Below are 60948 nucleotides of genomic sequence, written 5' to 3'. Positions count from 1 at the left end.
TGGGGCCAGCCTTTTTCACATCTCTACCAGTTACAATGGAACTTCTGCAAATTCTTGGTTATAAGACTTCTATTCCCTATTGTTATTTCATAATGATACTCTTAAATAAAATTCTTTCACTCAAATTCTTATCTTGGGTTTGCTTCTGAGAGAATCCGGATTTCTGGGGATGTATCATATAAATTATCTCTACCCATATACAAAAATGACATATATTCAATTGCTTAATTTACCATTGTTTTAATCGCAAGAAATTGGAAATAATATATCAAAAGGAGACTGGTAAAATATGTTATGATTCACCCACAGAATAAAATGCTACTGAGCTGTATAAAAGGGCAAGAAAGCAATTTATGTCTTATATGAAACAATGTCTGAGCTATTATTAATGAAAAAGCAAGATGCAGAACAGTATAAACAGCGTGTGCTATCGTCTGTGTAAAAAGGTTGTGTGTGTGTGTGTTTGACTAGGCCCGGCGTCTCTGTAGGAGACCTGCACACACACAGACTGCCTTGGGAAGTGGCTCCCACGGCTGGGGGGACCAGGATGAACTGGAGACTTTTCCACACACCCCCCTCGCACATCTTTTGACTTTTGTACTATGAACAGGTTTATCCACTCAAAAGTAAAAATAACATGAAATAATAAATAAATGAACGGCTAAAAGGGAAGTGCAGCAGGGCACATTGGACACATCTAGCTCTAGGGTGGAATGGGTTTGGACAAGCTCCTGCTGGCTGCCGGGACCGGTTCCAGCATGGCTTCTCCAGGCCGCCGTGGCCCCCGGCTGGCCAGGCTGCCGCCCGGTCCCGGTCTGCGCGCTCGCCCACGCCCATGAGGGGAGTTCTCACTTCCTTCCGCTCGGAGGGGAGGCGCTGCGCTCGCTTTCAGTTCACTCACGAGAGCTGCCGTCACCTGTCCGGCAGGAAGGGTGAATGGCAACCCCACCCACCCACAAGCACGCCCACGCAGTTCCTTGTGCCCGACAGGGTCTGCCGAAGCCACTTGCCCCCCACGCAAGAGACATCTGAGTCACACACACACAGCCCACACACCCTCATGCGCGCACACACACACACACACACACACACGCACACGCACACAAATGTAAATGGAAACCTAAGCAGGTCTTTCCGAGTGAGACGTCACCACCCAGGTCTCCTAACAGGCGACGTGTCCGTCTCGCAGCCTGCGTGGCGGTCTCAGCGAAGTCCTAGGGCTTCAGGAGAGGCCGCTCGGTGACGGGAGGAGACGCTGTCACTGGGGCGGGGCGGCCTCGGGAGCCGCTTCACTCATCATGTCCTTGTACTGCCGCTTGAAGAAGCCGAGCTGTGACAGGGCAGGGGCGGAGGAGTCACAGCCATCGGTCACAGTCACCGAGGCCAGGGGAGCAGGTAAGGGTGTGCAGGCCAGGAGGGGAGGTGGAGGGGACTGAGAGCACAAGGAATAATGTGGCCGAGTGGAGGAGGGACCTGGGCAGGGAGACGGCATCTCTGTCCGGGCCCAGAAAGAGGGAAACAGGAGCTAGGAGCCGAGGGAGGGGCACCGCCCCTGGCATAGCGGTCCCTGTGCCAGGCCGCACTCTCAGTGCTCTGCCGACAGTAGCTTGGTGACCTGCTCCGAACAGGCATTTACATTCCCATTTTACAGCCGAGGAAAGCGAGGTCTGGGACTTGCCAGAGGTCACAGAGGAGCAGCTCTGCTGAGAGTCACGCCCTGTGACGACACTGCCGTGTAGAAAGCAGCAGGGGGACGAGAGAGGGGGGAGGGCGCCCCCTGGGAATACCTTGTACAGGCCGGCGGTGATGAGGGCCAGGAGCACCAGCCCGCCCACGGAGCTGCCCACGATGAGCGGTACGGGGTCATGCACTTCATAGGGCTCCACTTTGGTCTCCGTCTGCGGCAGGGAGTGTGAGGGGAGACAGGTGCGTGGGGGTGGGGGGGCAGACTCAGCTTCGCCAGCTGGACCTCATGCACAGGCTGAACCTCATAACTAACCCACCCCTAGGCCCCCAGCCCCAGCCTCACTCCCCCCTCCTCCTCCCCACCTCTCAATCTCTCTCTCTCTCTCTCTCTCTCTCTCTCTCTCTCCCTTTACCCAGACAGCTCCACAATCCCAGCCTCCCTTACCCCTTCCAACAGTCCCTCTGCGCCCGAGACAGACAGATACCTGGGTCCTCACAAATGCCTCCTGTCCCGGCATCGGGACAAATGTCCCCTTATCAAACAGGATCTCCGCTGTGCTCAGGACCTGAAGGTGGCCGTGCGAAGTCTGCAGGGGGAGACAGGGTGGAGCTGGACCCCGGGCCCTGTGGTGTCGTGCCCGGACCACCTGCTCCTCGGGACCCCGCCTACCTTGATATACCAGTCAAACGAGAGGTTGCCTCGGAGGGTGACCTGGAACTTCTCCCGGCTGTTGAAGGCCGGGATGTCACACTGGACCCGCTGACAGACAGCAACGGAGCAGTTCTGGGGAAGGGAGGAGAGGGGAGAGGCAGCTGAGAGAGCCGGATGCAGAAAGCGCTCCACGCGCTCCACCACGCGGCTGAGAGATGGTACCGGGCACCCACGAGGGGACAGTGCTGAGTCTGCGTGTGGCCCCAAAGCTGAGGCTACACTTATGCTCACCAGCACGGGGGTCTTCCTAAGCTGAGCCAGGAAGTCAGAGCGAGGGGGGTCACTCTTCTTCATGCGGCACGTTCTGGTTAGGTTCTGGGGACACAGAGACACTGGTTAGGTTCTGGGGACATAGAGACACTATGAAGCGAGAGAGGAGGCTCTGGGTTCCACCCTGAAAGAGGGCACGGTGTCCTAGGTCTGGCAGAGGGTCAAAATGGCCCCAAAGCCTGGCAGAGATTTTTAGGAAAGACCAGGACTGCAGAGGGAAGAGCTGGGCCATTGTCCAGCCTCAGCTCGGCTTACCTCGGAGAAGTCGAATTGGAGGTGGTCCCACACGGTCACCTGGTTCAGCTGGACGGGGACCCAGAAGACCAAACTGACGGGCAGGTCCCTCTGCCCCAGGTTTTCGAACTGCCAGGTGTTGGGAAGGGGCAGGTATCAGCGCCGTGCCTTTTCTGAGCCCACCGCCAGCCTCCCCCCTCCTGACAGCCCAGCACAATCTGAAAAGGCCTCCCGAGTGCCCTCCCTGCCACGGGATGCCTGCTGGGAGGCAGTCACGTGTACCTCCCGAGCACCCTCCCTGCCACGGGATGCCTGCTGGGAGGCAGTCACGTGTAGCACATGTAGTAGTTAAACACACGTCCAGGAGCCAGACAGGCTGGTCCTGAGTAGGGGCCCATCCCCTCACTGGTGGTGAGACCACGGGCGTGTTTGGTTAACCTCTTGCGCCCTTTCCTTCATCGGTAAACGAGGGGACGACAGCGACTCTGTCACTGAGTTCTTATGAAAATTAAAATGCGCGAATTGCGTATGGGCGGGCGCACGCACAATTCTGCATCCTCGGATTAAGCCAAGCGAGGGTCAGAGGGCCATTCAGAGAGGAAGGTTCCCTGGCTGCCGACGGCACTGAGGAGTCAGGCCTACGCCGGTTGCCTCAGGTGTCCAGGCTTCCCTTTCTGGTCATTATTCCCCAAACAATACAGCGTCACAGCTACGTACACAGCATCTGCGTGGCCTTTGGGGCTCTATGTCATCTAGATTTAAAGTCTACGGGAGGTTATACATCAATACGACACCGTTCGATCGAAGGGACTGGAGCCTCCGCAGATTTTGGTGACAGGTTGGCGGGGGGGGGGAGGGGAGTCCCAGGACTAACTCCCCTCCCCGCAGGTACCCAGGGAGGTCTGTGTACACACGCACGTGTGCACGCTTGTGCGTGGGCAGAGTGAGAGCCAGCCTGAGGCAGAGCCCGACACACAGCAGGCGCCAACGTCAGCGCCCATCGCTGTTCCTGCGTTCCTGGCTCATGGGTTTCCCTTCCGGCCGCCGCGGCGCCCCACCTGATACTGATGCTTTATGCCGTGGCTGGTCTTCTCCGAAGCTGTGAAGTTGAGATATCTTGTGGAGACCTCCTGGCTGGTGGCAGAAAGGAGAAGGGGCAGGAGGCGACAGAACCATCAGGAGTGTTCTGGAAGGTGGGGGCGGGAGGGGCGCAGGCTAAGTGTGTAAGGGGGGAAATAGGCACATGGGTAATTGCAGCCCTGGGGAGGTGTGAGCAGGATGGTGTGCAGGGGGCGATGTGTAGGCCGGTTTGGACCACACACACATGCATGTGCACACGTACAAACACACACACACACACACACACAAATACCCATGCAACCTGGGCACTGAGTGGCGCAGTGGATAGAGCATCGGACAGGGACGCAGAGGGCCCCGTTTGAAACCCTGAGGTCATTGGCTTGAGCGTGGAATCATAGACATGACTCCATGGTCTCTGGCTTGAGTAAGGGGTCACTCACTCTGCTATAGCCCCCTGGTGAAGGCACATATGAGAAAGCAATCAATGAACAACTAAGGAGCCGCAATGAAGAATTGGTGTTTCTCATCTCTTTCCCTTCCTGTCTGTCTGTCCCTATCTGTCTCTCTCTCTCTCTCTCTCTCTCTGTCACATAAAAAATAATAATAATGCCATGCACACATGCACGTATACCCTCAGACACACACAGGCAGTGTGCACAGACTCTCTCTCTCTCTCTCTCACACACACACACACTGGCGCACAGTGGGCCCCGCCCCGCCCCATAGCAGAGGCACAAGGAGAGCTCTGGAAGCCGGCACCTGGTGACCACCACGTGGACCGCGTATTTGACAGGCAGCTCCAGCTGGAATTCGGTTTTGTTGGTCCTGAGCATGCTGTTCTCACTGGAGGGAAACAGAGAGCTCTTTCCTTCTCCCCTCCCCCTCTACCCACCTCAAACCCGCCACCGAACTCTGTTCTTTCTGCATTGTTAACGGCATGGTCCACCCCCTGCCCACGCCTCTACCTGGGCCAGGCTCTTCCTACTCACCTGGGTGTCCGTGACACTTTCTCGCTGCTCCCGGCCTTCCAAACTGCCCCCACCCGAAACCCCAGCCCCCTGGACAGCGGTCTTTCTACCACACAAATGGGACCATCGTCACTCCCGAATTAAACTGCACATTTTCTAATCACATCCGTCAGGTTATGACACTGCCAGTATCTCACCAACTCCTTAAATCCCCCCACCGTCCGTGCTCGAGCCACCCTCACACACAGCCTGAGCTCCCCGGCCACCAGGCCGGCTCGCTCGGTACACAGTGCCTGTATTCTGTCTTCACGCCCGCCCCAGTTTACGCCTTTATTCGGTTAACTCACAGCCTAAACCTTTCTTCTCCAGGAATCTTCTCTGAACCCCAAGCTCTCAAGAGCATAGGACATGGTTCATTTCACACTGTACTGTAATCTCCAGTTTTCCTGTCTATCTTTGCCACTGATGATTACCTCCATGAGGGCAGTGACCACAGCTGTCCTGTCCATCCCTGTCTCCCACCAGCACTGGCCCCAATGTCTGGCACAGGGTGGGTGCTCGTCCAGTGCTTGTTGACTGAATGAGCTGAAGTGAGAGCCAGTGGGGAGAGGACAGGGGTTCACCCTGGGCGGAGGGCTGTGACCTAAAGCAGGGGACCAGACACAACGCACCTGGTCACATTGGCTTTGACAAGTAGTCTGTCTCCCAGGGAAGCTTTAGGGTCCACATCCAATGTGATATTAAAGATGACCTGGGGTTGGAGAAAGGAGAAACCAAAATAAGAGCGAAGAAACAACCCAAATGTTCATCAACTGAAGAATGAATAAAAAAAAAAAATGTGGCCCTGGCTGGTTGGCTCAGCGGTAGAGCGTCGGCCTAGCGTGCGGAGGACCCGGGTTCGATTCCCGGCCAGGGCACACAGGAGAAGCGCCCATTTGCTTCTCCACCCCTCCGCCGCACTTTCCTCTCTGTCTCTCTCTTCCCCTCCCGCAGCCAAAGCTCCATTGGAGCAAAGATGGCCCGGGCGCTGGGGATGGCTCTGTGGCCTCTGCCTCAGGTGCTAGAGTGGCTCTGGTCGCAACATGGTGACGCCCAGGATGGGCAGAGCATCGCCCCCTGGTGGGCAGAGCCTCGCCCCTGGTGGGCGTGCCGGGTGGATCCCGGTCGGGCGCATGCGGGAGTCTGTCTGACTGTCTCTCCCTGTTTCCAGCTTCAGAAAAATGAAAAATGAAAAAAAAAAAAAAATGTGGCCCTGGCCGGTTGGCTCAGCAGTAGAGCGTCGGCCTGGCGTGTGGGAGTCCCGGGTTCGATTCCCAGCCAGGGCACACAGGAGAAGCGCCCATCTGCTTCTCCACCCATCCCTCTCTCCTTCCTCTCTGTCTCTCTCTTCCCCTCCCACAGCCAAGGCTCCACTGGAGCAAAGATGGCCCGAGGGCTGAGGATGGCTCCATGGCCTCTGCCTCAGGTGCTAGAATGGCTCTGGATGCAACAGAGCAATGCCCCAGAGGGGCAGAGCATCGCCCCCTGGTGGGCATGCCGGGTGGATCCCGGTCAGGCGCATGCGGGAGTCTGTCTGACTGCCTCCCTGTTTCCAGCTTTGGAAAAATGGGGAAAAAAAGATGTGGTGCATCCAATATAACAAAATATTACTCAGCAGAAAAGAGGAAGAAAGTTCTGTAACATGGATAATCCTTGAGAGCATGAGAGAAGCTGGTCACAAAGGACCACACGTTATAGAATTCCATTTATACGAAATGTCCGGAACAGGTGACTCTAGGGACAGAAAGAGGGCTAGTGGTCGGTCACCTGGGGCTGAGAGAGACAGGAGGACTGGGGCTGCGGGCTAAGGGGAACAGGGTCATTTCTTGGGGTAAGAAAAGATTCTGGAATTGATCGTGGTGATGGACGGACAACGCTGTGAACAACGTAAGAGCCACTGAATTTGTACACGTTAAATGAGTGAACCGTGTGGGATAGGAGTTATATCTCAGTAAAGCTGTTTCTCAGAGAAGGAACCACTACTTAGAGAGAGAGAGAGAGAGAGAGAGAGAGAGAAAGAGAGAGAGAATTCAGAAGACAGATAAGAGGCAAGGAGGCGTCAGCAGCCTGACCTCTGAGCTGTCCGGGAAGATGGGGTGGTTTATGTCGCAGCTGCTACTGTGCCAGGACCCTTTGGGGGACGGATCAGAGTCACAGTTCACGCGCCAGGTCCGCCAGGAGAGCTGGTTCTGGAAGGCAAGGGTGGCGGAGCGGCGCAGTCAGCCACCGGCCGTGGGGACCGGGGACACAAAGGCAAACGGAGCCCGAGAAGAATTTGGCTACCTGGACCCCTGACACCTTCTGGTAGGACAAGCCAGGCGGGTAGAAGACAGCGACCTGCGTCCCGTAGGAGTCCTCGCCCCGGTTTCTCACAGTCACAGTCACATTGAGGTTTGGGGAACCCCCCACCACCAGGGTGTCCAGGCTGTGGGGGCAACAAAGCAGGTGATGAGCTGCTGCCAAGGGCTTCCCTGCGGGAAATGTGCTCTGGTGGGAAGGAGTGTGGCCGCTGGAGAGAGGACAGGACAGGCTCCCTCACGGGCCGGGCCTGGCGAGCAAGGCACCAGGTCTTGTGCGAGCTTGGAAGCAGCAAGGAGGAAAGGAAGCTCACTTCATAAAGCTGAAGGTGAGGCTGAGGTCATCCTGGCAGATGCTGTCATTGCCGCAATTCTTCTCGAACGGGAGCTGCAAAAAAAAAGAAAGAAAAGAAAAATAGACTATGATAAAATGGAATGAAAGGAAATCATGAAATAATGGGAAACTGAGCAATCAAATAAAATACCGAAGTAGAATGATTGGAAATGAAATACAACGAATGCGAACCATCTTGGCCCTTCCGGGCCCCCGCAGGACCCCGACCCCAGGACTCACCGAGGCCATGAAGAGCGTCTTGGCATCCACAGCCAGCACTGGCCGGAGGTTCCCGAAAGAGGACAAGGACTGCCCCTCCAGGGAGAAGTTGAGGCGCAGGACAATGGGGGTCACTGATTCCTCGACACACTCCTGAGAGATAGCGGTGATTGGGGGGGCCGCCCTCTCGGCTTCCCAAGCCCACCCCGTGCCGGGAGGACCCAGGGGAACGGCCACCCTCTGCTCACCGGCAACCGTAGCTTCAGAGTCTCGCAATTCTGGATCAGCCCCAAGATCTGTATCCGTCTGAACGTGCTGTTCTTCGTCTCATCAAAAATGGCCCGAGGATGTCGGCGACCTGAGTCCAGAGCCAGGTCGTATGTGACGACGCTCTGGATGTCTCCTGAGGGGCAGAGCATCACAATGGGGAGGAGCCCGACTCAGGAGTCAAACAGGAGGGCGTGGTAGGGCCGGCTCCCCTGCTCCCCGTGGGTGACTTTGGGCGTGTTGCTTGACCTCTCTGAGTCTCAATTTCTTTTATTATTATTTCTTTATTGATTGATTTTAGCAAGAGAGGGAAAGGGAGAAAGACAGACAGGAACATCAATCTGTTCCTGCATGTGCCCTGACCGGGAATCGAACCAGCAACCTCTGCCCCCTTGGGATGATGCTCTAACCAACCAAGCTATCCGGCCAAGACAATTCCTTATTTTTATAAGTTGAGGACAATAACTGTACCTTCCCAGTGGTGAAAATGAAATGAAATAGTGTCTATAAAGCACTTAGCACAGCACCTGCCACATAGTAAGTGCTCAATAAATTGTAGCTATTCTGTCACATATTAGAAAATTAAGTATATTTTTTCTACCTGCTTTCAACTTTTTTTTCCTTTGTCTTTAGTCTTCAGCAGTTTGTGCCACGGTCTATCACAATGTATAGGGTTGTGTACACCAGTGTATGCGCCATGGTACAGTTTCCTTTATACTCATCCTGCTGTGGTGTGTTAGAGAATCTTGATTTCTTTCATCAGTTCTAGAAAATTCTTCACCACTATTTGTTTATTTATTTACTTACTTACTTTTTTGTTTGTTTGTTTGTTCAGTGAGAGGAGGGGAGGCAGAGACAGACTCCCACATGGGCCCTGACTGGAATCCACCCGGCAAGCCCACTAGAGTGTGATGCTCTGTCCATCTGGGGCATTGCTCTGTTGCTCAGCAACCAAGCTCTTCTTAGTGCCTGAGGTAGAGGCCATGGAGCCATCCTCAGCACCTGGGGCCAACTCGCTCCAATGAAACCATGGCTGCAAAAGGGGAAGAGAGAGAGAGAAAGAGAGAGAAAGAGAGAAGCAAGAAGGGGAGGAGGGGAGAAGCAGATGGGCGCTTCTCTTGTGTGCCCTGACCATGAATTGAGCCTGGGATTTCCACATGCCAGGCCAACACTCTACCACTGAGCCAACTGGCCAGGGCCCACTATTTCTTTGGCCCAGCATGTGAAAGTCCCGGGTTCAATTCACAGTCAGGGCACACAGGATAAGCACCCATCTGCTTCTCCACTCCTCCCTCTCTCCTTTCTCTCTCTCTCTCTCTCTCTCTCTGTCTGCTCTCCTTTAAAACTCCAGTTCCATGTTTATTAGATCTTTCCCCGTGCCCCATACATCTCTACTGGTGTCTTTCTGCAGTTTCCATCCTTTTCTCTCTGCGCTAATCTGGATATTTTCAATTGCTTTACCTTCCAGTTACTAATTCTTTGTTCTGCTCCTAATCTGCTACTAAATCTATTTATTGCATTTTTATTTCAGTCAGTGTGTATTTCAGCGCTAGATTTTCCATTTGACTCTATTTTATGCATTTCAAGTCTTTTCTGAAGTTCTCCATTATTTCCTCTTTCTCTTTGAAGATATTAATTGAAGTTATTTTTTAAATTCCTATCTGATAACTCTAATAAATGAGTCACCTGTGGGTCTATTTCTATTGTTTATTATTTCTCCTGGTTGCTGGACTCAATAGGCATTATCCCAATAGAAAGACCAAGTTCTTTACAAAGGCCCCTCCCAGCCTAACCAGGTGGTGGCATAGCGGATAGAGCATCAACCTGGGACGCGGAGGACTTAGGTTTGAAACCCCGAGGTCGCTGGCTTGAACAAGGGGTCAATGGCTCGGCCTGAGCCCCCCAGTCAAGGCACATGTGAGAAAGCAATCAGTGAACAACTAAAGTGGCATAACTATGAGTTGATGCTTCTCATCTCTCTCCCTTCCTATCTGTCCTTCTCTCTCTCTCTGTCTTAAAAACAAACAAACAAATAAAAACAAAGGCCCGTCCCAAATCTCTGTTTTTCTAGGAAGCTCAATTCTTTAGCTCTCAGGTTGCATCTTCCACTGAGTTCCTTGGAGTACTGGCCTACACGTATGGCTTAGGAGTCAGTCAGTGGCTTGAGTGGGATTTCTAGTAGACTTCGAGGTACTTTTTCTGCAATCCTCTGCCCTCCAAGACTTTGCTCTCAATTTCTGGCTGTGCTGGCTGCCTCAAACTCTGACTGCTGTCCCCTCCGCCCCGCAAGGCTACGGCTAGAAACCTAGTTTCATGACCTCCCCCTGTTCCTCTACAATTCCCCCGCCTCACCAGTGTCACTCTTTAAAAGTAGAAACAGCCCTGGCTGGATGGCTCAGCAGTAGAGCGTTGGCCCAGCGTGTGAAAGTCCCGGGTTCAATTCCCAGTCAGGGCACACAGGATAAGTGCCCATCTGCTTCTCCACTCCCCCCCCCTCCTTTCTCTCTCTCTCTCTCTCTCTCTTCCCCTCCCACAGCCAAGGCTCCACTGGAACAAAGTTGGTCCAGGCACTGAGGACGGCTCCATGGCCTCTGCCTCAGGTGCTAGAATGGTTCCGGTTGCAGTGGAGCAATGGCCCCGATGGGCAGAGCATCACCACTTGGTGGGCATGCCAGGTGGATCCCAGTCGGGCACATGCAGGAGTCTATCTCTCTGCCTTCCTGCTTCCAACTTTGGAAAAATACAAAACAAAAGTAGAAACAAAGAAAGAAGTCAAGTTCATTGTGATAAAATGCATGTCTGAATGCTTTGTGAATTTGTAGTTAGCCTCATCAACACAAACTCCCCTTTCAATGAGTTTTTAGTTAAAACAAATCCCAGTTCACTCACAGGTGTGGAGCCCCCGGTTCGCTGGAGCACAGAGAGAGGGGGTGCCTCGTGCTTACTCCTTCCACGGGGTCTGCTGGGCCCCCCACCCAGCAGGGGGACCATCTGCTTACTCCAGCCAAACTTGGGGAAGGCTGCTGGGGCCTGTGATCCATTTGCTCTCTGAATTGCCAAGGAGGCGGAGAAGGCTGGGCCGCCTGTCCGTGTCCCCGGTCATCTACGCGGCTGAGACTCAACTCCAGCCTCACCTTCTCTCAGCCGGTCCCGTGTGCTCTTGTGGACGCGGAGGCAGACTCTGGCCTCCCCGGCGGGCTGGCCCTTCACCACACGTTCTCCACACTCAAACACATCCCTCGCCAGTTCCCTGGGTGTGAAGTTCATGGTCACCTCAACTCTCAGCACGGGCTGGGACCTGTGGAGACACCAGAGGGACATCGGGGCCTCCAGACAGCAAAGTTTCTCCTTAAAGGGGAGATCACCTGGGGTGCTCCAAAGAGGGTCTCACCTGAGCAGCAGCGCGTGCCCCCGGGCCCCCACGGCCAGGTCCACCAGTCCATCCATCGTGAGGTCCTGGCCCCCGCTCAGCGACTGCCCGAAGGACTGGAGCCCGGGGGAGAGCTGGGAGCCCGCGATGCGCTAAGAGCAGGGAAGAGGAAAGGAGAAGAGGGGTGAGAAAGAACAGGGAAGTGTGTCACTCGGCTGCCCACGGAGACCCGAGGAGAGATCGTCCGGGCTCCATCAGGTCTGGCGCTGGCCGGGGAGCTCAGCCGGTTAGAGCATCGTCCTGCTACTCCGAAGTTGTGAGTTCAATTCTCCAGCAGGGCACATACAAGAATCAACCAATGAATGCATAAGTGGGTGGAACAACAAGTCATGCTTCTTTCTCTCTCCCTAAAGTTAATGTTTTTATTTTCATTTATTTATTTTAAGCAAAAAGAGAGGAGGAGAGAGTGAAACAGATTCCCACATGCACCCCGACTGGGATCCACCTGGCAACCCCATCTGGGGCTGATGCTCAAATCAACCGAACTATCCTCAGCGCCCAGGGCCTACACTCAACCCAATTGAGCCACTGGCTGCAGGAGGAGAAGCAGAGGAGGGGGAGAGGGGGAGGGGGAGAGGAAGAGAAGCAGATAGATGGCTGCTTCTCCTGTGTGCCCTGACTGGGGATTGAACCCAGGACGTCCGTACAGCAGGCCGACACTCTATCCACTTAACCTATGGGACAGGGCCTCTAAAATTAATTTTAAAAAGATACAAAAAGTCTCACCCTCCACGACTTCTCAAGGAATTAGGGCAAGTATTCAGCTATAGACCACAGTCTTCAGGCGACCCCCAAAGTTTCCATTCTTTAGCTGGGGTTTGGAGGGGAAACAGAGAGTTTCCCGGGGGGAGGAGTGGCACAGCACCCTATTTGACCCGGCCGACTCTGTCATCGGCGTGGTCCGACGGGTGTCCACATGGAACACGGATCTACCCAGAGCGAGCACATCAATACAAGGAGTGGGGGCCTGGGGGGGGCGTGGGAGGCAGGCGCAGACATGGCAAGGGGGGGGGTCTGGAAGAGCCCAGTCCTCATCTCCCAGAATGCGGAATGGGAGCCGAAACAGACGTCAGGAAGCAGCAAAGTGGTGTCCTCGGGAAGCACAGAGAACCGCCGAGAGGGCTGAGAGCAGCCTTCTCAGGACGAGGGGCGGGAAAGAGGAGACCACAGCGCAGGCGTGGAAGTTGTCGTGTTCCACACTCAGCCTTGGAGAACGCTGGTGCCTCTCTCGTCTCTGTGCGAGGGCGACACCGGAGAGTAACAGCCAGATGAACAGAAACGTTAAGTGTCCTTGTCATGGACCGAAGGACGCTGAGCCACACACTTGAAATGGTTAAAAGGGTGAATTGTATGCCGTGTACATTTTACTGTCTTTTTTTTTTTTTTTTTTTTTTTTTTTTATGGAACGCTTCACGAATTTGCGTGTCATCCTTGTGCAGGGGCCATGCTAATCTTCTCTGTATTGTTCCAATTTTAGTATATGTGCTGCCGAAGCGAGCACTTTACTGTAATTTTTTTAAAGCGATTTTTGTCAGCTGAAGGGAAGCGTGGGGTGCTGGGCGCTGGCTGTATCTCGGTGATGCTCGCTCGGGTTCACAGACCATACAGACTCATCACTTAGGATTGGCGTGTTCACTGTGCGTACATTATACCTCAAATTTTTTGAGAAAAATGTATTGTATTCTGTTGGGATGGAGTTTTCTTTTGAAATTCTTTTTTTTTTTTTTATTCAGTGAGAGGAGGGGAGGCAGATAGACAGACTCCTCCATGAGCCCTGACTGGGATCCACCCGGCAAGCCCACTAAGGGGTGATGCTCTGCCCATCTGGGGCATTGCTCTGTTGCTCAGTAACTGAGCTCTTCTTAGTGCCTGAGGCGGAGGCCATGGAGCCATCCTCAGCATCCGGGACCAACTCGCTCCAATTTAGCCATTGCTGTGGGAGGGGAAGAGAGAGAGAGAGAGAGAGAGAGAGAAGCAAGAGGCAGAGAGATGGAGAAGCAGATGGGCGCCTCTCCTGTGTGCCCTGACCGGGAAGCAAACCTGGAACATCCACATGCCAGGCCAATGCTCTACCACTGAGCCAACTGACCAGGGCCTGAAATTCTGTATAATTTAGTGATTGGGGGATCCCCAGTCTGTTTGCTTCCCCAAACACTGAACACCTCCTGCCCTGGTCATCAGAAAAAAGCAAGTAAAAAAGGCAAATGTTGAACAATAGGATAACATGATCTCTTTCTTTTGCATTTGTTTTTAATGCCGGAGTCTGTGCAGTAGACGTCCTGTGTGCAGACACATAAAGTCCCCTCCCTGACCCTTGTTTTCCTTTGTGGGGTGAGTTAGGGTGCAGATAGCGGAAGGGAATTAGGGTTTCCACTGTCTACTTTAGATTTAGAAATCTGTATAAGCGTGTAAAGCTTTTGTAATCAAAATAAAGTGAAACCAGAGCCTTTAAATTCCACTTACACAGAGAAGCAACAGGCGCCCATGAAAAGTGGCACAATTACAATATTCGCACAGTTGTGGAAGAGGTGCCCTGACAGAGAGCAGTGAGTGGCAGCTGTGCTTAGCCTTGGCTGACAGCCAGAGCACCTGTAAAAAAAAAAAAAAAATACCGGGGCCCCCACAGTTCTAGAACGGGCAAAATGAATCCATGGTAGAAAATAATCAGAACCGAAGTTTCCTCCAGGACGGGATGGGGTCAGAGAGCGAGTGGGACGGGGCAGGAGGGAACTTTCTGGAGCGGCTGATGATGTTCTGTCCTTTGATAGGAGGCTAGGTTACGACAGACAGGCGTACACATTTGTTAAAAGCCACTGCATAGGCTAAAGGTCTGTGCGTTTCCGGTTTGTAAACAATCTTAAAAACGACACAAAGTAAATAATTGGATTGTAGTTTCTGATATACATGCTGCGATATTCATGGGTGAGGCGGACAGGTGTTGCGACTTACTTTGAAATGCATGAAAAAAAAAAAAGCTGCACTGTGGAAAACCACCAGGTGTGTGATCGAGCACAACGTTCCTTGCAGATTCTAGACTGTGAACGTACCGGTGTTCGCGGTGCAATTCTTTCAACTCTGCTTTGTACATTGGAAACTTTTCTGAATTTCCTGAGAGAGGGACTCTTTGTGACCGCACCAGTCGCGGCCCCCTGAACCGTGCAGTCCCGGTAGGGTGACCAGCTGTAAAGGTGTCCTGAGATGGGAGATTTTTGGTCTAAAACCAGGACAGATGTCAGCAAACCAGGACTGCTGGTCACCCTGCCAGGACGCAGAATCAGAAGAAAGGAGTGCCCACGTCCCAACACGTCCGGCTGGCCCCTCCTCCCGCCCACGCCTCGTCTGCTCGTCGGCACAGTGCAGGTGTTGCTGCCCCACCCGTGCCGTGGTAAGAATTTGTGGTATGACTTCACCTCGTATCAAGGAGTCTTTGAGGTTTCTGTGAAGTGTGTTATCATTTTAAAGGTTCTGAAAGGCGTCCTGGGAAAACTAATTGGGCGGCTGTGGGAACATTGAATTAGAAAGGAGCAGGTCAGCAAAGAGGCGACTGTTGTGACAGGGACAGTGATGGGGGTCTCACCTGGCTGTGTGTGGGGTTGACGCCCAGTCCTGAGGCCCCGTGGAATAGGTAGACAGCACCCCGGTTTTCCTCTTCTCCCGGGGCCCCGATGGCCACGTCCGTCAGCCTGTCCCCATTCACGTCCCCCAGCACTGTCAGGGCCACCCCAAAGCGGCCCCAGGGGTGGCCTTGCTCCCCACGCAGAACAGCCTCACACTGCCACCTGGCCCTCTGCAGAACAAAACCAATGCCAGTCCCCGACCCGGGCCACCCCGTCACCCCACACCCAGACCCCACCCAGCCCAGGTCTCCTCGTCAGCCACTCACCCCCCGGGGCATGGGGCACACAGACACCCGGCCCCCATGGGTCGGCTCGTAGTAATGGGGAGCCCCGATGAGGACCAGGTCGGAGCTGCCATCTCTGTCCACGTCCACGGAGCAGAGGGAGGCCCCGAAGTACGAGCCGATCTGAAAGAGATGAGACCAGGATCACATACATCTTCCACTGAAATCAGAGAACAGGGTGTTTCTCCCTGTGAAGGACAGTTCCGCCTGCTGGGGAAAGCCCTGTGGAGTAGACACGAGCCTCTATAATTCATGGTAAGTCCTCATTTGAATGTGCTGACAGAGGAAGAAGCACGTATTCGAGTTGGTGAGCAGTGGGTGAGGATTTACCCCAAATGGTGCTGCAGGGAGACGATTAAAATAGCAAAGAGGTCTGATCGGTGGTGGCACACTGGATAGAGCGTCGACCGGGATGCTGAGAGCCCTGGTTCAAAACCCCAAGGTCATCGGCTAGAGCACAGGCTCTTCAGTTGACTGCAAGCTTGACAGTTTGAGCGTGGGGTCGCCTGCTTGAGCGTGGGACCATCGACAGGATCCCAAGGTCGCTGGTTTGAGCCCAAAGTAACTGACTTGAAGCCCAAGGTCACTGGCTTGAAGTCCAAGGTCACAGGCTAGAACAAGGGGTCACTGATTTGACTTGAGCTCCCCCCGGGTCAAGGCACATATGAGAAAACAATCAACGAACAACTAAGGTGCCTCAACTATGAGTTGATGCTTCTCATCTCTCTCCTCCCCTTTCTTTCTCTCCCTTCCTATCTCTTCCTCTTGGGGTGGGGGTGGGGGGTGGGGGAGAATAACAAAGAAGAAGTTAGATTGGAAAATACAGACAGAAATTCCAGAAAAGCCTGGAAGAGCAGACAAGATATTTTTTCAATGCATTGGAAGTCTTTAGGGGGTAAAAAAAATCAAAGTTGGCAGTCTAGCTAATGAGGAATCAACTGGCTTAAATTAAAAATAACTATTTCTACAGGAATATTTTTATATGATATTGAGAAGTAATGTCTACTTTTAAAATGATTTTTAAAATATGTTTAAGAAAAACAAAAGTATGTTCAATGTCAATATGTAGCATTCACCCACAGGATTCATCCATTTGGTCATTCATTCATTCATTTGGCAAACAAGGGTTCGGAGACACAGAGCCTTCCAGGGCTCCTGCTGCAGCAGGGGGAGCAGAAGGAACAGTAACATAGCATGCAGACGTCTACAGCAATTTCAGAGTGGGGCCAGTTCTAGGAAGGAAGCCGGCAGGGGACATCAAGACGCGGCTCGCTGTAATCTGACTTCCGCCCCACGCAGCACTGAGAGCGGCCTCACTGACATCCCGTCAATAAAATTATTTTGTTTTTAGGTCAGGTTTATTTACTTATAATAAAATTCATCCTGACCAGGAGGTGGCACAGTGGATAGAGCATCGGTCTGGGACGCTGAGGACCCAGGTTTGAAATCGTGAGGTTGCCAGCTTGAGTGTGGGATCATAGACATAACCCTGCGGATGCTGGCTTGAGCCCAAGGTCTTTGACTTGAGCAAGGGGTCACTGGCTCAGCTGGAGCCTCTCAGTCAAGGCACATATGAGAAAAACAATCAGCCCTGGCCAGATGGCTCAGTGGTAGAGCACCAGCCCAGCGTGTGGAAGTCCTGGGTTCGATTCCCAGCCAGGGCACACAGGAGAAGTGCCCATCTGCTTCTCCACCCTTCCCCCTCTCCTTCCTCTCTGTCTCTCTCTTCCCCTCCTGCAGCCAAGGCTCCATTGGAGCAAAGTTGGCCCGGGTGCTGAGGATGGCTCCATGGCTTCCACCTCAGGTGCTAGAATGGCTCCGGTTGCAATGAAGCAACGCCCCAGTTGGGCAGAGCATTGCCCCTTAGTGGGCATGCCGGGTGGATCTCACAGGTCCACAAACCCCAAACAAACAGTGGCAGCCTCAGTATACCTTGTACCTCTTGCTAATTGGCCCAAGCCTGGCATGAGCTATGACCAGTCTTGGCTTGAAACATAGTTTCAACTAAGCAGCCACAAGCCCAGCACAAGTGGCGGTTCATCTCAGCTTGCACTGTGGTGCCCAGCAAAGGGTCCCCAAGCCTGACACAAGTGGCAGCCAGCCTCGGTTCACGGCATAACTTCTCCCAAGCACTTCCAAGCCCAGCACAAGTGGCAGCCAGCCGCAGGTGACTGTATAGCTCCTACCAGATGGCCCCGAGCCCAGCACAAGTGCTGGCCTTCAGTGGAACCCATCTCAAGAGGCTCCAAAACCAACACACCCAGTGGCTGGCTTCAGACCACACCAGCTCACCTCCCAACCAGTTTCACCAATAACACGTCCAAAGGGCAGACCTCGCTGGCACCGGGGCCCTGCTAAAGTGACACCCACTCAGTGCAGTGAGCCCCCACACAATATCTCATCCCCTGTACTCACAGCCACTCAGCCGGAGGGCCAGCCTCACCCACCGACATGCCAACAACAATCAGGGCTCAACTGCGGCGGGAGGGCACACACACAGCCCACACAAGGGACACACCTGGAGCACCTGGCTCAGGTGGCCGGGGAGATGGCACCCCTGGACCCATAAGGCCATTCTCTCAAGACCGAGAGACGTAGCAGAGCTACCTAATCCACGGTGACAAACACAGGGAGACAGCCAAAACGAGGAGACAAGGACACATGTCCCAAGGGAAAGACCAGGACAAAACTCCAGAACAAGAGCTAAAGAAAATGGCAACAAGCTCTCTACCGGTTCAAAAATAGAACTACCTTAATGACGCAGCAATCCACACACACCTGTGTATCTCTCAAAAAAAACCCCTGAAACACTGATTTCAAAAGATACATGCCCTCGTATATCTACGGCAGCATTATTTACAATAGCCAAGATATAAAAGCAGCTGACGTGTCCATTAATGGATGCAGAAGAAGTGGTACCCATATACCAGGGAATATTACTCAACCATAAAAAGAACAATCAAATCTTACCATTTGCAACAATACGGACAGACCTGGAGGGTATTACATACACTAAGGGAAACAAGTCAGGCAGAGAAAGACAAATCCTACATGATTTTATTTATATGTGTAATCTTAAAAAAAAAAGTTAAATGAACAAACAAAACAAGACACAAACTCATAGATACAGAGAACAGATCTGTAGAAGGTGAAAGGGATTAAGAAGTACAGATGAGCAGTTATAAAATCCAGTCCTGAACATGTAAAGTACAGCATAGGGAATAACACTGTAATAACTATGTATGGTGTCAGATGGTACTACACGTATCTGGGTGATCACATTGTAAGAAACATAAATGCCTGATCACTATGTCATACACCTGAAACTAATATAAAATTGTGTGTCAACTGAAATTTAAAAATATTTAAAAGATAAGATAAAATAAATTTACGCCCTGGCCGGCTGGCTCAGTGGATAAAGTGTCTGCCCAGTACGCAGACGTCCAGGGTTTAATCCCCCCCAGTCGGGGCACACAGGAGAGGTGACCATCTGCTTCTCCCCCCCTCCCTCTCCCCCTTCTCTCTCTCTTCCCCTCCCGCAGCCAGTGGCTCGGTTGATTTGAGCGTCAGCCCCAGACGGGGGGATGCCGGGCGGATCCAGGTCAAGGCGTAATGTGGGAGTCTGTCTCTCCTCTCACTTAGAAAAGAAAAAAAAAAGAAAAAAATAATTTAAATTAATTAACTGTATACGTGTCAATTTATTTCAGTTTCTACTGATCTTCGTAGCTATAGTTTTGCCAATATCACACTCTCCTGACCACTATAACTTTATAGCAAGTCTTCAAATCAGACCACATGAATCCTCCACTAAATACCTGATGGTATTTATCTCTAAGTTCTTTTACAAAACTGCCTTGGAAATTCCACTTTCTATGATTTTTCATATAAATCTTAGAATCAGCTTATTATTTAAACCAGATAAACTACCAGGATTTCGGTAGTGACTACCTTGACTCTGTACTGTAGATAAACGCGGGGACAACTGACATCGTAACAGGAGTGAGTCTGGTCCCTGAGCACAGATACCGCGTGCATTTTGTTAGAATCACACCGAAGTATTTCTTAGTCTTTGGTGCTATTGAAATTGGTACTTTTTTAAATTTAAATTTCCAAAGGTTTATTGCTAGTATAGCAAGACCACTGATTTTTAATTTTTATTGGATGTATTGAGGTGATGCTGGCTAACAGAAATAGACAGCTTCAGGTGCCCAGTTCCACAGCACGTCCTCTACACAGCATGCTGCACTGTGTGTTCCCCACCCCGAGCCTAGTCTCCGCCCATCACCATTTCCCCCCATGCCTCCTCCCCTCCCCCCACCATCCCCAACAGTCACCACGTTACTGTTCCTGCCCAGAGTTTTTTCTCTTTTCCTTTTTTCCTTAGTCCATCCTCTTATCAGAGGTCGGCAAACTCATTAGTCAACAGAGCCAGATATCGATAGTACAACGATTGAAATTTCTTTTGAGAGCCAAATTTTTTAAACTTCAACTCTATAGGTAGGTACATTGCTTATCGAGGCAGCGCCCGCACGTGGTATTCTGTGGGAGAGCCGCACTCAAGGGGCCGAAGAGCTGCCTGTGGCTCGCGAGCCGCAGTTTGCCCACCAACAGTGCACAAGGGTTCCCTTTTCTCCACATCCTCGCCAACGCTTGTGGTTTGGTGATTTATTGATGATAGCCATTCGGACAGGTGTGAGGTGACATCACACTGTGGTTTTAAATTGCATTTCTTTAATGATTAGTGACATTGAGCAACTTCTCATATGCCTATTGGCCGTCTGTATGACCTCTTTGGAGAAGTGTCTGTTCAGGTCCGTTGCCCATTTTTTTAATTGGATTGTTGTTGTTATTGGGTTTCTTTGTGCAGAGTTATATGAGTTCTTTATAAATTTTTGTTATTAAGCCCTTACCAGATGTTTTTTTGGTGAATATGTTCTCCCATTCAGTGGGTTGTCTTTTCAATTTGTTGATGGTTTCCTGTGCTGTGCAAAAACTTTCCAGTTTGATATATTCCCATTTGTTTATTTTTCTTTTGTTTCCCTTCCCCAAGAAGATATAGCAGAAAAAAAATATTGCTGGTCCTGGCCGGTTGGCTCAGTGGTAGAGCGTCGGCCTGGCATGCATGAGTCCCCGTTCAATTCCCGGCCAGAGCACACAGGAGAAGCGCCCATATGCTTCTCCACCCCTCCCCCTCTCCTTCCTCCATTGGAGCAAAGTTGGCCCGGGCGCTGGGGATGGCTCTGTGGCCTCTGCCTCAGGCGCTAGAGTGGCTCTGGTCGCAGCAGAGCATCGCCCCCTGGTGGGCATGCCAGGTGAATCCCGGTCGGGTGCATGCGGGAATCTGTCTGACTGCCTCCCCATTTCCAACTTCAGAAAAAAGAAAAAAAAATATTGCTAAGAGAAATGTCAGAGATTTCACTGCCTGTGTTTTCTCCTAGAAGTTTTACGGTTTCTTTTTTATAAAATTAAATTTAACAGGTTTCAAGTCTAACATTTAAGTCTTTAATCCATTTTGAGTTTATTCTTGTGTATGCTGTAAGTTGGTGGGCTAGTTCCTTCCTTCCTTCCTTCCTTCCTTCCTTCCTTCCTTCCTTCCTTCCTTCCTCCCTTCCTTCCTTCCTTCCTTCCCTCTTTTGCATGTATTTGCCCAATATTCCCAACACCATTTATTAAATAGAGTATCTTTATCCTGTTCTATGTTTTTGCTTCCTTTGTACAATATTGATTGACTACAAAGGCATGGGTTTATTTCTGGGCTCTCTATTCTGTTCCATTGATTTATATGTCTTTTTATGCCAGGACTATGTTCTTTTGATGACTACAGCCTTGTAGTACAGTTTGGTATCAGGAAGCATGATTCCCCTTTGTTCTTCTTCCTCAAGATCGTTGTGGTCATTCAGGGTCTTTTGTGGTTCACATAAATTTTTGAAATATTTCTTCTAGTTCTGTGAAATATGCCATTGGTATCTTTTCTTTTCTTTTTTTTTTGTTTTAAGAAAGATTTTATTTATTGATTTTAGAGCGAGGAGAGTGAGAAAGAGAGAGAGAAAGGCATGGGGAGGAGCAGGAAGCATCAACTCGTAGTAGTTGCTTCTATTATGTGTCTTGACCAGGTAAAGCCCAGGGTTTCGAATCAGCGACCTCAGCAGCCAGGTTGACGCTTCATCCACGGCACCACCACAGGCCAGGCTTATTTTCTCACATTAGTGGAGCTGGAAGTCTGAGACCAAGCTGTTGGTAGGATTGGTTTCTAGAGGCTTCTTCTTGGCTTCTAGGTGGCGATCTTCTCTGTCTTTATATGATCATTCCTCTGTGTCTTTCTGTCTTAATTCCTATAAGCACATTAGTCCGACTGGATTGAGGCCCATCCTCACTTTAACTGAATTATTCTTTCAAGATCCCACGCTATAAGTGGGCTGGGGGTCGACCGCCACTCTGCTCTGCGTGTCTCCTTCATTCCAGGATCCAGGCTGAAGAAACAGTCCTGTTGGGGATTTCTTTTGTTTACTTCTTAGTTGAAGGGGGGGCAGTCCCCTGGTTTCCTGGTGATAAGGCTGATGGAGGGATGACTTCCCCTGCCGGGCTTCTCTTTTCTCCCTCTTTTTCTTGAGGGTGGCAGCAGTCTCGGCTTGGGTTTGGTTTTCAGGGAAGCCAAGTGCACAATCCACAGTGATCTTCTACCCCATGCACGCTGGCCACCACAGCCGTTCTCAAACTGAAGCACGTCACCATTGGTATCTTTTTGTTTATTATTATTCATTTTTAGAGAGGAGAGGGAGAGACAGAGAGAGAGAGAGAGGAGAGACAGAGAGAGAGAAGGGGGGAGGAGCTGGAAGCATCAACTCCCATATGTGCCTTGACCAGGCAAGCCCAGGGTTTTGAACCGGCGACCTCAGCATTTTCAGGTCGACGCTTTATCCACGGCGCCACCACAGGTCAGGCGCCATTGGTATCTTGAGAAAAATTTGCTTTGGGTGTCATGAGCATTTTTTTTTTTTTTTGTATTTTTCTGAAGCTGGAAACGGGGAGAGACAGTCAGACAGACTCCCGCATGCGCCCGACCGGGATCCACCCGGCATGCCCACCAGGGGCGAAGCTCTGCCCACCAGGGGGTGATGCTCTGCCCCTCCAGGGCGTTGCTCTGTTGCTACCAGAGCCACTCTAGCGCCTGGGGCAGAGGCCAAGGAGCCATCCCCAGCGCCCGGGCCATCTTTGCTCCAATGGAGCCTCGGCTGCGGAAGGGGAAGAGAGAGACAGAGAGGAAGGAGAGGGGGAGGGGTGGAGAAGTAGATGGGCGCTTCTCCTGTGTGCCCTGGCCGGGAATCGAACCCGGGACTTCTGCACTCCAGGCCAACGCTCTACCACTGAGCCAACCGGCCAGGGCCGTCATGAGCATTTTAATGATGTTAATTCTTCCTATCCCTGAACGCGGAATATGCTTCCATTTCTTTGCATCTTCTTCATTGTCATATAATTTTCCAAGTACAGGCCTTTTACATCCTTGGCTAAATTTATTCCTAGGCATTTTATTCTTTGGAAACAGTTGTGAATAAGATTGTTTCCTTGGTTTTCCTTTCTGATAATTCATTGCTGGTGTATAAAAATGAAACTTAGGGCCCTGGCTGGTTTGCTCAGTGGTACAGTGTTGGCCTGGCATGTGGATGTTCTGTGTTTGATTCCCAGTTCAGGCACAAAAGAAGAGCTGCATCTGCTTCTCTACCCCCTCCTTCCCCCTTCTCTCTCCCTCTCTCTCTTTCTCTCTCTCACTCTCTCTCTTCCCTTCCTGCAGCCATGGCTCAATTGGTTCGAATGCATCAGCCTGGGTGCTGAAGATGGCTCCATGGAGCCCCCGGCTCAGGTACTGTAGCTTAGTTGCGAGCATGGCCCCAGATGGGCAGAGCATTGGCCCAGACAGGGGTTGCCAGGTGGATCCCGGTCAAGGTGCGTGTGGGAGTCATTCTGTCTATCTCCCTCCTCTCACTTGAAAAAGAAGGGAAGGCCCTGGCCGGTTGGCTCAGCGGTAGAGCATTGGCCTGGTATGCGGGGGACCCGGGTTCGATTCCCGGCCAGGGCACATAGGAGAAGCGCGCATTTGCTTCTCCACCCCTCCCCCTCTCCTTCCTCTCTGTCTCTCTCTTCCCCTCCCGCAGCCAAGGCTCCATTGGAGCAAAGATGGCCCGGGCGCTGGGGATGGCTCCTTGGCCTCTGCCCCAGGCGCTAGAGTGGCTCTGGTCTCGGCAGAGCGACACCCTGGAGGGGCAGAGCATCGCCCCCTGGTGGGCAGAGCATCGCCCCTGGTAGGCGTGCCGGTGGATCCCGGTCGGGCACATGCGGGAGTCTGTCTGACTGTCTCTCCCCATTCCCAGCTTCAGAAAAATACAAAAAAAAAAAAAAAAAGAAAAAGAAAAAGAAGGGAAAAAATGCAACTCATTTCCAGATACTTATTTTTGGTACCCTGCTACTTCACTATGTTTATAAAGACGCTTTAAGGTTCTGATTTCCCCTTTCCTTAACTTCCTTTTCCCTTCTATAAATACCCCTCAGACTTGGCACGCAGGCCACCGTGTGCGCGTGGCTTGCCGTCTCTGCATGCACTGTGTTGCAACCCTTCCCCCCCCCCAAAGAAATCCTCTTTGGTGACAAAACACCCAGCTGGTATTATTCTTCAGTCAACAGTAGCTAAGTTTTGAAATTGGATAGTGTGAGTCTTCCAATGTCCTTCTTCTTTTTCAGGATTCTTCTGGCTGTTCTGGGTCCCTCGCATTTTCTTCTGCATGTTAGCGTCAGTGTGCTCATTCTGCAACATTGTTGAACAAGCCTTGCATTGCTAAGCTAAACTACACTTGGTCATAAAATCTTCTTAGCCCTTTTATGGATTGTCAGGTTCAGTTTGCTAATAATACAGTTGACCTTGAACGTTGAGGGGATTTAGATCTACCCCCGCCCTATGTAAATGCAATCCACATATACCATTTGATTTTCCAAAAACTTAACTACGAATAGCCTGTTGTTAACCAGAAGCCTTACCAATAACTTAAACAGTTGACTAACACATATTTCATATGTCATATGTTTCCTATTTTATGTATTCGTAACATACTTTTTCCTTAATTTTTTTTTTCAGTATTTCTAGGCTATACAGGTTAACTGTGAGTTTTTCAAACTCTGTCAACCTGCAAGAATTCTTCCAATATCCATGGTGGTGCAAAAGTAGGTTTACAAGTTGTTCGTATGGAAAATAATACAATAATTAAGGAATAATAATACAAGAAAGAAAAGCTGTGTTTTGCATATTGACACCTTGTAAACTTACTTTCGCTCACTCGTACATTTATTGAGAAAAAGAAGAAGAAAGTGGATCTCTTTTGTTGAAACTTTTAAAATCTTAGTTAGATATTGGTCTGTGGTGAGCAAATGGTCTTAAACTGAAGACTGATATAGACAGTTTCTCATTTGGGAAGTTCACCCTCTTTCTGTGGATCTGTGGGAGGCAAGATGAGACCTTGGGAGACCAGTGAGAAGGCAACAAACAGCCAGATCCACGGGAAAGGTGGCGAGGGCCGCGACCAGGCTGGTGGCGGCAGAAATGGAGGCTGCGGGTGAATCTGAGATGAACCCCACCTGCACAGTCACACACTCTGAGCTCACACTTGCTCCTCCTTCCCTCGCTCTTGGCCTCCCTGATTCTCACTGATTCTCACTTCCTTCCTGAAGCCTCCCCTCCTGCTTGCATGGGGGCGCCCCTCCCGTTTGCTCTCAGAGTGTTCCAGTTGAAGTATTTGTCATCCTTGGTTCTAGTTTGCATGTTTAATGCTGTGCGCGGTGGGGAAGCTGACCAGCCAGCCAACCTTCCCCATGTGGTCCTTGACCGCACACACAAAACAGAGAAGTAGCAACACGTTCACACTGGGCTTCCTGGCATCCGCTCATACATTCTCCGCCACCGCACCCCTTCCACGGGCCAGGCACTGACGCCCGTCCATAGTCAGTATGTGCTGGTAAAACCTTTGAAGAGCACATGAAGAATCTGACTATTGACAAAGAATTACGGTAAGATTGCTCGGGTCTCAAAGCAAACTGGTTTCATCCACATATGAGGCATTCATTGCAGACCAAAGAGAACCCCAGAGGAAATTTAAAGGAACACGCGCGCGCGCGCACACACACACACACTACAGGCACGGTATCATAGGTACAGTCCTATTTCAGGAACTTGCGAGGATGATCATGACTAAAGATTATTACCTCACACGCAACACACAAGAGCCACCATGCTGCTTTTGCAGGGGTAATACTTAAACTATTGAACCGTCAGGACTGCTCAAGCACCAACTAGAAACTCAGCTGGCTAGGTCCCAGAGGTCCCCCGAGGTGCCCAGCCTGACTTCACAGTCGCTGGGGACGCTCAAAGAGTGCCGAGGGAGGGGCCAGTGTGCAAGGTGGGGGCCACCTCAGGGAAATAGTTATCTACTGACAGGTGTGCAATTGTTTCAATACTTTAGTAACTAATGTGTCTATATTAATTATGTAATGTTGAATACCAACTCTATATACAGGTAGACTCATATAGAGCTCTGTACAGGTCATGTTATTATATTATTATTATTTTTAGCAAAAGAGAGAGAAAGAGAGAGGGGGGACAAATAGATAGGAAAAGAGAGAGATGAGAAGCATCAACTTATAGTTGCGGCACCTAAGTTGTTCATTGATTGCTTTCTCACACATCCGAGCCAGTGACCCCTTGCTTAAGCTGATGACCGACCTTGGACTCAAGCCAGCAACCTTATGCTCAAACCAGTGACCTTGGACTAAAGCCAGTGACCTTGGACTTCAAACCAGTGACCTTGGGGCTCAAACCAGTGACCACGAGTCATGTCTATGATCCCACGCTCAAGCCAGCAATCCCACACTCAAGTTGGTGAGCCTGCGTTCAAGCTGGCGACCTCGGGGTTTCCAGCCTGGGTCCTCAGTATCCTAGGTCGATGTTCTATCCACTACGCCACCACCTGGTCAGGCCAGGTCATGTTACTGTTTATTGTTGTTTGAATATTCTCAAGTGTAAAGCTGGTCCTGGGCGTTTCCAGCTCAAAGCCCCCTGAAGGCTCCTCTACCCAGCTGTGGCACTCGGGGGGCCCCCTGCGACTCCCATCCCGGACTCCCTCAGCCCCCAGGTTTCCTCCACTTGCACAGGGGTGGTCCTCATGCCCTGCACTCACCTTTTGGCCCTTGATGACAGCGTTGTTCTCCCAGACACCAGCGTTCTGTCTGAACATCGCCACCAGGCCAGTGTGCTGATACCGCGGCGCCCCCAGAACCAGGAGGTGTCCCCGGCTTCGCATGATGACTTCGGTTGCATAACCTACAGATGATAAACCAAGAGAAGTGTTTTTCCTTGCAGACCCTTGCTCCCTCTAGCAGGCTTTTCTGCTGAGTAGGGGCAGCTCCATGCTTGGGGGTTGGGGTAACTGGACCCCACACTCCATTCCTCTTTGTTAACATAATGAAAATGAAATTTCAAAATGTCTGTCTTTCGAGCTATGCCGACAGCTTACGAAAGACCCAGTGACACCTGAGATGACTGAGTGATGCCACGCTCTGACCCTTTCTTAGGGTGACCCCGTTCTCTCTACTCACCCAGGTAAGCGTCATTCATGTCTGAATCGACCCTGGTTGTGTTGATGAAGCTGATCTTATCCTCTGACTCATGCAGAAAGGCTCCACCAGCCCAATCAAAGCTTCCCACAGCACCCAGCAAGGGACCATTCTGGAAACGAGAAAGAACCGGATTGAGCAATCTATAGCTCTGTGCGATCCTTATCAAAATGTCAGTGGTGCCTGGCCTATGGTGGCGCAGTGGGTAAAGCGTCAACCTGGAATGCTGAGGTCGCCAGTTCAAAACTTTGGGCTTGCCTGGTCAAGGCACATATGGGAGTTGATGCTTCCTGCTCCTTCTCTCTCTCTCTCTTTCTCTCTCTTTCTCACTCTCTCTCCTCTCTAAAATGAATAAATAATTTTTTTTAAAAAAAAGAACAAAATGTCAATGGCATTTCTCACGGAAATAGAACAGACAACCCTAAAAGTTGTATGGAACCACAGAAACACCCAAGTAACAAAAGCAGTTTTGAGAAAGAAGAACAAAGCTGGAGGCATTGCCTCTCCTGATTTCAAACTATATTGCTAAGCTACAGAAATCAAAACAGGATGGTACTGACAGAACAACAGACACGTGGGCCAATGGGACTGAATAGAGAGCCCAGAAATAAACCCACGCCTATGTGCTCAACTAACTCACAACAAAGAAACCAAGAATATACAATGAGGGAAGGACAATTTCTTTAGCAAATGGCGTTGGGGAAACTAGACAGCCACACGCAGAGGAATGACACCGGGCCCTGCCTTCCACCAGGCACAAAAACTAATCCAAAGTGGACTAACCATTTGAACATAAGACCTGAGGTCATAAAACTCCAAGAAGAAAACATAGGGGTAAGTTCCTTGACATCAATCTTGGCAATAACTTTTTTTTTTATTTGACACCAAAAGCAAAAAGAAACAAGTGGAACTACATCAAACTAAAAAGTTTCTGCACAGCAAAGAAAGCCACCAACAAAATGAAAGGGGAACTAATGGAATGGGAGAATATAAATATATATTTCAGTCATATATCTGACAAGGGGGTAATATCCAAAATATACAAAGAATTCATACAACTCAACGGCAAGAGAACAAACAACCTGATTTAAAAGAGGGCAGAAAATCCAAATAGACATTTTTCCAGAAAAGACATACAGATGGCCAAGAGGTACATGAAAAAGTGCTCAACATCACTCAACAAAATCAAAACCACAATGAAGCCCTGGCCGGTTGGCTCAGTGGTAGAGCGTCGGCCTGGCATGCAGGAGTCCCGGGTTCGATTCCCAGCCAGGGCACACAGGAGAAGCGCCCATCTGCTTCTTCACCCCTTCCCCTCTCCTTCCTCTCTTCTCTCTCTTCCCCTCCCACAGTCAGGGCTCCATTGGAGCAAAGTTGGCCCGGACACTGAGGATGGCTCTGTGGTCTCTGCCTCAGGCACTAGAATGGCTCTGGTCGCAATAGAGCGACACCCCAGATGGGCAGAGCATCGCCCTCTGGTGGGCGTGCCGGGTGGATCCCGGTCGGGTGCGTGCGGGAGTCTGTCTGACTGCCTCCCCGTTTCCAACTTCAGAAAAATACAAAAAAAACAAAAAAAACACAATGAGATATCACCTCGCACCTGTCAGAATGGCTGTCATCAAAAAGTTACAAGCGTTGGCGAGGATGTGGAGAAAAGGAAGCCCTGTGCACTGCTGTGGGAATGTAAATTGGTGCAACCACTACGCAAAACAGTATGGAGTTTTCTCCAAAAAATTAAAAAAAAAAAATTACCACATCATGCAGCAATTCCGCTTCTAGATATTTCTCTAAAGGAAACGGGAAACACTAACTCAAAAAAAAAAGATATCCGTGCCCCATGTTCACTGCAGCATTACTTACAACAACCAAGACATAGAAGCAGCCCAAGGGTCCGTCCATGTGTGAGTGCGTAAAGACGAGGTGGTATATGAAATGGAATGTCATTCAGCCATGAAAAAAGAAGAAGAAGGAGGAAATCCTGTCCTTCGCGACAACACGAGTGGACCTGGAGAGCATGAGGCCATGTGAGATGGGTCAGACAGAGAAAGGCAAGTACCACACGACCTCACGTATAGAGAGGGTCTGAAAAGAAGAAGAAGAACTCATAGATACGGAAACAAATTGATGATTGCCAAAGGCCAGGAATGAGAAGTGGGCGAAATGAGTAAAGGTGATCAAAAGGTATCAATAAATTTCTAATTATAAAATAAATAAATCCTGGGGATGGGAAATACAGCATGGTGACCATAGTTAATAATAGTGTATTGTTTACTTGAAAGTTGCTAAGAGAATAAATCTTCAAAGTTCTCGTCCTAAGGGGGAAAAAAAAAATTGTAGCTATGTGTGGTAATAGATGTTAACTAGATTTGCTGTGGCGGTCACTTCCCCATATAGACATACACTGTGTATGGAATCATTACGGTGTACACCTGAAGTTAATATCATGTCATACAATCACTAGATCTCAATGAAAGAAAAAATAAAAGGAAACAGGATTGACAAAGAAGCAAGAGAGGACCACTGCTGCCCATCAAAGAAGTGCCTGCCACCAAGCACTACCCATCACAGAGCAGAGCCCCCACCCCGGGAGCCTCTCCTCCCCGCCCCCCCCCCCAGCTGAAGGAAGGACCACTCACCGGAGTGATGGAAGCGCTGAAGCCTTCCTGAGACATCTCGTACTCAAAGGAGCTGGTACTTCCTGTCTGAGTACCTGTGAGGAGAGCTTTCTACGTTAAAGAAGGAAGAAGAGCCCAAAACAGGGGCTGGAAATTCACACAGGAAGGCGACCAGTCCCGGCCACCCTACCCTCGGCTGTGGCCCGAGCAGAAAGTGCTCAGGACCCTAGACACCGGGGCACTGGAGCCTCGGGGAGGCGGTGAATAGCTCTTCCAGTCTGCAATCAACAACGGCCTCCAGTAAAACCACATTGAACGGAAAGAGTAAAAGGGTTGAAGGGGCCGAGACTGAAGAATCTGTAGGGGGGAAAGGATCGAGCTGACCCCCGTGAAGGGGACCGTGGAGCACCTCCCAAAGCGGAAGGACCCCCGGACGCTGGCCAGCCTTGGGAGTCAGAAAGAGAACTTAGATCGTCCAGTTCACGGAAGCGTTTCTTCATCCTTAAAAAGTGGGTAAAGAAAAAGAGGGTACAGAAAGGAAATCTTTATCGGACAGTGCATCTGATGACAGTAAATTAAAGAAAAGAGGGGCTGCTGGTCAACCAAGGGGCTCTGCCCGAGGTCTTGATCCTGGATGAGTAGCTGGGGCCCCAGGCAGCAGTGGAGGGTCAATGTTCTTCAGGAAATGCAGAGACTCAGATGAGGCCAGCTTGGAGCTGGCAAAAAAAAGCAAATATGAAGTGTCCTCAAATTGTAACCGCTTTTTATGAAGAGAGAGTAACTCGGCATTCCTGTCCAGAAGACAAAGCCCAATAATTGTTTGCATTGCTTTATATCTGTATTATAGATATGAAATCTGGGTCTTGGGTTTTTTATTTGTTAGCATGAAGAAATAACTACATTCCAATGAAAATCAAGTTTGATATGTTTGTTTTGAGGTAACATAGCACTGCTTCCTTTGTTTTCTTGTTTTTGTTTGTTCCTTTTATCAAGTGAGAGGCAGGGAGGCAGAGAGTCTCCCACAGGCGCCTCGACCAGGATCCACCCTGCAACTCCCTGGCTGGGGCTGATGCTCTGCCGATCTGGAACCTGTTGCTCCGTTGCTCAGCAACCAAACTATTTTAGTGCCTGAGGCAGAAGCCACGAAGCCAGCTTCACTGCTGGGGGGAGGGGGGCAACTTGCTTATTAGAGCCATAGCTGCAGGAGAGGAAGAGAGAGAGAGAGAGACAGAGGAGGGGAGGGGGAGAGGTGAAAAAGCAGACGGCTCCTGTGTGCCATGGCCAGGAATCAAACCCAGGACTTCCACATGCCAGGCCACACCTGACCAGAGCCAGCACTGTTTGCTTTGAACAAAAGCTTTCTGTAGTTGCTTCCTTTATCAGAAAAGAACAATTGATACCATACTATATTTTTTCCTCTGCATTAGAGAACATCTTTCCTAAGGGTTGGGGGAAATCTCCATAGCCGTCACTGAGTCAGAATCTGTGTTTAATTCACATGTGCTAAAGATCATTCTGGATTTTTTTCTTTACTTGGCAGTTTTGGTATGTATACATATGTATACATAAAATACATATGAAAGTGGTTTTTGTTTCTTTCCTTTAAAACAAAATTACCAAAACAAAAACAACATTTCACAACCATGGATAAGCTCCACATTTTCAGCAACCTAACATATAAGTCACTTCAATTTCAATTGAAATTTTTCCTGAAGCTTTAAAACCTTTGAAATTAAATAGAGAATTTGTAATTAATTGGGCAACCTAAATATAACGTAAGCGGTTTAAATTGAATAACTTAAAAGCAGCCGTATCAGAATCTATATCTATACCTACAATCACAAGTGCAAGTTTATTTGCAAAACCCCTGAAAGAAAAACTTTATCACTACCAACAACTTCCCCACCCGAATAAGAAAAGTAATTAAAACTATTGCGTTTCATTAGGCAAGCAAGACTTGCGCACACGTTCCTCCTGGTGGACCGTCCCTTTACTAAGAAGTGTAGATCCCTGAGCTACGTTGACTAAAAAGTCACGATTCCTAGAACGTGTAAGACTTTGCCCATGGAAACTTAATCAGGTGGTTAGAAATGTTGGCAATTTAGGACCTGCTGAGGAAAAAAAGGGTGGGAAAACTTGTACTCTAGACTCTTCACTCTCTTTACCTCAATTCATTCCTTACACGGAGTCTCAGCCTCAGTATTTAGGTTACTGGTTCAGCAGAAGCCAGGAAAAGCAATGACTTTGTAGTAAACAGAATGTTATGCAAGTGGATATCGTTTATTTTATTGTAAATACTGGTAACACTGGTCAAGTAAATAGTTTTCTATTCCTCAAAAGAAAAGCACAAATTGCTATGGTGGCCAAAGGGGCCCTCAGGTGACAGCTATGTTAGACTGGGAAGCCTATGCCCCTTTTAAAGGGATGGTGGCTCTTTGACTCCAGCCACTTTTTGCCATCGGGAATGCAGTCAACTCTCAAGGCGGGTAATCTTCCAACTTTTCAAGAGAAATCATAAATCCAGATTGATTCTGAACCTTCCCCCAATTTTTAAATTCTACCCTTGGCATGATTTAAATTCTACTCTGGGCTCTATTCGAGGCACTGGGAAAACAGCAGTGAACCAAACAGACAAATGTTGGCAAAATATTAAAATTTTTAGAAAAATACTCTGTGGAGCTTGGCTCCCCTACCCTCCAATTTTTCGGCCTGTGGCCAAGAGTTGCAAAATGACAGATAAAAGCCTAGATCCTTCTACGCCAAAGGTACTGACCCAGTGAAGCCAGGGTTCCTGGGGACTGGAGAAGCAGAGAGAGAGTTGATGCTGAGGGTCAGGGTACCAAGGGGCAGGGGGTCCCAGTTTCTAGAGAGGAAGATCTGTTTGGGGGTAAGGGGATGACTTTGGGGGGCTCTTCAGAAACACAGAACCTTAGCTCACCCTCAATCGCGAAGATCTTTTCCTGAAGCTGGTTCTGAATGGTCTTCAGAGCTTCGAAGTTATTCACCTGGAACACGTGCTCGCGAGCTGGCTTGGATGCAATGGTGTTGAGCTCTTGTCGGGATGAATCCCGGTTGAAGGCAGATCCCACCTGTTATCAAGGGACAGAGGCCAAATCAGACACTGTCCGGGGGGTAACAATCTTTTTTTTTTCTTCTTCTGAAGTGAGAAGCGGGGAGGCAGACAGACAGACTCCCACATGCGTCCAACCGGGATCCACCCAGCATGCCCACCAGGGGGCGATGCTCTGCCCATCTGGGGCGTTGCTCTGCTGCAATCTGAGCCATTCTAGCACTTGAGGCAGAGGCCACAGAGCCATTCTCAGCACCCGGGCCAACTTTGCTCCAATGGAGCCTTGGCTGTGGGAGGGGAAGAGAGAGACAGAGAGAAAGGAGAGGGGGAGGGGTGGAGAAGCAGATGGGCGCTTCTCCTGTGTGCCCTGGCCGGGAATTGAACTCGGGACTTCCACAGGCTGGGCTGACTCTCTACCATTGAGCCAACCAGCCAGAGCCAAGGGTAACAATCTTATCCATCAAAGAAAATTGTGCAGGAAAATATCAGAGATAACATTTGTCACAAGAGGGAATATCCCAGAAGGCCCCGGGACAGGGCTGCTGAGTATAGTAGAGCAGCTTGTACACTGTGCAAGGGATTCTGTCAAGAGAGCGGCCGGTTCCTGGATGCAGCCTTCAGTCTTGTTGCTGTGCCAGGCCTCCGGGCGCGGGGCTGACCCCCCTCCAGGGCAAGGGGAGCCTTTTTCCTTATATGCAGGTGTTTACTACCTGCCCAGTCATGTGCCTTTCCCTGTGTCGCACAAGGTACTGTGGTAGTCTGATGACATTCACGACCCCAGTCTTTAACCAATTCCTGTATCCGAGCCATTTCCCCGGGCTTTGCTGCGCCCTCTCCTTCTGGGCAGAGGACTCAGCCCCGTGTGCAGTCTCAGGGTGCAGCCACACGTCTCGCGTGTTATTAACTGGGTGCAAAGAGAGGCCTGAACAAGTGCTTGCAACACTGCCACCGGCCCGTCGGCGCCTCTGCCTTCACCAGGAGGCCGTGCCCAGGCCCGAACGGGCCCACTGGAGGACGAGACTCTGAGCAGAGGAGCCGTGGTACCCCTGTTGTTTCCACCGGTTCTGACCGGCAGACAGACAGAGCTGGCAACTCTCAGAAATGGAGAGAGGCCAGCCAGGACCAGCAGGGCTGCCAACCCGCGTGCCACGGATCACAGGTGCAGGAGGAAGCCCAGCTGAGACCAGGAAAATCGCCCGCTATTTTAAACCACTGAACTTTTTGGCTAGTTTTGTTACAGCCTTGTTGTGACAATAGTTAACTAACACACACACACACACACACACACACACACGGGCTAGCAGTGACTGCTGCCCCACTTTGATTTTATTGATATTTGCTAACTGAAGAAAGAGCGTATCTAAGCAGGCACCCACCCCCACCCCACCCCCACCCCCCGCAGAAGCGTCAGGCCAGAGAGCCACATTGCCTACCCCAATGACGTAGCGAATGATACCCTCTCTGTCTGCCTCAGGGATGACATCGCTGTACTCCAAGGGATCTTGATACTTTTCTCCATCCGTGATGACAACTAGGATCTTGAGAGCATTCTTCCGGGCTCCACTGTTGCCGTTAAACAGTTCTCTTCTGTCCAGGGAAGAGAAGGGAAAAGTCAAATGCAAGATGGAGAACTCTTAATGTGGGGAGGGGACGTCAGCAGTCACATGTGCAGGTGTGGAGGGCTCTGTCTAGGAGGGGCTCCCCTGAGATGAACACCGAGATGTGGCTTCTCCAACACCCAGAAAGGCACTGGGAGTGGGGAAAGAGTGGAGGGGAAGACACCTTCACTGCCTTTAAGTATTCTTGCATAGTTGACTTTTTATTTTTCCAAAATGAGAAGCTAGGGGGTGGGGGGAGGCAGAAGGTAGATGCCTGCATGTGCCCAACTGGGATCAACCCAGCATGCCCACCAGGGGGCGACACTCTGCCCATCTGGGGTGTTGCTCTGCTGCAATCTCAGCCATTCTAGCACCTGAGGTGGAGGCCATGGAGCCATCCTCAGTGCCCCGGCCAACTTTGCTCCAGTGGAGCCTTGGCTACAGGAGGGGAAGAGAGAGACAGAGAGAAAGGAGAGGGGGAGGGGTGGAGAAGCAGATGAGCGCTCTCCTATGTGCCCTGACTGGGAATTGAACCCAGGACTTCCACATGCTGGCCTGACACTGTACCACTGAGCCAACTGGCCAGGACCGCACAGTTGACTTTTTAAACTGAGTAATATATATATGATATATATATATATATGATATATATATATATCATATATATATCATATATATATATTTTAATAACCTTAATGGAGCCCTCATCAAACCTCTCCTGGTTTGGTACAACAGCTGTCTAGTTCATCTTCCTGCACTCTTATCCCAACCCCCACCCTTGCCTCTACACACTCACAAGTACACACACACACACACACAGGAACCAGAGTGAACGTTCCAAGACAAGATGTGGTTACATCTCTCCACTACTGACAGCCTGCGATGGATCTTGTCTGGCCTTTCAGTTGCTTGTAACAAGCCGGCCTCGCCAATCTTTCCAGCCTCCCTCCAGCCTTCCTCTCGCCTCCCCGTCTTCCTCCCCCCTGTTCACTCACAGCTTGTGTGGTCATGAACAGTCTCTACTCCACACCTTTACCCGGGGTGTTCCCTCAACCAGAGCGATCCTGTACTCCACCGTCTGGACAACCGTCTCCCCCCGAATTCCCTCAGATCCCAGCTGAAGATAGTCCGTCCTCCTCCACCCGGAGCCGAGCCGCGCCAAGCCGCGCGCGCTGAGAGCTTACACCACTTTGCGGATCCCGGTGGCGGTGCGCGTCCATCCTTGCAGCTGTGTAATTGGCCTCACCAGTTGTTCCGGGTTCGGGTTATTCTTGAAATCTTGGAAGGTGAAATGAGTCCGGAAGTCACTCGAGTACTGCATCAAAGAGAACTGGGGACAGGCACCTGGCGTCACACGGACAGACGGACGAAGACACCTCCCCCCCACCCCTTGCCCCTTAGCCACTCCCAGAAAGCCCAACAGAAACCTTAAAATACTCCAGTCTCTGCCCCAGGAGGAGAGGGGTCGGCCATCAGCCCTCACTCTGTGCCAGAGCTCAGTCAGAGAGGACGTGGGGGTGTCGTCTACCGTGCCAACCCCTGTCCGTTAGTCCCAGCTGCCCCGTCTACGGAGAGCAGGAAGAATCCCCAGGCTGCATCCCCACCGAGAAAGAAAGGATCGTGGAAGAAAGCCCCATCGACTGGCAATGTGTCAAAATCTGCAATTGCAGCCGGAGGGGACGGCAGCCCGGTGGCTGGGTCCTTGCCCGCCCTTGGAGGGCTAGTCCCTAACCTCCCCATGGGCCCTCACCAAGGTTTTGGACTTCGTGAATTGATTCATCACAGTTGAGACGAATCTCTTCATCCGCTGAAAGTCAGTTGGCTCGATGCTCCCGGAGCCATCTATCAGGAAGGCGATGTCGCTGTCCTGCTGGGGGCACTCTGGAGAAGGAGAGAGAGAGCAGGGCCCATGGGTGCCCGCGCCCCTCGGCCTTCCCTTCTCTTCTGAACAAGGAGGCTGAATGGCCCACAGGATTCAGCCCACCTCCAAGTGCAATCAAAACGTGGACAGAAAAATTGGTAATGAAAAAAAAAAAAGTTTAATGGTGCCCAAGAGAGTCAGGGGAAAGTGGTGATATTAGAGCTATCTCACGAAAAATAAGGAAAATTTGCCGGGACTACAAAGGAAGCAATAAATGGTGGGGAAAGGACCCGCACAGAGAAAGGTGTGCTGGGTGGGGTGCACTGCCTTCTGCACTCAGGCCCCGGATCCACCCTCTACCCTCCCCGCGCGCGCTCGGCAGGCAGGCAGCTGGGGAGGTCGGCCCACACAGTCCACATCCACAGGCTCCCCTCCGCTCTGGCTTCTGGTCGTGTCTGCCCTGCTGGGAGCCCCTCCAGCAGACAGGAGGGCGGAGGAAAGGGAGATCAGAGGGTCCTCATCTTGGCTCCCTCCCTATGGGGTTGCCCAGACCAGCTGTGTCCCGCCCCTGATTGCCTCTCCTCTGGTGGGGGCCTGCTCCACATGACTCTCTCAGAACCCGCTGGGTTCTGGGAACTGGTCCCTCTCCTTGGCTTATCGGCTTAAGGCTGGTACCAGCTCTGATGCTCCGGCCCCGGGTTCCTGGACTGTTAAGGTAGTTCCCTTAGACTTTACCCTACCTTTTTATACCTAGTCCTTCTGTAAAGAAACCCTCTTCAACTTGTCTTGACCGGAGTGGGCCGTCTGTTCCGGCGGGCACACTGACTGATACGAGCCAGCGGATGGGCCCGACGGAACGGCGGCAGAATCCGGGAATAGAAACGGGACTAGCAGGGTGAGTCTACATGCCAGTGGTGGAGAGGAGACACTGAAGCAGAGAACAGCTGGAAAAAGCCTCCATCCCAGAAAGGAGTTTGACTTTATCCCTTAGGCACTGAGGAGCCACTGAAGGTTCTTAGAGAAGGAAGTGAGATGATCTGTTTGTATTTCGGAAAGACTGCCAGGGCAGGGAAGAGTTTTAGCAGCTTTATTCATGGTTGTGAAACATCGGAGGACCGGGGCCAGTTGGCTCAGTGATAGAACATCAGCTTGGTGTGTGGATGTCCTGGGTTCAATTCTCAGTCAGGGCACACAGGAGAAACACTCATCTGCTTCTCCAGCCTTCTCCCTCTCACTTCTCTCTCTCTCTTCTCCTCCTGCAGCCATAGCTCAATTGGAGTGAGTTGGCCCCTGGCACTGAGGATGGAGGATGGTTCCATGGCCTCCACCTAAGAAGAGCTCAGTTGCTAAGCAACAGAGCAGCGCCCTCTAGTGGGCTTTGCCGGATGGATACTGGTCCCGGCACATGCGGGAGTCTGTCTTTGCCTCCCCTCCTCTCACTGAATAAAAAAAAGAAAGAAAGATTAAAAAAAAAAAAAAAAAATCAGAAATAACCCAAACATCCTTCAATGGGTGAATGGATGAATCAGTGAATGGGACTATGGTAAATCCATGAATGAAAAAGGAAAAAAACTACTGACACACGTAACAACATGGATGAATCCCAAATACAAACTCAAATGCTATCATTTATGTAGCATTCTTGCAAAGAAAACTTCAACAGGGATGGAGAACAGGCCAGGGCCGCCAGGGCCCAGGGCCCAGGGCTGAGGGAAGGAGGCAGCTGGAAAGGCATAGTACAAAGGCTTTCGGGGGGGGGGGGAGGGTAGAGCCCTTTAGTATCCTGTTCATGTTGCTGTTTACACAAATCAGCACCTATCTTAAAATTCATAAAACTGGACACTAAATAACAGTCACAGGCATGTAAAGTGTAGCACAGGAAATGCAGTCCACAGGCTCTTCTCCCCAGGAGGAGTGCCCGGCAGGGTTCCTTTCTTCCTTTCAATAAAGCCTGTTACTCTGGTCTTTCGGACTCCCATGGATTCCAACATTTGGTGCCGAAACCCGGGACAGGGTACTAACTGCCTGGACGATCCCTCTTTGCCGTCCAAACTTACAACCAGGGAAGCAATGGGCAGCAGCAGCTCATCCCGGGCTTACTCCCTGATTCTGTTTGGACATGTAATTGTAGGTTGATTGGCCGGCCGTCTAACCCTGTCCTGAACCCCGTCCTGAACCCCTGCATGTAAGAAATTCCTTACATGCAGGCTTTTCTCCTCCCTTCTCTCCTGCCCTTAATTTCTGTGCCTTCTGTTTTAAACCAGAAAGATAAGGAGTTTCTCTCCCTTCCCCTTCCCCGGTTGGTCTCCAAATTTCTCTCTAAAAACACCCCTTTCTGGTTGGACGGTTTTCTCTGACACGCCTCACATTTTTGAGGGGTTTGACTTTCAGTCTCAGTGGACTGCACGGAAGACTAGGCGCCTAGCCAAACCTCTCCACTCTCTTGGACTTCTCGTCCTCGGAGCTCCCTGACAGGTGGTGACGACCTCTATCAGGGACGACTCCCCCACACAGAGATTCTCTCCTCTTGGGACAGTGACAAAAGGCGGGGACACCCCTCTTGCTCACCTGTCTCCACTATGGGCTCTTCAGCCTTCCGACCAGACCCCTCTAGGATGTCTCATAAAAAACCTCGCCAGGCCCTGGCTCAGCGGTAGAGCGTCGGCCTGGCGTGCAGGTGGACCTGGGTTCGATTCCCGGCCAGGGCACATAGGAGAGGCGCCCATTTGCTTCTCCACCCCCCTCCCCTCCTTCCTCTCTGTCTCTCTCTTCCCCTCCCGCAGCCAAGGCTCCATTGGAGCAAAGATGGCTCGGGCGCTGGGGATGGCTCCTTGGCCTCTGCCCCAGGCGCTGGAGTGGCTCTGGTCGCGGCAGAGCGACGCCCCAGAGGGGCAGAGCATTGCCCCCTGGTGGGCAGAGCATCGCCCCTGGTGGGCGTGCCGGGTGGATCCCGGTAGGGCGCATGTGGGAGTCTGTCTGACTGTCTCTCCCTGTTTCCAGCTTCAGAAAAATACAAAAAACACACACACACACACACAAAAAAAAAACCCTCACCAAACTCGGTCTCTCAGACCTCAAACCAAAGAAATTAATCTTCTGTAACACGGCCTTATTACAGACTAGACAATGACTCCCATTGGCCTGAAAACGGGATATTCGATTACAATATCCTAAGAGATCTTGACAATTTCTGCCACCAGACGGGGAGGGCATTAGAAATTCCTTACATGCAGGCTTTTCTCCTTCCTTCTCTCCTGTCCTTAATTTCTGTGCCTTCTGTTTTACACGCAGGCCGTTTTTGGCCAAAGAAACCTCACCTCATTCACCTGCAATACCACACTCTCTCTTTCTCCTCTCCTGCTGGCCAGGGGCCCCTCCCTTCTCCACAGTGTTCTTAAACCCCTCCTCCCTCCTTACAGATGGACAGCTCTGTCCCTTTTTTTTCTTTGACCCATTCCCCCACCCCACCGGCTTTGGCTGTCTTTTTTTCTTCTTCAACGCATCCTTACCCCTCCTCAGAGACTGACTGTGCCTTCCACTACCCCTCGTCCTCTCCCCTCTCCTCAGAGCTCTAAATCCTTTTGACTCCTCTGATCACGTGGCGCCACACCAATACTTTAATCTCCTCCTCCTCCTCCTCCTCCTGCAGATTCTGACCCTCCTTCTTTTCCATCCAGCTGCTCACACTGTCCATCCGTCTGCCTTCTCTCTTCCTCCCTTCTATGCTGGCAACTCCCTGCCATCTCAAAAAACTTAAAAAAACAGAATTGTATATTAAGCTATGTGAGAAGTAATCGTCTTGTCTCTTTGTCAGAAAATATCTCTAGTATATTTGAATTGGAACAAGTAAAGCGCACTCATTTAAATTTCTTAATTCATAATATGTGAAGTCTTTGTTTAATGTGTAACTGTATCTGTTTCTAAGGCCTTCAACCAATAATTATCCACCTCTTAAACCAGGCTTACTCATCCCCACCCTTCCTGTTCGAAAACCTTGAGGGGCTTATCGCCTTGTACAAGCCTTACACCTAATCAATGAGACAGTAATTCCCCTCCATCCAGTAGTCTCTAATCTCTATAAATTACTGTCACGCATTCCCTCAAACACCACTCACTTCAGGGTTCTAGATCTCGAGAATGCCTTCTTTACCATTCCTCTACACCCTGACTCTTACTTTCTGTTTGCCTTTACCCGGACACTAATGCAGCCCAGCCATTTACTGAACTATTTTACCCCAGGGGATCAGAAACAGCCCACGCCTGTTTCGGCAGGCACTAGCTCAGGATTTAGCAGCATGCAATCTCAAAATGAGTACTCTCTTACAATATGTAGATGACCTACTCCTCTGCAGCCCCTCCCTGCCTGCCTCAAGGAGACACACCTCCACCCTTCTTAACTTCCTCACTGTGAAGGAATATCATGTCTTCTCTGCTAAGGCTCAACTTCACTCTCAGTCCATAGTCTATCTGGGCATCACCTTAACCCCCACCACCTGAGGTCTCACCCTAGATTGAACTCAGACCCTCCACAGTCTCCAACCACCTACCACCACAGATCAAATCTTTTCTTTCCTCAGTCTAATAGGCTTCTTTAAACACTGAGTTCCCAATTTTGCTCTTAGTCAAGCCCCTCAGTGAGATCTGAGCATGGCTTTTAAGGTCTATAATGACCAAGGATGTAACAGAAAAGGCAATAAGTCCCAAAAGAAGTCAGGAAATACCAGAATTTGGCTCCAGCGCCCTAAAGGGCTTCATAGAATTCCATCAGGGCCCTACTTCAAGAGTGGAAAAAATGTCATTGGGCCTGCTAGGCTTCCCAGCCCCATCAAGGGACACACCTGTGCTGTGGAAAGAGGGACACGAGAAGGTAAGCTGCCCCCTTGCTCCATGGAGGGAGGGTTCAGTCTCTTCTAGCCCTGCTCCAGCTACCTGTGACCTGACCAGGCCCAGCGTGCTGGGAATTGCCACTGAAGGCCCAAGGACATCGCTCAGGAGCCTAAGGTATTTCTTCCAAGTAGCAAATAAGTTAATCTCATTTCTTGTAAACACAAGGGCCATCTACTATGCCTCACTTGAATATTTAAGTTTTATTTATCCCTCAAAGATCTCTACTGTGGGTATTGACAGTCTGATTTTGCTACTTTTTTCAATGTATAGTATCTCCTTTATTCCTCTTGTCTCAATGCCCCATGCCTATTATAGGCTGGGACCTGCTGCTAATTCCAGCTAGAAGCAGTGGTCAATAGGACTTAAACTCTAGCTGCAAAGTGTAGAAATATAACTACCCTTTCCCTAAGTACTTGCAGAATTTATAGGTTACTCAGCAAACTGTTCAAAGACTGTCCAAGAGGCACTTCCAGCATTACATCACCCAAGGACTGACTTTCACATGGACAGGTCCACACACCGTGATCCTGACAACTCCCACTGCTGCTAATACTAGTCCCCAGTATTCTGATAGCCATGGATGGTGTCAGGTGGGAAGAGGTTCATCAGAGTGATCCCTTCCTCAGGAAAATAAAAGCTTAATCACTGTGTTGTACACCCGAAACTAATATAGCATTGTGTGTCAGCTGTAATTATAAAAATAAATCTATTTTTTTTAAAAAGAAGAAAAAAGGTCAATTTTATTGTATGACATTTTAAAAAAAATAAAATAACCCAGAAAAGTATTGCTTTTTAAAAATAATAATAATAAAGAAGTAGATTCTAAGATTTACATGAAAAATGTACAAAGATCAACCAGGAAAAATAAGTTTTTTTATCTTAAAATAATCAAGGTACAGTACAGCGTGTAGAGCAGGCCACCTTGGGGCACACAGAGAAGAGCACAGACGTCCACGTTTGTCATGCGTGGAGCATCCCCACGGGACACAGAACCAGCCGGCGGTGCGTGCCTGCCCCCCGGGAAGGGCAGAGGCTCCGGGACCAGAGAGGCAGAGATTTGTACAGTTTATCCTTGGTGCTCACTGAATTTTGGACCGAATGCATCTTAAAAGAATGAAAATGTGTTTTAAAAGGAGAATCTTGAACTCTTGAGAGTGAGGACTAAAGAGAGAGCTGTGGGGGTGGGAACTGTGGCCGCAGAATTGGACGTAACCGGGCAAGAGTGACGCATGGGAAAGAAGGGAAGCTGTAACCTGGTGCCCTCGGAAAGGCAGGTGGGCGGGCACAGAGGAAGACGGCCTGGATGCCTGGCTGGAGCCTCTGCAGGGGAGAGGCAAGAAGAAAGGAAGGGGAGGAGAGGGGAGGGGAAGGGAGGGGAGGGGAGAGGAGGGAAAGGGAGGGGAGGGGAGGGAAGGGAAGGGGAGGGGAGGAGAGAGGAGGGGAGGGAAGGGGAGGGGAGGGGAGAGGAGGGGAGAGGAGGAGAGGGGAGGAGAGAGGAGGGGAGGGGAGGGGAGGGAGAGGGAAGGGAAGGGAAAGGAGGGGAAAAGAGGGGAAGGGAGGGGAGGGGAGAGGAAGAGAGAGGAGGGGAGGGGAGGGGAGGAGAGGGGAGAGGAGGGGAGGGGAGGGGAGGGGAAGAGAGAAGGGAGGGGAGAGAGGAGAGGGGAGGAAAAGAGAGGGGAGGGGAAGGGCGGGGAGTGAGAGGGAAAGGAAAGGAAGGAAAAGAGAGGAGAGGGGAAGGGAGGGGAGGGGAGGGAAGGGAAGGAAAAGGGAGGGGAAGGGAGGAAAAGGGAAGGGAGGGGAGGGGAGATCTTTCTGAGGCAGAGGTGTTTGGAGAAGGAAAGGTCAATGAGCATGAAGACAGAAGAACTATTTGTCATTCAGAGTCACAGATGCTGTCTGGAAGAGCGAGGCTTATACAATGGGTGGGTAGAAGCCAGGTGTCAGATGGTAAAGCATCACGACATGGAGGAAGTGGAGTCAGGGGTGAAGGGAAGGAGAGACGCAGCAGGTGGGGAGCAGACCAGGAAGAGGGGCGGTTATTTTTATCGGTGTCACTTTCAGTGGCTGCTTGTTTGGAGATGTGAGTAGCAGGCGCCTGTCTGCATTTGAAGGAGCAGGAGGAATTGAAGCTCCTGAGGAGAGGAAGTGCCTGCAGACAGGAGCCCCAGTGCTGAGGACGTAAGAGAAGGTTTGAAGCCCAGAGGAGAGACTAAACCTGGGCACGGAGAAGGGGAGTGGGGCGAGCCCACGCCTGCAGCCAGGTTGTGTCCGTGAAGGAGGGAAAGTTATCTGGAGAGAGAGAAGTGCAAAGAAGTGTAGCTTAAGGTTAAAAACAGCCTGACGAGGCAGTGGCGCAGTGGATAAAGCATCGGACTGGGATGCCGAGGACCCAGGTTCGAGACCCCAAGGTCGCCAGCTTGAGTGCGGGCTCATCTGGTTTGAGCAAAAGAAAAAAGAAAAAGCTCATCAGCTTGGACCCAAGGTCGCTGGCTTGAGCAAGGGGTTACTCGGTCTGCTGAAGGCCCACAGTCAAGGCACATATGAGAAAGCAATCAATGAACAACTGAGGTGTTGCAACACACAACAAAAAACTAATGATTGATGCTTCTCATCTCTCCATTCCTGTCTATCTGTCCCTGTCTATCCCTCTCTCTGACTCTCTGTCTCTGTAAAAAAAAAAAAAAAAAAAAAAAAAAAAGGTTAAAAACAACAACAACTGTGAAAGGAAGACATATCTGCCCTTGGTTCCAGAACCAACTTGGAGACCAGCAAAAGGGTGGTAGAAACTAGCTTGGAGAGAAGGTCCAAGGCGTGGGGGGCAGGGTGGGAAGAGGGACAGAGATAGGGTGACGGAAAATGGTGTGACTCTGGGCGGCAGGTGTACGACATAATCAACAGTTCAAATGCTATAGAAACGTTTACCTGAAACCTCTGTACTCTTATAGACCAATGCCACCCTGTTAAATTTAATTTTCTAAATAAAATTTGAAAAAATAATAAAAGATTTTAAAATAAGAAGAAGAAAAAAGAGGCCCTGGCAGGTTGGCTCAGTGGTAGAGCATCAGCCTGGCGTGCAGAAGTCCCAGGTTCGATTCCCGGCCAGGGCACACAGGAGAAGCGCCCATCTGCTTCTCCACCTCCCCCTCTCCTTCCTCTCTGTCTCTCTCTTCCCCTCCCGCAGCCAAGGCTCCATTGGAGCAAAGATGGCCCAGGTGCTGGGGATGGCTCCTTGGCCTCTGCCCCAGGCGCTGGAGTGGCTCTGGTCGCAACAGAGCGACGCCCCGGAGGGGCAGAGCATCGCCCCCTGGTGGGCAGAGCGTCGCCCCTGGTGGGAGTGCCAGGTGGATCCCGGTCGGGTGCATGCGGGAGTCTGTCTGACTGTCTCTCCCTGTTTCCAGCTTCAGAAAAATACAAAAAAAAAAAAAAAAAAAAAGAAGAAGAAGAGGTCCTTCGATCCGTCACTCTCCTTCAATCAACAAATGTTGGGGAACCAGGGTGTGGTCGGCAACCACCAAAATAACACCTTTGCATAGCCCGTTCCTCTTGAGGGGTCGCTGGACGCTCTGACTCACTTCAAAGGAACAGCGAGGTCATGAGCTGTTGCTTCTGAGATGAAATTATTCCAAGACTGTGACTTCTGTGGCGGGTGCCTGCTCTCTCGCTCTGCGTCCAGTTACCCCGAGGGAAGGCAGCTGCTAGGCCGGGAGCCGCTCTTTGGGGAGGCCCACGAGACAAACAGCTAGGCCGGGGGAGAGAAACCTCCCCCAACGGCCGGGGAGGACCGAGGCTGTCAGTCCACAACCCTGGAAGTGAGCTTGGAGGTGGACTGCCCCCAGTCAAGCCTTCCGATGAGACCCCAGCCCTAGTTTGACAATTGAACTTCTATCTCATGAGAGACCCTGAGGCAGAGGCACCCAGCGAAGGCGTGCCCAGATTCCTGGTTCATAGAAACTGCAAGGTGATTCATCTTGCTGTTTTTAAGCTGCTAAGTTCAGGGGTAATTTGTTATGCAGCAATAGATAACAAGAGCCTAGAGCAGTGAACTAGCTACACAGCACCCCTGCTATCCTGGAGCCTACATCCCAGAAGAAGGGACAGAAAAGAAACGTGTGGATATGTAGGTATCAGGAGGGTCAAGTCAGGGCAGTGTGGTCCAGAAAAATGGGGAGAATGGTTAGAAGGGCCCTTCAGGGAAGGCCTCTTTGAAGAGGTGACATTTGAACTGAGATGACAATAATAGGTTGTCAGCGGAGTCTTGGGGAAGAGCATGCCAAGCTGAAGGAATAGTAAGTGCAAAGGCCCTGCGGCAGGGACAGTTTTGTGTAGTTCTCAGAGAAGAAAGATAGCCAGAGTGATTAGAGCACAGCAACTGAGGTAGAAGGGAGGGGACAGCAGTTGGAGAGGTAGACAGGGGCCTTACCATCTGAAGCTCAAAGGCTGTGATCAGGAGACTAAGGCACTTACTCTAAGGACAAGGGCTGGGACATCATCTCACAGAGATGAGTGCTTATATCATGACTTTTCTTAAAGTGTAAGACCCTAGCACCTCCCCCGCCCCGCCCCCATCTCTCTCTCTCTTCTCCACGGAACCTTCTGCACTTAAACCTCGAAGTCACCGCCCAGACGGTGAGCAGTCCAGTCCTGCCTTTGCCCTCCGGTCTCCTGCTGCCCACCGGTACTCTGCGCCCAGCATGGCCTACCTCGGAGGCTCGTTGGGAACCTCTGCAGCGGCTGCCGCAGGTTGGCTCCGAACTGGAAGCAGAAGCCGTTGACGTAGGTGTTCTCCTTGCAAATCTGGTGTGCAGTGGGGCCGCAGGCCTGGGGGACAGGGTGTAGGTCAGAGGCGGCGTCCCCGCTTCCTGTCCCTTTGCTCCAGCGTCTCTGTCCCTCCACAAGACCCCAGCCATAACCCCGGGTCCCCTCGCCTCCCCTCAGGACACTCCTGGGACCCAGGGCGGCTCACCAGCAGCCGAGGGGGGTTGGTAGCAAATGTTAGAGACAGACCCAGGGACATGTTCACAGCCTCGGGGGGCACTGCGGAGACAGACACGGCGTGGTTATATTCAGGGGGACAGGAGCCTGAGTGAGAGCTGGGCAGGCGTCACCTCGACCTGAGGGACACGGAGGTCTGACAGGTCAAGGGGGCACCCAGGTCATGGGGAAAGAGGGTGTCTGGGGTCGAGCCCACCTACAGCCCAGAGGCTGGGGGGCTGGACCCCTGCGGCCCTCACCACAGACTGCCCGCAACAGAGGGAAGGCTTGGTGAGTCCGGGCCTGTGCCCGAGTGGAGCCCTAGCCCCGGGCTCGGGAGGGGCGGCCACTCACCCTGCAGGGGGACGGGCTCGCAGCTGGCCCTGCTGTAGTCACACCGGTAGAGGCCTCCTGTCTGGTTGGGAGTCTTGATCTCATTGGGAGCTCCAACCACCACCCTGGGGGAAGCAGTGGGAACAGGTCACCCCAGGAATAAGAGAGAACTAACTGACCAGTGGAGAGAGAAGGAGACGGTGGAGGAAGCACTGCCACCCAAAAGAAAGGGGGACAGGGGGACAGGGGGACAGGGGGACAGCCAGCCTTCACCCAGGTTCCCCGATTCCTAGAAAAGGAGGAAGACTCGACAGAGAAGAAAATGGGAAACTTTTAAACCCCAGAGTGAGAAGAACCTCTCTAAGAATGACACAAAGCGAAGGTGTCGTTGAAAAGTAGTTCAACGCGCTCTTTTTTTGTGGCTACTCGGAGAAGGTCGCTGCTTCAGGGTGAAGCTGGACGTCCCTTTCCCGGCCCCCGGCCACAGGAAACTCGTCGAGGTGGACGAGACATGCAAACTTTGTTCCTTTTTTTTCTCTCTTTCTTTTTAAAAACTTTTTTTGAGAGCGGACGTTTGTTAAAGCCGGAGAGAGTGAAACAAGGAAGAGTTCAGGACAGAAGAAGCCAGAGGAGAGCCCGGGAGAGGCTGCCTGGCTCCCCGAGCAAGTCCGAGAAGAGGGCGCCTTGGGGACAGGTTCCGGGGGTTAACCCGGCAGGAGCTGTCGCTGCCCGCTGCGTCCCTGGGAACCGTCTGAGTTTAGGAGTCGCAGGCCTGCGGGGGAAGAAGAGGGGGAAGGCACAGGCCTGCTCCTGGGCTGGAGAGCACGTCCACACTCGGTCTCCTTGATGAGGAGCGCATGGCCCCAGACGTTGCCGCTGACACTCTGGGCAAGGAATGGAAGGGTTATGTGGTCGGAATCAGGGGGTGGGAACGACACACAAGGTGGCCTGACCCCACGGCCTTCTCTGCCAGCTACCAGGGAAGGGGCATGCCCGTTACGGACCCAGGAGGACTGGAGAGAGAAAGCGGGAATCTGTCTGGGGTTGCCCTGTGGATGCCAATCTGCATGTTCTCACCTCGGTCACTGTAAAGAAAAGGGCGGGAGAAAGATATTCCTGGTCTCGTTGATACTACTGCGCCTTGTTGCCTGGGGCCCAAAAGAGCTAGCTGAGTCTGCAAACTTTTCAGTCTCTCAAAAGAAGAGGACATGCACCGCCTGACCTCTGGTGGCCCGGTGGATAGAGCATTGACCTGGAAAGCTGAGGTCGCTGGTTCGAAACCCCGGACTTGCCCGGTTAAGGCACATTCGAAGGAGCAACGACTATGAGTTGAAGTTTCCCACTCTCTCTTTCTCTCTCTCCTCTCTTTAAAATCAATAAATTAAAAAAATTTTTTTTTAACAAAAATGATGTCCACCAGTAGTTGTGAGAAAGCCCCTAAAGAAAGAAGGTAAGAACCCTAGGACCAGCCCTGGCCAGGTGGCTCAGTAGATAGAGCACTAGGAATACAGAAGTCCTGGGTTAGATCCCAGGACAAAGCACACATGAGAAGCAACCATCTGCTTCTCTCCCCCTCCCTCTGCTTCCTCTCTCTTCCCTTCTTGCAACCAGTGGCTCAACTGGTTCAAGTGTCGGCCTCAGGCACTAAAAATAGCTCAGTTGATTATAGCATCAGCCCCAGACGAGGTTTGCCAGGTGCATCCCGGTTGGGGTGCATGCGGAGTCTGTCTCACTATCTCCCCTCCTCTCACTTAAAAAAAAAAAGGAGAAAAGAAAACGAAACCTGGGACCAAAGCACCCAAGAGTCAACGTCTTGTTACTGCATGTGTCCTTCAACACAAACGTCAGCATATTGCTCTAAAAAGAGAGAATGAAAAGAAAAATAAGAAAGAGGCCGCAGAATATTTTAGCCAAGATAATGAGGGAAGCTACAGAAAAACAAAAGAAACAGATTGCCAGAAGACAGCAGCTGTCCTCTCTGAGCACTTTTACCTCTATGTCAAAGCAAGGGGTCACTGGTTCCACAGAAGCCCCCCTATGAGAAGCAATCAATGAACCACTAACATATCATAACTACAAGTTGATGCTTCTCATCTCTCTCCCTTCTTGTCTCTCTCTCTTTCTAAAAAAAAAAAAAAAAAAAAAAGAGTAAGCTCTTTATGCACTTATATGGTGAAATTACCATACTTTATTAAGAAAAAAATGCAAAGGACAATATACAGCAGAGGCCAGCAAACTTTATCTGGAAAAACTTTATTGAGAAAGGTAATACTATTTCCATAAATAATAATAATAATAATAATAATAACAACAATATTATTATTATTAGCAGTGAGAGAGAAAGAGACAGACAGACAGGAAGGGAGAGAGATGAGAAGCATCAATTCTTCATTACAGCTCCTTAGTTTTGCATTGATTGCTTTCTCATATGTGCCTTGACCGGTGGGCTACAGCAGAGCAAGTGACCCCTTGCTCAAGCCAGAGACCTTTGGGCTCAAGCCAGCGACCATAAGGTCATGTCTGTGATCCCACACTCAAGCCGGCGACCTCATGGTCAAGCTGGATGATGAGCCTATGCTCAAGCTGGCAACCTCGGAGTCTCAAACCTGGGTCCTCAGCATCCCAGGCCAATGCTCTATCCACTGCGCCACCACCTGGTCAGGATCCATAAATATTATTTTTGTTAAAATAAATATTTTAGGCTTTGCAGGCCATATGGGCTCTATCATAGCCTCTTGATTCCACCGTCACAGCTCCAAAGTGGCCATAAATAATGAGCTAACGGGGGGGGGGGGTTTCAATAAAATGTGTTTACGGAAACTGGCAGCAGGCCATGGTTTGAGTGTAACGTGTGCTACTCATTGTGAGCAGGAGGGCATTTAGGGAAATGTAGCAGTATATCCAACATGGACTCTCTCTGCAAGAACACACAAGAAACCCCATCAGAATATCAACGGCATATTTCACAGAACTAATACAAATAATCCAGAGATTTATATGGAATCACGAAAGACCCCGAATAGCCAGAGCAATCTTGAAAAAGGAGAAAGTTGGAGGTATCGCATCACACTGCCTAATATCAAACTATGTTATAAGACTATAGTAATCAACACAGTATGGTATACTTTCAGCTCAGAAGAGACATAGTTGCAACTTTCTGCAGTCGTCCCGATCCAGGTTCATCGGACACCAGCTGCCTCTACCCTGCCACCAACGTGCAACCCCATCAGCATTGAAGTCCTATCCCTGAGGTGCACAGGTGAGGAAGTCAGTGCCACATCTGCCCTGGCCCCCAAGGTCAGCCGCCCGGGTCTGTCTCCAAAGTAGGTTGGTGATCACATTGCCAAAGCTACCGATGACAGGACTGGAAGGGTCTGAGCATCCCAGAGAAATGGACCATTCCAAACCGACAGGCCCAGACTGAAGCAGCATCTTCTGCCTCTGCCCTGATCATCAAAGCCCTCAAAAAACTACCCAGAGACAGAAAGTAGAAAAAAAATAAATAAATAAAACATTAAGCAAAATGGAAATATCACTTTTAATGAAACTGTCAACATTGACTGACAGATGGGGCACCGATCTTTAGCTAGGACACTCTCTGGAACCATCAAAGAGATCTTGGGGACTGCCTAGTCTGTGGGCTACAATGTCGATGGCCGCCACCCTCATGGTGTCGTAGATGACCACGGTTCAATGGAATGCCCAGCTAGTTAAGAACTACCAATTTATTTTTCTTTTCTTTTTTTCCTTTTCTACATATGAGTAGGGGAGATAGTGAGGCAGACTCCTGCATGTGCCCTGACAGGGATCCACCCAGCAACACCATCCAACTAACCAGCTATTTTTAGCACCTGAGGCTGACACGCTTGTACTGACCAAACTATCCTCAGTGCCCAGGGCCACACCTGAACCAACGGAGTCACTGGCTGAGAGAGGGGAAGAGGGAGTGAAGGAGGAGAGGGAGGGGGAGAAAAGCAGATGTACACCTCTCCTGTGTGCCCTGACAGGGAATCAAACACAGGACGTCCATACTCTGGGCCAACACTCTATTCACTGAGCCACTAGCCAGGGCCAAAAAAAATTTTCAACTAAAGATCATTTAGCAACAACAACAACAAAAACATGGTACCGACATAAAAACAGACATGTAGATCAATGAAACAGAATAGAGACCCAGAAATATAACCCATATGTATGTCATCAATTAATATTTGACAGAGACAGGAACATACAATAGGATAGACAGTCTATTCAGTAAATGGTGTTGGGAAAATTGGACAGATACATGCAGAAAATGAAACTAGCGCACCTTCTTACATGATATACAAGAATAAACTCAAAATAGATCAAAAACTTAAATTTAGACTCAAAACCATAACATTCCTAGGAGAAAATTTAGGCAGTAAAATCTTTAGCAATGCCTTTTCTGATATATCTGCTTTGGGAAGGAAGACAAAAGAAAAAATAAACAAATGGGACAACATCAAGTTTAAAAAGTATTTGTACAACAAATAAAACCATCAACAAAATGAAAAGACAACCCACTGAATGAGAGAACGTATTCACTAATTATACATTTGATAAGGGGTTAATATGCTAAATTTATAAAGAACTCATACAACTCAACAACAAAAAAGAACAAATAATCCAATTTAAAAAATGGGCAAAGGACCTGAATAGACACTTCTCCAAAGAGGACATAGAGATGGCCAACAGACATATAAAAAGATGTTCAACATCACTAATTATCAGAGAAATGCAATTTAAAACCACAATAAGATATAACCTCAGGTCGTTAGAATGGCGCTCATCAATAAATCAACAAACAAGTGTTGGTGAGGATGTGGAGAAAGGGGAACCCTCGGGCACTGTTGGTGGGAATGCAGACTGGTACAGCACTGTGGAAATCAATATGGAGTTATCTCAAAAATTAAAAATGAAACTGCCGTAGACCCAGTAAGCACACTTCTAGGAATATATCTGAAGAAACCCAAAATACCGATTCGAAGGAGTATATGCACCGCTATGTTCATTGCAGTGTTATTTACTTACAACAACCGAGATATGGAAGCAACCCAAGTGCTCGTCAATAGACCAGTGGATAAAAAATTGTGGCACAGATATACAATGGAATATTACTTGGCTACAAAAAGGAATGAAATCTTACCATTTGCAACAGCACGAACAGACCCAGAGGGTATTATGCCTAGTGAAATAGTTCAGTCAGACAAAGACAAATACCATATGATTTCACTTATATATGAAGTCTAAAGAACAAAATAAATGAACAAACAAAATTGAAACAGACTGAGATACGGAGAACAGACTAATGCTTGACAGAGGGGGGAGGTGTTGGGGGGCGGGGTAAAAAAGGTGATGGGATTAAGAAGTACAGATTGCGGCCCTGGCTGGTTGGCTCAGTGGTGGAGCGTCGGCCTGGCGTGCGGAAGTCCCAGGTTCGATTCCCGGCCAGGGCACACAGGAGAGGCGCCCATGTGCTTCTCCACCCCTCCCCCTCTCCTTCCTCTTCCCCTCCCGCAGCCAAGGCTCCATTGGAGCAAAAGTTTCCCTGGGCGCTGGGGATGGCTCTGTGGCCTCTGTCTCAGGCGCTAGAATGACTCTGATTGCGGTAGAGCGACGCCCCAAGATGGGCAGAGCATCGCCCCCTGGTGGGCGTGCCGGGTGGATCCCGGTCAGGCACATGCGGGAGAGTCTGTCTGACTGCCTCCCCGTTTCCAACTTCAGAAAAACAAAACAAAACAAACAAACAAACAAAAAAACAAGGCACAAATGAGAAGCAACTACTATGAGTCGACGCTTCCTGCTCCCCCCATTTCTCTCTATCTCTAAAATCAATAGATAAAATCTAACAAAAAAATAAATAAAAAAAAACAAAATTGATACAAAGGAAAACAAGGAAACTGTGATTTTTTTTTCCCCCAGGTACCTAGTCTTAGCGGGAACGCGTGGGAGACAGGGAGCCCCGCCCGTGGCTCTTACCAGGACCCCTCCATCTGGACCACGCTCTGTCCGAAGCTGCTTGCGTTCTCCTGAAAGATCACTGTGCTTTGGGTGTCCAGGTTGAACCCCTGACACACGGCCAGGACTGGAGGGAAGACAAGCAGTGAGAGTCAGGGGGAGATACGGACATAGTTAAGACAGCGGTGCATCCCCTACACCCTTCCCCTTCCGGCCAGGATTCACCCCAACCCAGCATGGAGATGTCTGCCCCCCAGATCTAGCTCTCATAGCCCAGGGCAGAGGTCAGCACACTTTTTCTCTAAAGGGCCAGAAAGCAAATATTTTAGGCTTTGTGGGCCGATAGGCAAATAGAGTATATTCCATAGGTATTTATAGAACAAGAGAGTGAATGCATTTCCACAAATTTTTCATTAAGGACATTCAAACGATAATAATTGAGTACACTTTTTTTTGGTTATATTAATTTGCTAATGACATAAATGGAATTTAGGGGGAGGAGATAACATTTCACTTCATTGGGATTCAAAATTAGTGTTCCTGGTTGTGAATTGATTACAATTTCAACTGCGACTGAAGCTCACAGGATATACAAAGGTCGGTGGTGAAACCCTCATCTTGCGCCCACAGGCCATAGTTTGCTAACCTCTGACCTAAGACAACTGGGGTGGGGCGCTTCCAGCCCCTCTTTGAGCCCCACCCTATGTTCCTCCCTTGCTGATTTGCCCAATGACCAAGTTTCTAAAGCCTCTCAGTCGGGCAATTTCCTTCCTATGCAACTCTCAAGCATTTGTTTCCCTTCTTTCACTCACTTGCCACAAAACACAGGCATGAAAAGAAACAAACTGAAATCATTTGATCCATCTGTCATTCAACCAACATTTACACCTGGGTCCTTGGAAGATAGAACTGCAGGCAAAATGGGGGTGGTGAGATGGAATCCAAGAAGAAACACTCTGAGAAGAGAATCCAGCATCTGCTGTGCACCCTTTACCATGTCATTTCACCTGTCTAGGTCTTGGTTTCCTCATCTGTGAAGTAGAGGGCACAGCCAAACCCCCCTGCATCGTCTATGAATTTGTCCTTTTTTTTTTTATTGCTTCTTTTCCAAGTGGGAAGAGGGGAGATAGACAGACTTCCACATGCATCCTAACTGGGATCTACCTGGCAACCCCCATCTGAGGCCATTCTCACAACGAAGCTATTTTTAGCGCCTGAGGCAGAAGCTCCACAAAGCCATCCTCAGCACCAGGGGTTGATACACTCAAACCAATAGAGCCATGACTGTGGGAGAAGAAGAGAGAGAGAGAGAGAGAGAGAGAGAGAGAGAGGAGGAGGAGGAGGAAAGAGGGAGAGGAAAAGCAGATGGTAGCATCTCCTCTGTGCCCTGACCTGGATTTGAACCTGGGCCAGCCACAAGACAGGCCAACACTCTACCCCTGAGCCAACCAGCCAGGGCCTTTATCTATGAATTTAGTCATTCACCCAAGCAAGCTTCTCTGGTCATCCCATCTTGGTCTAGGTCTACTGTCTGTTTTTTCATGAATCTATTACCCTTCCCCAAACTCCCTTTGTCTCTGCACAATCTCTCCCCTCGATATTCCGCACCCCTTCTCTCTACTCACAGATGCCAAAGTTCCCCTCCTCCTCACCCTCCCACCAGGTCTCTGACGCACCTGTTAACAGAAGAACGCTGCGTTTCATGGCTGGAGGGAGCAGGAACTCTGTGACTGCACACACACCAAAGGCAGGCAGGGCAAAAAAAAAAAAAAAAAGAAGTTGTAGGAAGCAGAAATGTGTTTGACACTCAAAGGAAGAGGGTGGTGGCTCAATGAGCGCACAGCCCTGCTTGACCTTCCTCCTGGGGCTACGCAAGCCTGCGCTGCCTCCTGACCAAGCATTACTAGAAGCAAGCTCAATAGCTTAGGGCCAGCCTCCTGGAACATGTGTTCTAAACATTAATACAGAAGTCAGTCGCCCTCTGTGTCTCCTTGAAAGCACAAGAATTAGGAAGTAACCACACATGCCTCAAGATTTCAGGCTGATTCTTCTTTTTTTTTTTTTTTGTATTTTTCTGAAGCTGGAAACGGGGAGGCAGTCAGACAGACTCCCGACCGAGATCCACCCGGCACGCCCACCAGGGGGCGATGCTCTGCCCATCTGGGGCATTGCTCTGTCGTGACCAGAGCCAGTCTAGCGCCAGGAGCAGAGGCCAAGGAGCCATCCCCAGCGCCCTGACCATCTTTTGCTCCAATAGAGCCTTGGCTGCGGGAGGGGAAGAGAGAGACAGAGAGGAAGGAGAGGGGGAGGGGTGGAGAAGCAGATGGGCGCCTCTCCTGTGTGCCCTGGCCGGGAATCGAACCCGGGACTTCCACACGCCAGGCCGACGCTCTACCGCTGAGCCAACCGGCCAGGGCCTCAGGCTGATTCTTAACACCGAGGCAGCCTATCATAATTTTTTAAAAAACAAACAAACAAAAAAAGCAAAACAAAACAAATAACAGCAAACCCTAGGGAAAGGGAAGACTCTGACTTCCAGAATTACTGTATTATTAGATTCAAATGTCTGGTTTTCTTTTTAAATTTTATTTAGAAAATTAAATTTAACAGGTTGACAGTGATCAATAAGAGTACATAGGTTTCAGGTAAACATTTCTATAGCATCTGAACTGTTTGTTGATTATGTTGCGTACTCATCACTCAAAGTCAAATCATTTTGTCACCATTCCTCCCCCCCACGTCCCCCTCCCGCTGGTAACCACTTCACTTTTACTTATGTCCCATCCCCAAGTCTCAGTTTTACATCCCACCTGTTGTGTGAGATCATACAGTTCTTAGCTTTTTCTGATATACTTATTTCAGTCAGTATAACGTTCTCAAGGTCCCTCCGTGTTGTCACAAATGGCAATATGTCATCATTTCTTACGGCTGAGTAGTGCCGCAGTATATATGCACCACATCTTCTTTCTCCAGTCCTCTATTGAGGAACTCTTTGGTTGCTTCCGTGTCGTGGCCGCCGTGAATAACGTTGAGAGGAACGTGGGGGTGTACGTGTCTTTACATACCAATGTTTTCGAGTTTTTCAGGTAGATACCCAGGAGAGGGGTTGCTGGGTCATATGGTAACTCGATTCTTAATTTTTTTGAGACACCGCCATCCTCTCTTCCATAGCGGCTGTACCAGTTCGCGTTCCCACCAGCCGTGAATGAGGGTAGGAAAGGAAATACATTTTGTTGAAGGAAAAGAGGGTAATTTTGTCCTAGAATAAAATAATTATTCTAGACTAAGAAAGGAAAAAGAACAAAAGCTGAAAGTTTTATGAAAGTTGCAGAAGATATGTATGTTGCAAAAGGTTAATGGAGAAAGAAAATTGAAAAAGAAATCTTATGTATGGTCAAACTAACCAAGATTGGAAGAAATTTATTTAAATTAATTTTAAAAGTATGCTGATACAGAATTGAAATTTGGGTTTCTCTCTCCATTAAAAGGACATCTTGCCTGACCTGTGGTGGCGCAGTGGATAAAGCGTCGACCTGGAAATGCTGAGGTCGCCGGTTCGAAACCCTGGGCTTGCCTGGTCAAGGCACATATGGGAGTTGATGCTTCCAGCTCCTCACCCCCTGTCTCTCTCTCTCTCCTCTCTCTCTGTCTCTCTCTCTCCCTCTCTCTCTCCTCTCTAAAGTGAATAAATAAAATAAAATAAAATAAAAAAAGGACATCTTTTCCTGTGCTATTGATGTGCTCTTGATAAGAAATTATAAAGGGAAAAATAAAAATTTGTTTATTTAAGACCATTTTCTGCACTTCATCAAATCTTTTTTTTTTTTTTTTGTGACAGAGACAGAGAGAGGGACAGATAGGAACAGACAGGCAAGAAGGGAGACAGATAAGAAGCATCAGTTCTTCGTTGTGGCTCCTTAGTTGTTCATTGATTGTTTTCTCATATGTGCTTTTACGGGGGGCGGGGGGAGTACAGGAGAGCAAGTAACCCCTTGCTCAAGCCAGCGAACTTGGGCTCAAGCCGGAGACCTTGGGCTCAAACCAGCTACCATGGGATCACGCCTATGATCCCACGCTCAAGCCAGAGACCCCGCACTCAAGCTGGTGAACCCCCACTCAAGCTGGATGAGCTCGTGCTAAAGCCCGGCAACCTCGGGGTTTCAAACCTGGGTCCTTTGCGTCTATCCACTATATCACTGCCTGGTCAGACTATCATCAAATCTTTGCTTGGTTAGGTAAACCAAGCCTTCTTAATATGAAAGAGCTAAATTTTCTTTTAACCATTTAAATTTCTGTAATTGCTTGTGAAGTCTTTGTCGCTATGATTAAATGAACTATTAAAGGAAGGGAATCTCTCTTTACAAAAGGGGGAAATGACACTAGTTGGCCTATTTCAAGTGTGGAAAGTGAACGTGATCCAATTGGCCTCCTTCTCAAGAACAAAAATGTCCTCTCGATGATTCGTATGTATCTCCTTGGGTAGAAGCACCCCATGCTGAAGGGCTACAGCTGTAGCAGTTACAAAAATACTTTGAGGAAGAATTTTCCCCACTTGGAAAATCCCCACAGAGTTTCTTTGCAAGCAGGGGACCTACTTTACAAGACAAAGTCTACATCAGGTATGCAAAAGTTGGCCAGCATCCCCGTCACCTTTATCATCCTCAGTCCTCTGGATTTACAGAACCAAAGAATTAGTTAAAGCACAACTGGAAAAAATTATTGACTCATTTAATATGGCTTGGCCTAAAGCCTTTCCCTCAGTATTGTGTCACCTAAGATCCACTCCCTTTAGTAAACATCAATTGTACCCTTTTAAAATCATTATCAGAAGACTTCGGAGGTTTTTGGATCAGGGAAGGCACAAATGTATTAAGAAGACCTTCTGACTTCTTGCAAAAAAAAAAAAAAATGTATAAAGCTGGTGGAGCAGTCTTTTCACAGGCAATGAAGACATCAGACATCCTGAAGATACAGTCCATTGACAAAGTTAGCTCCACCTGGCTTCCTTCCGGCCACACTGAAATCCCCATACTGGGGATTGATAACTCATCCCTGTGTTATCAAATTAACAGGATTTCTGTTTCTCATTTTTAAAAAAGACTCTCTCATTTGTACCTCATTCACCTGACTGGACATCTCAGCGATCAGAGACCTACCTTAAAATCATCCAGAGCAGACAACTGGTCGGGCCAAAGCAGATAGTCCTTGGAGCCAACGGCTTTACCCAGGATCTGGACTGGCCCAGAAAAGTGAACTCCTGTTACTTTATTGAATAATCTTGTCATAATGACTATATTCCTGGGCATCTTCGTGGACTTAATTTTCTTGCAGCAAAGCCAGTCACCTTCCCTGTGGTTTAGGCTGTATGTTTCCGTTATTCCCTACCAGCAGCGTCTCCCTCTTTGGGACTTCCTGATTTCTGCTGTTTTAATCCTTGTAAGTGGGAAAACTTGGCATAGAAATATTGTCGTACAATGCTTTCAGACCTGACCCTCCTCAGGGAACCTGTCTGAATTCTGCATTGCCTTCTGATGCTGACTTGCCTCTGTCTCTGGTAAAAAAAAAAAAACAAAAAACCCGATGATCCTATCATTATTCCTGTTTGCTCCTTCTCAACCGTCTCTAACCTTCCTGCTGATTTTACAGAACGCCCTCTGTAATGCTACTGTGGCAGGAGATAGCCCCGCCCAGCCAACATTCCAGTAATTTTACACACCACCTGAGTGAGAAAGAGTTCATGATTAAGGAAATTTTGTAGCTTCACATTTCCCTTGTATAAGGAGCTGTTTGGGACCTATATGTATACTGTTCACAAAAAATGAGGGGATGCCTGACCTGTGGTGGCGCAGTGGGTAAAGCGTCGACCTGGAATGCTGAGGTGGCTGGTTCAAAACCCTGGGCTTGCCGGTCAAGGCACATATGGGAGTTGAAGCTTCCTGCTCCTCCCCCCTTCTCTCTCTCTCTCTCTCTCTGTCCTCTATAATGAAAAAAAGAATTAAAAATAAATAAATAAAACCTTTTTAAAAAATGAGGGAATATTTCAAAATAAATATGAAGCTATCAAATATCTCCTCAATTTTGTGAGCAGTATGTTTTTCCTTGCTTCTGACCAGTCAGTGAGGTCAAATGTGTAGATCCTGGTAAAACAAAGTGCTGGCTAGTTAGGAAAAGGACATCATTTCAGATGTGAATCATTTCTTTTATTTAGAATCATTCTTTCTATGCTAGAACTAGGACAAGCCCTGTATTGATATTTGATCGCTTGTGCGAGTGGAAAGGTGATTCGGAACAACGTGGTAAGACAGAATTCGATGGCTAAGAAAAACTGTTATATGCAACCTTGATAACTGTTTTAGAATTTGTCTTGTCCTCTTCCCCAATACCTGAAAAGAAAGGGAGAATTTTAAATATAAGAAATTTTTCTTCGTGTGAGGCTGGTTGGCAATGGGGGAAGGTCACATGAGGAACCAGGTCAGGGACTTTGGCCGAAACCACCCAGACCCATGACCACCAAAAGAAACGGCCCAGGAGCATTTTGAAAAAAAACAACTGTCCAATGAAAGTTCTCCACGACCTATTCCACTACCACCACCCCCGAGGCTATAAATTCCCCCCCTGCCCCCCCCAAGCTGTTCGACTTCCCTGGCACCTGTCTAGCGGACCAGTGAACCTTGCCTGGGATGTGCTCTAAATAAAGCTTTTGCTTGTCCACACTTGGTGGCTACGTCCTTCTTTCTTCCTCAGCGGAAAATACCTTACACCTGGATCGTGTTAAGGTTAAATTAGCCGCTGTAAAATTCAAATTCCCCTCACCCAACTTCTTCAGTAAACATTTCCCTGCCCAACCTCCCCCTCCTCTTAAGCAACTCCCCCCTACCCCCCACCCCACCCCCCACCCCTGAAAGTACTGTGAGGTTGTAGTTAATTGGCTTGCTCTTCTCTCACTTAATGGTTTCCTGGCCTCCACTTTGAAATGTAGCAAACAGTTTATATTTGCAGAAATGTCAGGGGAAGCTTGCATTATGAGAAGGGACCTGACAATTAGGGAAGTTTAAAGCACAAAACTTGTTTGTAAAAGCCTAGCCACAGGCCCAGAGGCCCTGTCTTCTGATATCTCTTAGGTCAACCCGCAATAACCCCTTCCAAGGGCAGTGCGACCCAGTGGGAAGAGGGTCTGGCTTGCTTGAAGCCTCGGCTGGTCCGGCTGGCCCGGGACCTTGTGAACTAGCACAGGCCTCCTTTAGATGGTTGAGCCCGGAGATAAACGATTTGAAGACACTGTGACACCACTCCAATCCACATAGGAAGAAAGATTACGTTGTACCTATAGAGGCAGTGACAGCCACTTTTTCCCAAGACCCCTGATTAAACTATAAAAACCCTGCTCCAACCCTCCCCATTACCGACGTGGCTTCGGTCGTCTCTCTCTCGGTATGCTTGCAGCCAGGCGTTTTAAGGCGTTTTAAGTAAACAATCCTTTTGGAACACATCAGCCTCATGTTTTCGGTTCCTCCCGCAGTCTCTACCTTTCAGAAAAGAGGCATATTTTATAGCAGTCAGTCTACGAACTTGAGGCTGTAACTTTTCTTTCATCTCTCGTGGAACAGATTATATTAAATAGAGTTCAGTCATCTGAAAACGACCTTCCTTGGTGAGCCCCTTACCTTTTACCTCATGCCAGTGCTTAAAAACTGAAATACATTTTAAGTAATGTCAGAGAGAAGAAGCCTAACGCTTAAATGCGTATTCATAGGTGTTGGTCAAATATGTTTGTAAATATAATATATATATGTTTGCTCGCTTTGGGTGTGGGAGACAGGCTCTAAGCTGGTCAAGTCGTTACAGCCTAAGACATAGTTTTAAAACTAAGCTTTTCCCCACACCCTTGACTGTTGCATGATGTGGGGTGGTGCACTCTTATGAGGAATCCCATTTATGCCTCAGATAAGTGACTTCGTATCAGAGACTTCCTTATTTGTATGTTGGATTAAAGGTTTTGATTTCTATACTATAAAATGGGCCAGAGGAGCCCATGCTGGAGGAGAGCCGAGAAAGACCACGTGGAGGAGAGGAGAAGCAGCCATGGGGAACAGAGGTGAATAAGGCTGGTGAGCTAGAAACCTTTGATTTGGGGAAACTTGGATGAGTCAGTGGCTTTGGGAACCCTGAATGGAAAGGGAAGTGTTTTCCCACTGTGTGTATTTCTTGCCTGCCGGGTGCAAGCTAAGATTAAAGCTAATGGCCCACCAGTTCTTGGCTCCGTTGTTTCATTACCGACTGTCCGAACCTAATGCGAACCTGCATGGGCCAGGCAGCTGTGATGGTGGCCGTGCCTACTGGCTTTACAGTAGGGATAATATTTAACATAATTTTCTAAATTGTGTTTTTGATTTAAAGTGTGCCATATGGTGATTTAATATGGGTGCAACCACTTCCTTAGATTTGTGCACTCAGCTAGACATAATGATGCAAAATCTAACCAGAACCATTAACGGAACATCTGACTTGGACACTAGAGTCCTTCAAGTTCAACACACATCTTTAG

At 49.6% G+C, this 60948-nt stretch overlaps 1 protein-coding gene, 2 non-coding genes and 1 pseudogene across 3 annotated transcripts; 1 reads left to right on the top strand and 3 right to left on the bottom strand.

Annotated features, from left to right (window-relative positions):
- Positions 1 to 224: 224 nt before the first annotated feature.
- ITGAM (integrin subunit alpha M) lies at positions 225 to 54159 on the bottom strand. The gene is made up of 30 exons (XM_066275748.1): positions 54080 to 54159; positions 52425 to 52530; positions 46446 to 46549; positions 46084 to 46154; positions 45821 to 45938; positions 36123 to 36253; positions 35557 to 35702; positions 34208 to 34361; positions 32643 to 32793; positions 29726 to 29799; positions 27072 to 27201; positions 26654 to 26796; positions 15420 to 15560; positions 15114 to 15323; positions 11498 to 11628; positions 11241 to 11404; positions 8088 to 8242; positions 7861 to 7992; positions 7601 to 7674; positions 7273 to 7414; positions 7062 to 7178; positions 5622 to 5701; positions 4742 to 4825; positions 3961 to 4036; positions 2924 to 3031; positions 2630 to 2713; positions 2357 to 2470; positions 2172 to 2273; positions 1788 to 1898; positions 225 to 1330 (listed from the first exon to the last, which is right to left on the bottom strand). Exons 1-30 carry the CDS (start codon positions 54105 to 54107, stop codon positions 1259 to 1261), a joined length of 3453 nt encoding a protein of 1150 aa, XP_066131845.1. The 5' UTR covers positions 54108 to 54159; the 3' UTR covers positions 225 to 1258.
- Positions 12931 to 13037, bottom strand: LOC136336929 (U6 spliceosomal RNA). The gene has a single exon (XR_010731663.1). It is a non-coding gene; the product is annotated as a U6 spliceosomal RNA (small nuclear RNA).
- Positions 22746 to 22821, bottom strand: TRNAS-GGA (transfer RNA serine (anticodon GGA)). Its single transcript has one exon. It is a non-coding gene; the product is annotated as a tRNA-Ser (tRNA).
- On the top strand, positions 46791 to 48465 carry LOC136334086 (small ribosomal subunit protein eS6-like; annotated as a pseudogene).
- Positions 54160 to 60948: the final 6789 nt, after the last annotated feature.

Source organism: Saccopteryx bilineata, chromosome 4 (genome assembly GCF_036850765.1).
Source record: "Saccopteryx bilineata isolate mSacBil1 chromosome 4, mSacBil1_pri_phased_curated, whole genome shotgun sequence".
Taxonomy (NCBI): Eukaryota; Metazoa; Chordata; class Mammalia; order Chiroptera; family Emballonuridae; genus Saccopteryx; species Saccopteryx bilineata.
The sequence above is the reverse complement of the archived record's forward strand: the minus strand, read 5'-3'. Positions and strand labels throughout refer to the sequence as shown.

Excerpts from the sequence above, each read along its gene's own strand:
- ITGAM (XM_066275748.1), bottom strand. The coding sequence starts at position 54,107 with ATGAAACGCAGCGTTCTTCTGTTAACAG. Across the intron at positions 46,155-46,445 it reads CGAGCCCGTCCCCCTGCAGG|TGCCCCCCGAGGCTGTGAAC; the intron begins GTGAGTGGCCGC and ends CTGTCTCCGCAG. Across the intron at positions 11,629-15,113 it reads TCAACCCCACACACAGCCAG|CGCATCGCGGGCTCCCAGCT; the intron begins GTGAGACCCCCA and ends CCCTGCTCTTAG.